This window comes from Hemiscyllium ocellatum, chromosome 30, assembly GCF_020745735.1.
Source record: "Hemiscyllium ocellatum isolate sHemOce1 chromosome 30, sHemOce1.pat.X.cur, whole genome shotgun sequence".
Classification (NCBI taxonomy): domain Eukaryota; kingdom Metazoa; phylum Chordata; class Chondrichthyes; order Orectolobiformes; family Hemiscylliidae; genus Hemiscyllium; species Hemiscyllium ocellatum.
The window spans coordinates 3,910,956-3,983,044 of record NC_083430.1 but is presented as its reverse complement, the minus strand read 5'-3'; the positions used below and the strand labels follow the sequence as shown (position 1 = coordinate 3,983,044).

The window sequence follows — 72,089 nt, the reverse complement described above, 5'->3', positions numbered from 1 at the left end:
TGTGGCCATTCCAGAGACATGGATAGAGCAAGGACAGGATTAGCTGTTGCAGGTTTTGGGATTCAGATGTTTCAGTAAGAATAGAGAAGATGGTAAAAGAGGGGGAGGTGTGGCACTGTTGATCAGGGACAATATTACAGTTGTAGAAAGGATGTTTGGGGACTCCTTAACTGAGGTGGTATGGGCTGAGGTTAAAAACAGGAAAGGAGAAGTCACCATGCTGGGAGTTTTCTATAGGCCTCCGAATAGTCCCAGAGATGTAGAGGAAAAGGTAGCAAAGATGATAATGTGGATTCCAGAACTGCGCACAATACTCCAGCTGTAGCCTAACCAACATTTTATATAATTTCACCTCCCTGCTCTTAAACTCCATGCCTCAACTAATAAAGACAAATATCCCAATGCATTCTTAACCACTTCAGCCACCTGTCCTGATATCTTAAGATACCATGAGACATGCACACCAAGGTCCCTCTGATCCTCAGTGCTTTCCAGGGTCCTACCATTCTTTATGAATTCCTTTGCCTTTTCTGTCCTACCCTGATAAATCACCACACACTTATCCGAATTGAACTGTATTTGCTATTGATCTGCCCACATCTATGTCCTCCCGTAATCGAAGACTCTTCCTGACTATTTACTGCCCACAAATCTTTGTATTATCCATGAACTTACTGATCTTACAAAAAAAAATCCAAGCCCAAGGCTTCTGTGAAATGAAATGTGAATTGAATAAAAATCTCAAACTAAAAACCTAACCTCATGGTAACTTAAAACTCAATGTTGTAAAAGACCACTTCCTTTTTATCCAAAGGGACAGTATATATAGGATAGGAGCAGTTCAGCATCACCACTAATGGTCTGAAGGACATAACTGTTGGCCTGCATCTACAGAAAAGGAGCCAGCAAGAGAGAGAAACTTACTTGACCTTGTCTTTATCAGTCTACCAGTAGCAAATGCACCTGTCAATGACAGTATTGAAAAGAGTGACTATTACACAATCCCTGGGAGACAAAGTCCTATCTTCACATTGAGGTTACTGTTTGTATGACATATTGCACTATCAACATGCTAAACAGGACAGGTTTCAAATTGATCGAGAAACTCAAAACTGGATATCAATGAAGTGGTGTAGGATTTCTGCAGTATTGTATTTACACATAATTTGTAACCTCAAAGATCTTCTACTCTACCATTATCATCCAGCTGGGAAATCATATCTAAAAACGAGGTGTCACCTGGTGAGACAGCATCAAAGGATTACTTGTATTACGAACAGTGGAGGCAGTATGTGATCCCACTAACAATGGATCAGATCTAAGTTCTGTAGTCCCGTCACATCTAATTGGGAATGGTGGCGGACAATTTAACAACTCCTGGGTGACAAAGATCCACAAATATCCTGGTCCTCGATCATAGAGGAGTCCACTACATAAATGTAAAAGTTAAGATGGAAGCATTCGCAACAGTCTTCAGCTAGAAGTGTCAAATGGATTATCCATTTTGCCTCTTCTTGAGGTCCTCAGCATCACAGATGCCAGTCTTTAACCAATTTGAGTAACTGTATCTCACAAGAAACGGCTGAAGATACTGGATACTGCAAAGCTGCAGAAGCTGACAACATTCTTATAATAGTGTCAAAGGCATGAGTTCCAGAATTAGCCATGTCCTGAGCCAAGATTTTCAATACAGTTACAACCTAGCATTTACCCCACAATGTGGAAAATTGTCCAGATATGTCCAATGCACAGAAAGCAAGATTAAGATAAATGTTTGACACAACATGGTAGGCCGAAGGTCCTGTACTGTGCTGTACTGTTCTATGTTCTAAAACCGATGCAGCCAACTACCACCTTATCAATCTAGTTTTGATGGAATCTACAATCTACAAAGTGATGGAAAAAGTCATTGATAGTGCTATTAAACAGCACTTGCAAATGATTAACTTGCTCAATTATTTTCAGTTTGTGTTCCTCCTGGACAATTTGGTTCCATTCCTCATTACTGCCTTGGTCCAAACAAGAGCTGAACTTCAGAGGTAAAGCGAGAATGACTGCCCATTTTTAAAAATTAATTATAGGAGGTGGGCCTCACTGGCTAGGTCAGCATGTATTGCCCATCCTTAGTTGCCCATGGTTGCCCTATAGAAGTGGTAGCATGCTGTCTTCTTGAACAGCTGCAGCTGGATATGGGAAAATGTAAAATTGTCCACTTTGGCTGTTACTTGCAAAGTGCAAGACTTGGAGAGGAATAAAAGGAACTCAAACAAGTATACCAGTAACTAAATATTGCACCATGGGTGATTTAGACCATAAAAAAAATCAAAACACCAGGGTCAAGGGAAATATCTTTGAAAAGTAGGGAATCATGAATCTGTATTTGGAACAGGGAACAGGAGTAGGTCATTCAGCTTATCAAGCCTGTTTCGCTGCCATTCAGTTTGATCACGGTTGATCTGTGGCCTAATGCCATATACCTGCCTTTGGCCCTCATCCTTTGCTGAACAAAATTTTATCTATTTCAGACTTAAAAGTAACAACCGATTTAGCATCAACTGCCATTTGTGGAAAAGTTCCAAACCTGTACCACCCTTTGTGAATAGAAGTGCTTCCAATATCTCTCCTAAATGGTCTGGCCCTAATTTTTAGAATACGCACCCGACCAATACAAATGGTGTATCTCCTCTGTCTTTGTCTTGTTAGTATCTTGAAGAAGCAAAAGCAGAAAATGCTAGAAAATCTCAGCAGATTTGACATCAACTGTGGAGAAAAATTGGAGTTAATGTTTCGGGTCCAGTGACCCCTCTTCCAAACCTCCACAATTTCTTGAAGACTTGGATCACATCACCCCTTAACTTTCTAAATTCCAGAGAAAACAGGCTTAGTTTGTATCATCTCTCTTCATAACTTGACCCTTTAATCCAGGCATCATTCTTGTAAATCTACGTTGCACTCCCTCCAAGGCCAATATATTCTTTCTAAGATGTGATGCCCATATCTGCTCACAGTACTCCAAGTGAACTCTAGCTGCACCATAATGTCTGAGTCCTTATACTCTAGTCCCCTAGAAATAAACACAAACATTCCATTAGCCTTCTGGTTAAATTCCTTGCAATTGTCGAGAGGTGGAATTCGGTCTTTTTATTCACATTTTTCCTATTAGCACTGCAACCAAAGTTTGCTGATTCGAAGGAAATCTCAGAAACGGCTCATAATTTTATCATGGTGAAAATAGAGGTCGGAGTATCTGTTGCTTAGCCAGATAAAAAGGATGGACTGTAAAGTATGATCCAATTCTACAGGGCTACCTGATTAATGCTATGATACCTGAAGCATACAAATTAGATAACCACTGTCATGCAGCTGCTATTTAAGTTCTGAGGAGGGATGTTAAAAATAGACCTGAAAGATAATACAAAGAAAAGGTTAAAAGTGAAAAAAGATAATGAAAGTACTTCTTGGGGTGACATGATGGCTCAGTGGTTAGCATTTCTGCCTCACATTGCCAGTTACCCAAGTTTGATTCCAGCCTTGGGTGACTGAGTGGAGTTTGCACATTCTCCCATGTTTGCATTGGTTTCCTCCAGTTTCCTCTCACAGTCCAAAGGTGTGCAGATTAGGTGGATTGACCGTAGTAAATTGCCCATAGTGTCCAGGGATCTGTAGGCTAGAAGAATTAGCCCATGGGAAATACAGGGTTACAGGAATGGGTGGCAATGAGTGGGATCAATGTGGAATCAATAGCCAAATGGTCTGCTTTCACACTGTAGGAATTCAGTGATGATTTTCTGCACCTGTTTGTGACATTTTAAAGATCTAAGTACCTGAACCTCCAAGTCTCTTTAGAGGAAAGGCTGATGCACTTGGGGCTGTTTTCATTGGAGAAAAGAAGGTTTGGGGTGACTTGATAGAGGTGTACAAGATGATTAGGGGTTTAGATAGGGTTGAAAATGAGAACCTTTTTCCACGTATGGAGTCAGCTATTACGAGGGGGCATAGCTTTAAATTAAGGGGAGTTAGGTATAGGACAGATGTTAGGAGTAGATTCTTTACTCAGCGAGTTGTGAGTTCATGGAATGCCCTGTCAGTAACAGTGGTGGACTCTCCCTCTTTATGGGCATAGGCATTGGATAGGCATATGGAGGATAGTGGGCTAGTGTAGGTTAGGTGGGCTTGGGTCGGCGCAACATCGAGGGCCAAAGGACCTGTACTGCGCTGTATTTTTCTATGTTCTATGTTTAATCCATTGTATTTAACTTCCTATCATCTACAATGTACCATGATCTATCGGTTTTTTGGTCCAAAATGGATATCCTCACATTTGCCTACATTGAAATTCTTCTGCCAAAATTTTATCCATTCACCCAGTCTATCAATATCCTTTATAATTTTGTGTTATCATCTCCATGGCTCGGTTGGCTGGATGGCTGGTTTGTGCTGCAGAGTGATGCCAGCAATGTGGGTCCAATTCCTATACTGGTCAAGGTTGCCATGAAGGATTCTCCATCTCAACCCGTCCCCTCACTTGAGGCATGGTAACCCTCAACCACCAGTTTTCTCTCTCTAATGAGAGGGCAGCCTATGATCTAGTAAGATTGTGACAACTTTATTTTTACATCTACAGTACTGCCTAATGTTATGTTATCAGAAAATCTGGATATATGACTATTACACCATTATCCAAGTCATTAATAAATCATATGAATAATTGAAGTATTAACATGGACACCGCTGGTCACATCTTCGCAATTTGAGTATCTAACCATTATTCCTACTTCCTGTCACCTCCCAACCATGTCTATAATGTGCCCTCCATTTCAGAGGCTTCTACATTAGTTTGCAGTCTCTTATTGACTCTTGGTTAGAACCCATTTATGGTCTAATCATGGTCACTACATTATTAAACAGCACTATAGTGGCACTGCAGAATGGCAGAGAAGATCACAAAAATGTATGGGACAATATTTCAGGAAAAAATTGACAGGCTAAATCTCTTTCCTCTTGGAAAGAATGGCAGCGGGGTGACCAAAAATGATAAAGGTATTTAGACAGTTCAAAAACAAGGGAAGTGATTGTCTCTTCTTCCTCAGGCAGCTGAGGAAATTTGGTGAATACTCTTGCCAACTTTTATAGGTGTGCCATCGAGAGCATTCTGTCTGCTTGAATCCCTACCTGGTATGGCAACTGTACCATTCAAGGTCACAGACAGTTACAGAGAGTGGTGATCTCGACCCGGATAATCACAAAGGCTAACCTCCATCTATAGACTCTGTCTATCAGGCCCGCTGTCAAAGGCCGCCAGCATTCTCAAAGATCCATCCCATCCTGGCAAAGTTTTTCTACAATCATTATCATTGGGGAGAAGGTACAGAATCCTGAACACATGCACCAGCTGATTTCGTAACAGTTTCTACCCTACTGTTGTTGGAATACTGAATGGACTCACAAACTCCTAACATTCATCTGTACCTGCATTTTTGTTTTTGCCACTGTTTACCTATTATTTACTGTCTATGCTAGTTAACTCTGTGATCTGCCTGTATTGCTCGAAACACAAAGATTTTCACTGTGCCTCGGTACACATGACAATAAATTTGATTCAATTCAATTCAATTCAAATATAGTAACTAAGAAATCCCATAGAGAATTCTGAAGAAGCTTCTAGATCTATTGAAGGGAAAACGAGATAAACTTATGAGGAAGAAGGATATAAAGAGATTCACTGATAGATACAGATGAGAAAGATGGCGTAACGTTCAACTGAAGTAGAAACATTGAAGTAGACAGGTTGGGCTGAATAGCCTGTTTCTGTGCTGTATCCTATTTAATCCCATGTAACCCCATGTAAGAATTTTTTACAAAACATTGGAATAACCATAGGTGTTGATTGGAATAAAAGAATCTGAAAAAAATATCACTCAGGTAATTATTCCTGGTGGAGAGAACAAAAGAAAAAAAATGGGTGGAATGTAACTTGAATTACCAAATCTGTCATTGATAATGGAATCAGTATACAATTAATTAAAATACATTTCAATTCTGCTGATCAGAAATGTTTTGTGAATCAGGCATATTAAATAAATTGTCATCTATCCAAAAGTTTAAAGTCTGGGAGATGTTGGTTTGGTCACATTTTGAAATAATAGAACATAGAACATAGAAAAATACAGCTCAGTACAGGCCCTCGAAGTTGCGCCGATCCAAGCCCACCTAAACTACACTAGCCCACTATCCTCCATATGCCTATCCAATGCCCGTTTAAATGCCCATAAAGAGGGAGAGTCCACCACTGTTACTGACAGGGCATTCCATGAACTCACAACTCGCTGAATAAAGTGACTGAAGTGCTTAGATGGACCATATAACTATGATAACAAGATCCTGGAGTGAGATTAAGAACATAAGAATAATCTTCGTGGCTTGATGTTATTAATTTCGATATCACTGTGGACCTGATTTAACACTCTCCTGGAAGTGGTTTTAAAGGGGGTGGAGCCATGTAAAGTCCAGTGAGTGAACTGCCCAGTGTCTACACAATTTCAGGCCCTCTGCAATGAATTGCTACTTACAGACCCAATTGCACACTATGTGCGATGTCTGGAGCTTTAATTGTGTTGGCTGGTGCAGGCTTAGTCATAGTTTCTCTAAGAGGCAAGCAAAGGTGGAGAGGTATCTTTTATGGGCTCCCTTAGCCTACCACAGAGGTGTCTTAACAAGGTGATGCCCCTTTCACCTTTCTCTATCCTGGTTTGTTAATGCTGCACTCTCCTCCCCCCATACTTTATTCAAGCTGCCAGTCTGGCTCTAACAGTAACCCCCCAACAATCTAATATGAGTCACATCTAGGTCCGGGATGTCTAAGGCAGGATGCAGTACCAGCAGTGACCACTTCTCTTGGTGAAGTTGCAGAGAGCAGTCAGCCATCCCACTGTATCCTGGGAGGGTCTAGCTGAAAGCTCTAGTCCTGGACCCTCAGCACTGGAACATAATAGGTTAGCATTCAACCATAGTTCCCTACCCCTAGATGGCAACACACTCTCCTTGGGTGCCATTACATGAATCAATGTTAACATAGAGATAGAGGTGATATCTAAGCAGCAATGATCTTTTTTGGTTCCAGAAACTTCCAATATCCTCAATCTCATCCCAAACCACAGCTCCCAGTCATGACGTACAAATATCTTTGACAGCTTTAGCACTGAGCTCCTGGGGAAATCCAGCATGGATGCTTTTGCATCATCAGTTTCCGTGTTCCCAGCCAGCAGGAATTGTTGTGTTCTTGTTTATATCTGTGGTATTCAGAACGGAGCACACCCTCATTGTATAAACTCTGGCCTTCCTCAGTTCCTTATGTATTGAGGTGAGACAGTGATGAAATCATTCACTTCAACTGGCACCAGCCTGTGTTGCTTCCTAATAAACATATCTCCTTTTGGAATTTCATCCCATAGTATCTCAGGAAACAGACTGGAGCTAAGATTGGAGCTGCTCCATTCTGTTCGCTATGATAAAACTGTGATGAATAAAATGTCTGATCCTCTTTCTGTTTGTCTACTTGTAGTGGAGCAGCAGTAGCTAGGTGAGACTCTTGGCTCAGATAGTTATGTGTTTCCATGCTTCTCAGCTGCCAGGACTTGTTTATACAAATAGCTGTTGTTAACATTTTGAAGAACACTTACTTAATGACATATTGTTCACATAAACAGGCAAGCTCCAATGGTTTGCCTTCTTCCTGACCCTCACTGCCTCCTCTCAGGGACTGACTGCCTTCTCCCTGACCCTCACTGCCTCCTCTCAGGGACTGTCTGCCTTCTCCCTGACCCTCACTGCCTCCTCTCAGAGATTGACTGCCTTCTCCCTGACCCTCACTGCCTCCTCTCAGGACTGTCTGCCTTCTCCCTGACCCTCACTGCCTCCTCTCAGAGATTGACTGTCTTCTCCCTGACCCTCACTGCCTCCTCTCAGGACTGTCTGCCTTCTCCCTGACCCTCACTGCCTCCTCTCAGGGACTGTCTGCCTTCTCCCTGACCCTCACTGCCTCATCTCAGGGACTGACTGCCTTCTCCCTGACCCTCACTGCCTCCTCTCAGGGACTGTCTGCCTTCTCCCTGACCCTCACTGCCTCCTCTCAGGGACTGACTGCCTTCTCCCTGACCCTCACTGCCTCCTCTCAGGGACTGACTGCCTTCTCTCTGATCAGGATGGACAAGTTGAACCAAAGCGTCTGTTTCCACACAGTACAACGCTAAACTCTGACACTTTGAGCCTCACTGACCACCTCAGGGACTGACTGCCTTCTGTCTGATCTTGACTCTGGTCTCCAGCATCTACAGTCCTCACTTTCTCCTTCTGTCTGACCAATACTATCTACATACTACCAGCACACATATGGGAACACCACCCACCATATACACAGTAGGTACTCATGTCGGCCAATGTTGTCTACTCATATGCTGAAGGAAAGGATACCCTGAGGCATGGCTTATCAGCGATTCCATGCAGACATTGTGACAACAGATGAATGGACACTGCACGACCATCACCAGGCAGGTGTAAGTAGCCATGGTCTTTTTTTCTCAGAGTAGGAAAGGTCAAAATTAGAAGGCATAGCTTTATGGTGGGAGCAGAAAGATTTAAAGTGATCCGAGGGACAATGTTTTCATGCACTCATCTACATATCTGGCCATTTCCTCAAAAAATTTGAGCATGACCTCCCTCTGGCACAGTGGGTGGGATAGCATGGTGGCTCAGTGGTTATCACTGTTGCCTCACAGCGCCAGGGACCAGGGTTCAATTTCAACCTTGTGTGACTGTCTGTGTGGAATTGCACATTCTCCCCATGTCTGCACAGGTTTCCTCCAGGTGTTCCGGTTTCCTCCCACAATCCAAACTGTTTAGATAAATTGGCCATGCTAAATTGACCATAGTGTTCAGGAATGTGTAGGTTAGGTGCATTAGTCAAAGGTAAATATAGGGGAGGGGAGGGGAATGGGTCTGGATGGTTTTCTCTTTGGAGGATTGGTGTGGATTTGTTGGGCTGAAGGGCCTGTTTCCACACTGTAAGGGTTATATGATTCTATTATCCCTGATCAAAGTTAGCCTCTCCAAGTGGAGATTAATTATCTCTTTCAGAATTTTCTCCAATAATTTCCCTGTCATTGATGTACGTAAGTAATCCCTCGTTTACCTCTACCACCCTTCTTAAAAGTGGAACTTCCTGCAGTCCTTTGGCACCTTCTGTGTGGCTAGCCAGAAAGTAAACATTTGAGTCAGAGCCCTCGTTATTTCCTCCCCTACCACCTACAACAGTCTGAGATACAACTCATTCAGATCGGGGATTTGACCACATTGAAGCCCACCGAAACCTTCAATCCTTCCTCCTCTTCTCGGGTTCTGTACCAACATGCTCCTTTCCCAGAGTGAGCACAGATGTGAAGTACTTGTGTAACATGATACAATGTCATCCGGTTTGATGTACATTGATCCCTAATGGGCCCTACTCCTTCCCTAGTTATTCTCTTCCCATTGATACACTTATAAAATATCTTGGGTTTCTCTCTAACCTTACCTACCAGTGTGTTTATGCTCGGCGAAAGTGAGGGCTGTAGATACTGGAGACCATAAATGCATGTTATGGAGCTGTATTTGTGGTTTTAATGTATAGAATTCAGCTGCCATTTTTCACACAAGATCCCACAAAGAGCAAAGGGATAATTGATCAGATAATTTCACCTTAGTGATGATACTTGTAAGATAACTATTGCACAGGACAGAGAACTCCTGTCTTCGTGTAATAATGCCATGAGACTTTTTAGATCATCTAAACTTTTCATGTCAACATGTAGAAGATCCAACAAGTGACGGTGCAGTACTGGACCTACTACTGGGTAACAAATCCAAATAGGTGACTGAGGTGTCAGTGGAGGACCATCTCAATGATAGGGACCACAGCAGTATACTTTTTAACAGAAACTGAAATTGCTGGAAAATCTCAGCAGGTCTGGCAGCATCTGTGAAGAGAAAGTAGAGTTAATATTTCGGGTGCAGTGACCCTTCCTCAGATATTCCTATACTTGAACTTTTTAAGTTTGTTATTGGAAAGGAAAAAGATAGTTTGTAAAAAAGAGTTTTGGATTGGGGTAATGCAGATACCATTGAAATAAGGTTGCAACTGGCCAAAGTAGACCAGGAACAGCTACTTGTGAATAAGTTTATAGGTAAATAGTGCGCAATGTTCAAAAAAGGATTGAACATGGACAGGCCCAACATATTCTGTTTAGGAGCAACAAGACCTGGATGTAGGAATAATGTAAGAAAAAGAAAGGCCTTTAATAAAGGGAACAAATCAACAGAGATCTGAGTGGAGGAGAGGAAGTGCAAAGGGGATCTTCAGAGAACAATTAGAACAGCAAAAAAAAAGCATAAATACACTCAAAAAGTATGGTGCTGGAAAAGCACAGCTGGTCGGGCAGCATTCTGACCAGGAGAACAGGAGAATCGATGTTTCATGACTTTAGTCTTCAACTCTCGCTGGGTATCCACAGGGCAATGAAGCTGTTCACTCATAGTGGGCAATTTGGTTCATGAATGGTATTGAGATCACCCGTTTGTGGGTCTGCACACTGCATGTATGGGACCTAGCTTCCCCCAAGTTCCTCTAAGCCAGGGTGGGCAATTAATTCTTCCAAGGGGCCACATGAGAAAACTGAGTTGTGTTGGAGGGCTGAACCAACAATAAGTTAAACATAATTCTGCTCAGTATTAATTTTCTCCTGCTCAGTATTAATTTTCTCCCACCGTAAAAAGTACTAAATTATATAGTTTTGCACTGAAACTTATAATCAAAAGAATAAGGATATTCTATTACAATAAAGACATGAAATTGTGGAGCAGGTCAAATATAGAAGAAATAAACAGTAAAAACAATTATTTCAGTATTTCATTTTATTTTTAACATGTTAATCTCACAAACCAATAATGGAAAGTTGTTTCATTATTGTTCAGTATTACAAACAACAAACAACTCTATACAAAAAGCAATACGTGCTTTTGATGTTTTTCAGTTCATTTTACTTGTTTAGTGAGAAACGTCCAGTCTGTTTTGGGCTTGAACAAGTGCACTGAAATCTGGTTGAATGTCTGAGGTGGATATGTGAAGGACAGCTGAGAGGTGATCATCAGTGACAGAGGATTGGGATTTGGATTTGTGGAACTTCATCACTGAGAATGTCTGTTCGCATATATAGATAGATCCAAAAGAGGACTAGAATCTTCTGAGCATGCCTCCTCATGTGTGGAAAGTTCTCCTCTTTGAGGGAAGAGTAAAAATCAAGCAGTCAGACTGACCTAAAGTACTCTGCCAGAAGTGTGTCAGACTGCAGGTCAGTGAGTTCAAGCTGAACATCATTAGGTGCATTCTCCATATTGCATGTAAATGGGGGGGAAAAAATCATGTGCATTTCATTCTCAACCATTTTAAAGTCTTGAAATCGCCTTGAAAATTCGCCATGCAGTGCTTCTAACAAAGATGAGTACCTGTGGAGGTGATCAGCTGAAGGTGCGGCTTTCTTCAGTGTTGGCAAGTGGGTGAGAATGTTGTCCTTCATTTGGCTTGAGAGAAGCTGCAACTTTCTCATAAAAGCCTTCACCAAATTGTACATTTCATGCACAAAAAGGCCCTTGCACTGCAGTTTCACACTTAGTTCATTCATAAGTGCAGTTACATCAACAGCAAAACCAAGGTCTGCAATCCAGTCTGTATCTGAATGTTGTGGAATGCCATTCCCTTTCTTCACACGGAAATCTTGAATCTCTTCCCTCAGGTCCCAAACACTTTTCAGTATTTTGTCCAGGCTGAGCCACCTGATCGCTGTGTGTCACGATGTTCAGTCTCATTTTCCTCCAAAAGTGCAACAAACTGCCTGTGATTCAAAGCTCTTGCCCTGATGCAGTTAACTATTTTAGTTACAACATCAACCACATGGTTAATTTTTAACACTGACTTACACAGCACTTCCTGATGTATAATACAATGCAAAAATACCAATTTCTGTTCAGGGTCAATTTCTGTCACTTTATCCTGCATTCTCTTTAACAGTCCAACATTTTTTCCCATTAGATTTGGACAACCATCCATTGTCACACCCGCCAGCTTGTCCCATTTTTGTCCCAACGTGTCTAAACATGCATTTACCTCCGTGAACAAATCATTACCAGTTGTTGTTCCTTTCATTGACTGCATGGCTGCCAGCTCCTCTGTGATTTTAAAGTCCGTAGTTATCCCATGTACGAAGGTGAGTAGCTGGGCTGTGTCACGTACGTTACAGCTCTCATCCAAAGCCAAGGAAAAAAATGTCAAAGTTGACCGCTCTGTGCTGCAGCTGAGGCTCCAGATTTCTCACGATGTCCCCAAGGAAAAAATCCTTTTCGTTACAGTGGGGCACATTTTCAAATGCCGCCTTTGTCTCTGGGCATATTAGTTCTGCAGAGTCCAACAAGCACTCCTTAATAATGTCCACGCCCCCCTACAACCCACCCTCCCATCCTGGCACCTTCCCCTGCCACCACGGGAATTGCAAAACCTGCGCCCACATTTCCTCCCTCACCTCCATCCAAGGCCCTAAAGGAACCTTCCACATCCATCAAAGTTTTACCTGTACATGCACCATTACCATTTATTGTATCCGTTGCTCCCGATGCGGTCTCCTCTACATTGGGGAGACTGGACGCTCCCTGGCAGAGCGCTTTAGGGAACATCTCTGGGACACTCGCACCAATCAACCACACTGCCCTGTGGCCCAACATTTCAACTCCTCCTCCCACACTGCCGAGGACTTGGAGGTCCTAGGCCTCCTTCACCAACGCTCCCTCACCACCACACGCCTGGAAGAAGAATGCCTCATCTTCCGCCTCAGAACACTTCAACCCCAGGGCATCAATGTGGACTTCAACAGTTTCCTCATTTCCCCTTCCCCCACCTCACCCCAGTTCCAAACTTCCAGCTCAGCATGCTCCCCATGCCTTGCCCTACCTGCCTAACTTCTTTTCCACCTATCCACTCCACCCCACCTCCCCCCTGACCTATCACCTTCATCCTCTCCCCCACTCACCTATTGTACTCTATGCTACTTTCTCCCCATCCCCACCCTCCTCTCACTTATCTCTCCACCCTTCAGGCTCTCTGCCTGTATTCCTGATGAAGGGCTTTTGCCCAAAACGTCGATTTTACTGCTCCTTGGATGCTGCCTGAACTGCTGTGCTTTTCTAGCACCACTTTAATCTACACTCTGGTTTCCAGCATCTGCAGTCATTGTTTTTACCTCCTTAATAAACTTTCCATCCCAAAACGGTTTACTGTTTCTGGCGATTTTGTGGGATACGACATAACTTGTCTTGGCGCGAGCTGACATTTTGAGGGCTAGCCAGCAAGCATCACTTTTAGCTGTTCACACACGCACATACACGCGCATGTGCATCCATACATAAATAAAAAAAGCATCCTTTTCAAACCAAAAGCAACACAGTTGTATTGCGTGCATGGCATAAATACTTTTTCATTTATGTTCTAATTTAAGATTGACCTCATGCGGGCCAGGCAGGAACGACCAAAGGGTCAGATATAGCCCGTGGGCCGTAAAATGCCCAGGTCTGCTCTAAGCTTTACCTTAGCATTGTGAGTGACCTAGTTTCTCTGTACCAACACCAGGAAGCACATCTGAGAACTTGTCCATGGACAGGCTGTATACTGACAAGAACAGACTTACGCATTGGCTTTCTTTATTGTTTTGCTGCTAGCTAGTAGTGTGAGCTGAAAATGAAAAACAACCCAATGTTAAATAATTCTCTTCATTCACTTGTCACATTGACCCATTTACCAAAGCAAATAAAAGGAATTAAAATACAACTAATCCATATTATGATAGAACGGTGAAAAATGGCTGATTGGCCTCCTGTTCCCTCTGGGTTATAAGAGAAGATACAGCCATTTTCATGTCCTTGCATTTAGTAGAGCTAACCTCGATAAGATCTTTGCAATTCTCAAGCAACAATTGCACTGCAAATACAGTTCTTTTGATTTCGTCCAGCATAGAGCATAGAGAAATAGGGTTATGGATTAACATTTGGGTTCTTATAGAGTGGGTGACAACAGAGCCAGAGACAGATATCACGTACCCCAATGCTGCTTCTATCCCAGGCCCCTCAACACCTAGCCCCCAAGTACAGTCGGCCTCCTAATTGAGCTCTGATGTACCCATCCTAGGCCATGATAGGAAGTGGGATTATTTTAGGATATGTGCAGTGCGATCAGGGTTTTTAAGATTTTGTCAGGTGCTAGAATTTGTTGTAACGCGTATGTGCGGTACAGGTTTTGGATGTAGGCTTGCTCGCTGAGCTGGAAGGTTAATTTCCAGACGTTTTGTCATCCTACTAGGTAACATCTTCAGTGGGCCTCAGGCAAAGCACTGCTGAAAATTCCTGTTTTCTATTTATATGTTTGGGTTTCTTTGGGTTGGTGATGTCATTTGCTGTGGTGATGTCACTTCCTGTTCCTTTTCTCAGGGGATGGTATACGGGTTCTAACTCGATATGTTTGTTGGTAGAGTTCCACCTGGAATGCCATGCTTCTAGGAATTCTCATGTTTTTGTCTGGCTTGTCCTAGGATGGATGTGTTGTCCCAGTCGAAGTGGTGTCCTTCCTCATCCATATGTGAGGATACTAGTGACAGAGGGTCATGTTGTTTTGTGGCTAGTTGTTGTTCATGTATTCTGGTGGCTAATTTTCTGCCTGTTTATCCAATGCAGTGTTTGTACAGTCCTTGCACAGTATTTTGTAAATGACATTAGTTTTCCTTGTTGTCTGTATAGGGTCTTTCCAGTTCATTAGCTGCTGTCTTAGTGTTAGGTGGGTTTGTGGGCTACCATGATGCTAAGGGATCTGAGGAGCTAGTAGTTTGTTGCTGAGAAACAAACCCAAACAAGCAGACAAAACACATCCAGAAACCCTAGCCACACTCCCCGACATCAAAGACATCTCGGAAATGACTGCCAGACTACTCAGACACGTTGACATCATGGTAGCCCATAAACCCACCGACATTTTTAGATTAGATTACTTACTGTGTGGAAACAGGCCCTTCGGCCCAACAAGTCCACACCGACCCGCCGAAGCGAACCCCACCCATACCTCTACATATACTCCTTACCTAACACTATGGGCAATTTAGCATGGCCAATTCACCTGAATCGCACATCTTTGGACTGTGGGAGGAAACCGGAGCACCCGGAGGAAACCCACGCAGACACGGGGAGAACGTGCAAACTCCACACAGTCAGTCGCCTGAGGCGGGAATTGAACCCAGGTCCCTGGCGCTGTGAGGCAGCAGTGCTAACCACTGTGCCACCGTGCCGCCCTATAACCACTGTGCCACCGTGCCGCCCTATTGCCACTGTGCCACCGTGCCGCCCTATTAGACAGCATTAGACATATTAGACAGCAGCTTGAAAGGCCCTATACAGACAACAAGCAAAACTAATGTCATTTACAAAATACCGTGCAAGGACTGTAACAAACACTACATTGGACAAACATGCAGAAAACTAGCAACCAAGATACATGTACACCAACTAGCCACAAAACAACATGACCCTCTGTCACTAATATCCTCACATACAGATGAGGGAGCACACCACTTCGACTGGGACAACACATTCATCCTAGGACAAGCCAAACAAAGACACCGCATGAGAATTCCTAGAAGCATGCCATTCCAACTGGAACTCTATCAACAAACATATCGAGTTAGACCCCATTTACAACCCCCTGAGAAAAGGAACAGGAAGTGACTTCACCACAGGAAATAACATCATCACAGCAAATGACATCACCAACCCAAAGAAACCTACACACATAAATAGAAAGCAGGAATTTTCAGCAGTGCTTTGTCTGAGGTCCACTGAAGATGTTACCTAGTAGAGTGACAAAACGTCTGGAAAATAACCTTCCAGCTCAGCGAGCAAACCTACATCCAAAACCTCAACCTGAGCTACAAATCTTCTCAAAACTCGCTATGTGGTATAGATGCTAACATTGGTTAGAAACATTCCTGAACATTTGATAATGTGACATTCTAATATGACATCTAATCATGGGATAATTACATGAGATTTATTTATATGGCTTCTACAGTGGTTGTTGTGTCCCATTGGGTCCCATTCGATGATTTTGCTTGTAACGGGTGCTGTGCCAAGAACTAAGGTCCAGGAACCAAAGGGCCACTTGTGATAAGCAAAACGTAGGTGTATGCAAGAAAAGATTCAACTAGTCGTAGAGCTTTACAGCACAGGAAAAAGGCCCTTTGCATTTGTGCCAGTCAAAAACAACCACCCTTATAACATTCCTATATCTCACAAATGCCAGTAACTTTCACGTTTCTTTATTTCAAAGACTGAGGATAAATATCTCATCCTTTGATTGGGCACTTGACATTTTCTGGATACAACATTAAGATCCACAGTTTCAGATCAAACATCCTCTCCTTTATTATAGGCTGCATTTCTGGCCATCACCACCAGATGGAGCACTGTGTGAATACACAAAGTGATAAATCCACAGGGTTCACATACCTGTCAATCATTGACCATTACTTTGGCAACCACTGATGCAGTTTTTAATTGAGGACTTACGTGAGTTCATGTTCTTTCACGTTCTCTGCCAGATTACACTATTAAAGTCCATGAAAGATATACACATTTTATGTATACATCCATCTCAATAGAGAATCATAGAGTCCCTACTGTGTGAAAACAGGCCATTCGGCTCATTGAGTGGACAGCAAATCCTCCAAAGAGCATCCCTACACTTTCCCCATCACGCCACATTTACTATGACAATCCATCTAATCTGCACACCTTTGGACTGTAGGAAGAAACTGGAGCACCCGGTGGGAACCCATGCAGACACATGAAGAATGTGCAAACTCAAAGCCAGAACTGAACCTGGCTCTCTGGCACTGTGAGGCAGTGGTGCTACCCACTATGCCACCATGCCAATGCTAAATTTGAGAAGCTAAATTTGCAATAAATTTGGAATAAAAGCAAGTCTTGTAACCACTGCTAGTTCGCTTTCACTTGTTCACTAATGTTATAGAGTCATAGAGATGTACAGACCCTTTGGTCCAACTGGCCCATGCTGACCAGATATCCCAACCCATGAATGACACAGCTATAAATTTAAGTTTGTGTTTAGATTTCCCACCAGACTGAATACTTCGTGTTGAATTCCGTTCATCATTCTGAACACCAGTCAGATTAGAGTCATAGAGATGTACAGCAAGGAAACAGACCCTTTGGTCCAACCTGTCCATGCCGACCAGATATCCCAAACTAATATATTCCCATTTGCCAGCACTTGGCCCTTATCCCTCTAAACCCTTCCTATTCATATTCACATCCAGATGCATTTTAAATAAAGCAATTCTACCAGCTTCCACCACTTCTTCTGGCAACTCATTCCATACACACACCACCCTCTGGGTGAAAAAGTTGCCCCTTAGGTCTCCTTCATATCTTTCCCCTCTCACCCTTAACCTGTGCCCTCTAGTTCTGGACTCCCCCACCCCATGGAAAAGACTTTGTCTATTATCCTATCCATGCCCCTCATGACTTTATAAGTTTGAGGTCACCCCTCAACCTCGGATCCTCCAGGGAAGACAGCCCTCGCCCTAGCCTATTCAGCCTCTCCCTATAGTTCAAACCTGCCAAAATTGGCAACATCCTTAGAAATGTTTTCTGAACCCTTTCAAGTTTCACAACATTGTTCCGATAGGAAGGAGACCAGAATTGTGCGTAATATTCCAAAAGTGGCCTAACCAACGAGCCTCAACATGACTTTCCAACTCTTATTCTCTGACCAATTCACGAATGTGTTTTAGGGAAGAAAGCTTAGTATTCTTAGCCAGTCTGACTTACATGTGACTCCAGGCCCACAGCAATGAGGTTGGCTCTTAAGTTCCCTCTGAGCAATTAGAGATGAACAATGAGTACTTGCCTAGCCAGCTCTGCCGCATCCAACGAATATCATAAAAAAGTTTGCACTTTTCTCAAAATTCAAATTTACCATTACCAAATTTATTTAAATTGACAGATGTCCGCCCATACAAACATTCTTTTATTTATATATTATAACAGCTTGCAAAACTAGATAATAGCTTGTTAATAATTTATGCCATGCATTTTTGCATTTAACTTCAGTAAAACACAGACGTGGTTTAAAAAAGCGATGTAAGAGGATCATAACTACAAAATCCTTTTCCTGTTCCTTGCTATTGCACTGGGTTTGCACAGGTTGATCATAGCTGTCATTTTTAATGGCAGTGCCCTATCTCTGTATTGGGAATACATATTCATCTTCTGGCTGGTAGTTGTTGGTGATGATTGTGTTATTTCTATCCACACTTCTTCCAATCCCAGCTTTCACTCCTTCTCTTGTGCTATTACCATCCCTGCTGGCTTTGCTCAATCACCTCATTTGTCATCTAATTTCTCCTACCTTCCACTCTATCAGAGACCCTCTCTTTTGCTACAAAATGAATACTGCAGTTGCTGGAGTTCTAAAATAGAAATCAAAAATGCAGCAAACTCTCAGCAAGTAAGGTAGCTTCTGCGGACCAAGAAACAGAGTTAACATTTCAGAGAATTGGCTTTACATCAGAACTGGGAAATGTTTGAAAAAGGTGACAGAGGAAAGTGGAATAAACAAGAATAGGTGATAAGGTGGATTTCTGAGTGGACAAAATCAGATAGAAAACTAAGATATCTGGCACAGCAACAAGCCATTCAGCCCAACAGTCCCATGTCAATGAGTTGATGCTTCCTTTGAGCTTCCTCCAAACTTTCTTCAGCTAAATCGAGATTGCAACCCTGTATTCCCTTGTCCCACATATATAAGTCCAGCTTCTCCTGAAATTCATCAAATATTCACTTCAACTACTTCTAGTGGTAATGATATTCGCATTCTCTCTGCTATTTGGATAAGAATGCTACCATCTCTAAATCTAATCATAGTAGGTAGTCAGTAATCAGTAACATCAAGGCTGCGTTGCTCAATTACATTGGTTCCCATTCAAGCAAGTTTTATTTGTTCCCTTGTTCTCAAATCTGACAACCCTCCCTGACATATGGGTTCACCTAATTTTGGCTTCTCCAGCAATCTTTGTCCTAATTGCTGCAGCATTGATGGCCATGCCTTCAGCTGTTTGAAATACTACCTACACATCCCCACTGTTTCTTCTTACCGTGCTTTCATTCTCCAGAACCATTTATTATGTTAAAGATGCTTCATCAACAAGTTGTTGTTATTGGAAAGATGTTTCCACATATTGAATGTATTGGTGACTGATAATGATGGTCAGTACAAAGGGAAGCATTGCGTTTGTATCCATTCCATCAAAACCCATTTATCATTTTATTCAGTCACATCCAGTCTTTTATCAAGAGAAATGATAAATAGCATGTTTCCCTACACGTCCTAGTATTATCCTTGTAGATCACCTCTGCACCCTCTCCAGTGCCTCTGTATTCTGTTTATGATGCAGTAATCAGATCTGCACAGAGGATGTAAAATGTGCTCTAATCAAGGTCCAATTTATATGGGGTAGAAATCCCTTACTTTTCATTTCTATCCCTTAGAAGTGAAGCTTGTTTTGCTTTTCGATGGTCTCACTAACTGGTGGCACAAATTTCATAATTGTAGTATTTGCCTGTTCCCCCTGTTCTTTTATTGTATGGTGCCTCGAAGCTTCCAAATAATAAGTGACCTATTTTTCCTATTAAAATGTACTATCTCATTTTTTTGTCTTGAACTTCATTCACCAATTATTGGCCCATTCTGCAATACTATATTCTTCATTCACAGACTGAGGATGTCCCTGTCTAGGCCAACATTTATTGCCCAAACTTAATTATCCAGAAGGCAATTCAAAGTTGACCACATTGCTCTGAGTCTGGAGTCACATGTAGGCTAAATGAGATTAGGAAGGCAGTTACCTTCCGCAAAGGACATTAGTGAACCAGATTTTTTTTTCTGACCATCGATAATGGATTAATGGTCATCATTAGACTCTTAATTTCAGATTTTTATTGAATTCAAATTCTGCCATCTGCCTTGGCAGGAATCTATTAATTCCCCAGAACGTTACCTTGATCTTTCAAGAACTAGGCTGTCACCCCCCTTTGGTATGCCTCCATGTAATGTGTTACACTTATCTTCAGGACTAACTGACAATTATTCTCCACAATCCCCCAAACCACTGTCAACAAACCTTTACACCCACTGTCTTGCTTTCACTCTTGAAGACAGCTCACAATCCATCCTACTATATATAGCCTCTAGCTGTACATTCTCAATCCTTATTCATTAGTCTGTTATGGGACACTATTATGGTATCAAAGGCTTCTTGTAAAATCCAAATAAATTACATCTGCTAATTACCATTGTTTACTCTCTACACTATATCTTTAAAAAAATAATTTGAGTTTGTCAAGCAAGGTTTTCTGTTTTAAAATCTATGATAGCCATTCAAGATTTGAATTTTTCTTTCCCTTACATTCTCTCCTTCAGCAAATATTGTTGTCCATTAATTTTTCCCTCAAAATTAGCTCTTCCTCATTCTATGAACTGGATTTTGTCATAATTACAGCACTGTCTATCATCATCTCAAAGCATATAATGTTATGGTCACTACTGTCCAGATGTTCAATTGCTTCTACGTCTCCATCTGCTCTGGCCCTTCCCATTTTAGATCCAATCGAAACAGTTTTTGAACAGCTGTCAGATTGTGTTTCATCAACTCCCTATAAAAATAGATAAGTTTTGCTATCACACATAGATTTAAAAAGCACAAAGTGATCTAAGGAAAGGGCTTTTTTTTCATAAACTAAGTGCTAAGTCAGGACATTGATGCCAGTTTAGAATTTGGTGCAGAAGGGGAAAGAGATGCTGCTTTTAATATCTTTTCCTAAACCTCTGGGAGCCAGTGAGTGTCATTTTGTCTGCCAGCTAAGGCACTGTAACCTTCTACCAGGTTAGCTAACAGAATTAATAGCTAATTTAATGAACTAAATAAATAGGGTTAAACAGTGAGGCAAGATTTAGAATCTGTGTGCATGGCTACATAATTACCTTTTGTTTGGCAGATATGAGTGAAGTAAAGGAGAAGCTGTTCCACGTGAGAACAAATTCAGTCAGGCAGAAGGGGTTGATGGTGGATGGGGATTGTTTAGGCCTTTGTTCATAAGAAGAAGTCAAGGCATCGAACAGAAAAACAAAGAACTGAGGCCACTGACAAACTAAAATGAAAACAGAAATTGCTAGAGAGACTCAGCAACTCTGGCAGCATCTGCGGAAAATAGAGTTAATATTTCAAATCCTGTGACCATTCATCAAAACAGATCCAGACGTTTCATCCGATGTTCTGGTGAAAAGTCATTGTTATGAATCTTCGCGACCTCGGGTCAGGGTGCTTCCTGGCTTGTCAAATGCCTCAAATGGCACAGTATTCATTTTTGAGGGGTCGAGGTGCAGGAAGTTCAAAATGTTTTGGGGAGCTGATGAGCCATCCAAATGTTCTCACTGACCTGAATCTATTCGGATGCTCTTACTGCAGCACTGAGTTCAGGTGAACAACTCCCCTTACTCTACAGCAGTGAGTTCACACTGGGCAGAGGATATTCACCTTCTCTGTGTAGGGGAAGGGATTCACTGAGTCATGCAAACTGCTGAAATGCCAGTGAGTTCCTGAGTAATTACACTGACGAAAGATGTATAACTTATATAACACCATATTTGTAAGTTAACTTTTGTAATAGAGGCAATGAATGTGGGTCAGGATGGAGTTGGGCCCATTGCTCCAGGATGCAGATTGGTGCAGCCAACCTGTGGTGAGAAAAACAGAGGTGACATTTTGAGTCTCAAAAGCTAGTACGTCCAAAAACATTTCAGAACGATTAACTCTGTTTCTTTCTCTGCAAATGCTACCAGGCTTGATGAGTTTTTTCACCATTCTCTGTGTTCCTTTTACTCATGAAGAGGAAATAAGTGAAAATTCTTCTTTTCTGCATAGAACCTCCAACCAACACTATATACCAGACATACTGACAACATTTTCTTCCTCTGGACCCATGGTGAGGAGTCACTGAAACAAGTACACAGTACACAGTACACAACGAATTTCATCCCACCATCAGACTTACCATGGACTACTCTTTCGTATCCATCTCATTCATGGACACATGCATCTCCATCAGAAATGCAGCAACTCACTCTACCGCAAACCCTCGGATAACCTCACAACGCTACACTTCTCTAGCTTCTACCCGAAACATATTAAAACAGCCATCCCCTACGGACAAGCCCTCTGCATACAAATGATCTGTTCAGATGAGAAGGAACATGATGGACACTTCAAAGTGCTCAAGGATGCCCTCATAGGAACAGGGCATGATGCTCAACTCGTCAGTTCTGACGTACCACAGTGAGAAACTGTAATGACCTCCACAGGAGACAGACACAAGCGGCAACAGACAGGGTATCCTTCATTGTCCAGTACTTCCCCGGAGCCGAACGACTATGCCATGTTCTTCGTAGCCTGCAACACATTAAAGATGAGGATGAGTATCTCGCCAAGACCTTCCCCACACCACCATTTCTCGTCTTTAAACAACCACCAAACCTTAAAAAGATCATAATTCGTAGCAAACTGTCCAGCCTTCAGGACAAAAACATCGTACAACCCTGCAATAGCTGCTACTGTAAAACATGACAGAGTATTGACATGAGGAATACCATTACACATGGAGACACCCCCAGCATGTACACAGCAGGTACTCATGTGACTTGGTCAAAGTGGTCTAACTCATACGCTGCAGGCAAGGATGCCTCGAGGCATGGTACATTGGCCAGACCGAGCAGTCACTACAACAGCGGATGAAAGGACACTACACAACAATCACCAGGCAGGAGTGTTCCCTCCCAGTCAGGGAACTTCAGCGGTCCAGGACATTTGGCCTGACTATTTTGGGTGACCATCTCCAAGGCTGACTTCTGGACAAGCAACAACACAGAGTGACTGAGCAGAGGCTGTTAAGAAAGTTCGGTATCCACAGAAATGGCCTTAACCGGGACCTTGAGTTCATTTCACACAATAGGTGACCCCACTGCACCATACATTCTCTCACACACACACACACTCCTACATACACATACACCCACGCAGACCCTCCCACAAACACAAGCTCTCTCTCATACGCACACACATACACCCGCCCACACTCACACCCTCTCACACATACCCCACCACACTCACACACACACTTAACCAAGCTTACACACACTCTGTCACGCATATACACACCCACATGCATACACTCACAGGCACACTCAATTTGTCGCTCCTATGTGCGCACACATAGAAGCTTATGGGATGAATTAGTTTTTGCGAATTACATTTTATTTTGCTCAAAAACTGCATGAATTTATGCAAAACCCTGTAAAACTATGCAGAGGATTTGTCAGTCTGACATAGCATTGGACACAGACAAACTTCACACCCAGTGTTTAAAAAGCTGAGCTACCTTGAGAATATAATTTGAAAGAAGTTCTGGGATTTACATATCAAAGAGAAATCAGCATATCCCATTATGAAAGATGAAAGTCTTAATCTAAGATTGTTTACTGTATCACATCTCCATGACATTGGACTCCTTTGGCTTTAAATTCTGTGAGCATGATCTTAATCTCCACAATCCCTGAGGAAGGAGCGGCCCTCCGAAAGCCAGTGCTTCCAAATAAACCTGTTGGACTATAACCTGGTGTTGTGTGATTTTTAAATAAGTGAAAATTGAACTCAATTCAGCTGCCGAAAATATTAGGGATTTGTTGAAAAATGAGGCTCTAACACCATCATCCCCTCACAGCCAACGGGGCACATCCCAGTCAAAAGGACTCGTGAAATGCTCCAAGAAAGAAGACTTGCCTTAACGAGCTAAACTTAACACTGTTATGAATTCAGCTGTTGAATAAAACAAAAGTACAAAACAGCTCTGCCCAGTAAAAGTTATTGGTAAAGTTGAAGGTCCATTGAACATGAAACGAGAGTGGGAAAAAGAAAAATGAGTGTCTGACCTATTTCCCCGCGACAGGGTGAAGGTGTGATATAGATGTGAGGGGTTTGAAGAGATTGCTGTTACTGTGGGATGGAGGAGAGTGAGGATTGCAGATGCTGGGACCACAGTCTAGGTCAGAGTGTTGCTGGAAGAGCACAGCACGTCAGGCAGCATCTGAGCAGCAGACATTTCGGGCAAAAACCCTCCTTCAGGAATCCCACTCTGGGATTCTTGTTACTATGGGATGTCCTTGTTGCTACGTATTCTTGTTGCTGTTACTATGGGATGTCCTTGTTGCTATGGCCCTAATCGGCCCTGGTCGCTCTGTCATGACGTGGCGGTCGCGTTGTTGATGACGACGGTGATGCTGCGGCGGGTGGTTTGCCGGTTCCTGAGACCCGGAGGATGGGCCCCGTTCACCCGGGAGGAGCCGGGGGGAGGTGAGTGCACGGAGCCCCGGGTATCTTCACTCCGGGCAGCCTGAGCGGACGGTCAGGTTCTGGGACGGGACGGGACGGGACGGAACGAAACGAAACGAAATGGGGTCGAGGGATGAGCAAGGGGCAATGGCGGGGACGAGGAAGAGGAAGAGGGTGAGGGGCGGATAGAGCCGGGAGAGGGGGAAGAGAAAGAGGGGTAACGGGCCTGGGAATAAGATGATGAGCAGGAGTTACCGGGGAGAAGGGAGGGAAGGGGCACTGTGCCCTGTAATGGGGAGCAGGGAGCATGGCGAGGTTTGGGGGGTGCTGCTGGTACAGGGGGACGGTGAGGAGCAGGGGAGTGTTCACCTTTCTGAAGAGGGTGACAGTTCATTCACCAGGGTGGGGGGGGGGGGAGCAGGAGGGCAGTGGGGGGTAAGGAGGGCTAAACGACCTCTTTTTGAGAGGTGGGGGGAGGGTGGGCAGTGTTGAGAACGCCCGGGGAACAGGCAAAGACAGCATGAGAATGGGGAGGAATGTCAGGAGATGGGTCAGAGGTATGAGGATCCCAGGAGATGGAGTATGTAGCTGGTGGAGGGGGAGGGAGTTGGAGGAAATGCATTATGAAAAGCTAATCTTCCTGAACTGTCTAACATTGCACTAACTATAGTGTTGTGGGATCACACAGCTGCCCTGTCTTTAGATAGAGGTGACTGCTGGTGTTTTAAGTTGAGGTCACCACACCTCAAGTGAGGGGAGAGGTTGTGAAGGAGACTCCTTTGTGATAATTGTGGGAATTGAACCTGTGTTTTGGCATCCGTCTGCATTGCAAACCAGCCAACTGCTAATTTGAGATACGAAAGGTGTCTGAGTGCACTTCAATGAGAATATTTTTGCAGTGCTCATAGCCCAACTCTCCAGATCCAGTTTAGAAAATATTACAGTACAAGTTTACTACAAGATAGTGTCTAACCCATTTTGTGGCCATTGTTGAGTGTTGGCTGTCTTCCTACAGGTGCCAGCTCGGTAGCCGTGAAAAATTATGCCAGTCTTTCAAAGAAAACCCGAGGTATGTAACAAACATCAGTGGATAGTACAGATACTGAGAGGGAATCTGCACTTGCTGTATAATTTTTGCAGCAACACATTGACACCCTGTTTCTGTTAGTTCAATTATCAGAGAGATCAATGGTTGCAGGATGTTGTAAACTAATGGATATCTTAAAGATTTAGTTGTGTGAGAGATTTCTGAATGGGCTGTACTCAAAGGAGAAAATGAACCCCCAGTGCTAACACGTTACCATTACACTGTAGATACCATTTTACCCTTTCCAAACACACAGGCACCTATGCATGTAGTAAAGATTGGCTTTGGCAGCATGAATGGGTCAGGCATGCAAGAAACATCTCGCAGTCTTGAAAGCCACATCCAAACCAGAGATGATGAAAAAGCAAAGGAAGAAACTAATCTTTGAGTTTGCTCAGTAGTTTAGAGGATGTCATGCAATTCAATTAAAAAAAGCCAATGTCTTGGAAATGAAGTAGCTAAGCAAGCCACAGACAAGTGCAGATGTCTACAGAACACCCAGTTGAAGGCCCAAGCAATAGCACTGCACAATCTTGTTCATGATTTCCTAGAAGCTGAACTACTGAGGGATGTCTGATCCACTGACATGGGCTCCAAATGTCCAAAAAGGGTAACTGAACGACTCGCTAAAATATAGGGATATTAATGACCAACACTCAGTCCAAATAATTTATGGATGTTTGGGGTGTCCCTGAGCACTTGGCATTTGACTAGTGAAAAGTGAGAAGGATTTGGAAGTAAATGTAACTATCAAGAGCATTGATATGAAAATGCAGCCAGCAGGAGCTTGAAAGATGTTGAGAACATTCACGTTGGATCACACACCTAACCCAATTTTTCTCTCTGGCTGAAATCAAATCCAATGCCTGTCTCTACTAAAAGGAACCAAATCATCTGAAAGACATTGACAACTGATGTCCATCACATTGAGTCCAATACTGCTCCACTTGTTCACAAAGATTATGGCGAAGTGACTGAACGAGACAATCAAAATCAATTCTTGGCAAAAGGGTTTCCTTGCAGCTACTCCTGGGTGCATAAAAATTATTATTGTCCTCAAAAATATCACTATGAAACAAACTGAAAGAACCTAGCAGCTACTTTTGTCGATCTTGTGAAGGCCTTTGACTCCATTGGTTGCAAACTATGTATTAAAACTCAACATAGTGTGTGTCCCCAGAGACTTCATAACTCTGGTCTCAGATTTAAACGTTACCAGATGGTGGAAGAAACAAAACTAAGATCATTCCAATCAACAAGGAGAGGGGAGTTAAACCATTCTCACTGATAGTATTCAGTATTGCCTGGGATCTATTGGTGTGCTCTCTGGAAAGGGTCAACTCATCCATCGTCCTGGGAGAGAGAAGAATCAAGTATTCATCTTTGACCTTTGTGGATGATAGCACTGTTTAATGACTTGGACACCAAGATGGAGAGAAACAGGGTCCATTCATTCTGGTAAGCAATCACACTGTGTGGCGAGAGTGGGAATTTACAAAATGTTTAAAGCTCAAAAGCCAGGGAACAGGCATATTGTACTTTAAAGGTGTCAAATACCTGAATAAAATCTGCATACAACATAAAATCATCGCACCTAGTTAACAGTTTCCTGCTGATGCAGCCTGTATGAAAAGGTGAGCTGTGAAGACGATGCAGGGATGTTGCAGTGTGGTTTGGTCAGACTGAGTGGGTAAATATATGACTGAAGCAGTACAATGTGGATAAATGTGAGGGTATCTACATTGATAGCAGAAGTAGGAAGGCAGATTATTCTTTAAACTGAGAGCGCGGAATGCTCAACGAGACCTAGGTGTCCCTCATGCATCAATCACTGAAATTTGAGGCCCAGGTGTAGCAGGCAGTAAAGAAGGCCAACTGTTATGTATTTGAGAATTCATATGGGAAAAGGATGTCTTGCTGCATTTATTTAAGGCATTAGTGAGGCTACCCCTGGAATGTGTAGTTTTTGCCTACTTTTCTGAGGAAGGATGTTCTTGTCATAGAGGGAGTGCAGCGAAGAAGTACCAAATTGATTCCTGGATTGATGTATGAGGAGTGATTGAGTCGATTAGGACTGTGTTCACTGAAGTTTAGAAGAATGAGGGGGAGATATCATAGAAACCCATAAAATTCTAACAAGACAGACAGGTTCTATTCAAGAAAAATGTTTCTAATGGTGGGGCAGCCTAGAACCAGAGGTCACAGTTTAAGGATAAGGGGTAAACCTTTGAGAATTGAGCTGACAAGAAATTTCTTCATGCAAAGAATGGTGAGTCTGGAATTCAGTACCACAGAAAATGGTTGAGGCCAAAGCTTACGTTTTCAAGCAGACAATCAAGAGGTATGAGGAAGAGTGGTATTATGATATTGAGCTCAATGATCAGCTATGAACAAATTTAATATTGGAGCAGGCTTGAGAGGCCAAATAGCCGCCTTCTGCTCCTATCTTCCTTTCTATAAACCCCACAAGGTTGACCCTTACACAAGGCTGACCTTGTATGATAAAATTCTGTCAGAATTGTGAGGGTCCCAATGAATGCCTTGCCCATATTTGAGTGTCAACCATTCATAAAGTATGAGAAAGTAAAGTGCCACAGCAAGAACTTGGAGATAAGTTGTTATAACCTGTCTTAAGTCTGCACAGCCTACCTTGAACCAAGTGATGGCACTCCCTGGAAATGGGCCATCATGTTCAGAAAGGGCCAAGGTGGCTGCTGCTCCTGCCGTTGCAGGCTTAGTTAAAGATTTATTATAGGTTTTTTTGCGGTTATTATGGTAAATATGGTTTACTAATATAAGACTTTTTTCCTTATTGTTTTATGAATATTCAAAAAAATCCAAAAGAACCAAACAAAAGTAACTGGGATTTCTTTCAAGTGGACTTCTTTAAAAATAAGCTTTTTGAGAATCGACAGTGAATGGCTGAGGTTTCTTTTATTCTTAATTCAGAGATTTAGAAAGTCTATGTTTTAGGAAGTTTTTTTTAATACTATGCTTTTCTTTTAAAATAAAGAGTTGTTTTTCTTCCAGAGTGTCCTACATATGGTCAGCTCTGGAGAAGTTTTTTTTCCTTTGAGGAATTTATTGAAGTGGAATCATTTTTATTCAGTTACTCAGCTAAGCGGCTGATTTTAACTGTTTTACGTGTTTGAAATGTATATTTTAATTTTTTTTCCATTTGAATAGTATTTCCTGTAAGTAATGAAAGATGGTTTATTTTATATATAAGATTATTGAAATTTCTTTTTAGGCTTAATGTTATTAAGGCCATATGTAAGGTACAGAGATGGCTAGTAGATTTAGAAAACTTATTACCCAGTAGGATCAGTCAGACAAATGGATGACTGTCAGGAAAAGTAAGAAGGTAGTTCAAAAGTCTCTGGCTATTACTCTATCAAATAGATATTCAGTTTTTGGAACTGTCAAAGGGGATAGTCTCTCAGGAAAATGGAAGGACCAGTTAGTTGTTGGACACTTGGAACAATTCTTATGTTAGACAGCATTTGACAAGATTTAATAGAATTATTGTTATAAGTGACTGTCCTGTCAGGGCCTAGACAGGAGATTCTTGGCGGTGAGCATGTGTTTAGGGTGGTTTGTTGCTTTCCTGATGCTAGGATTAAGGACAATTCTAAATATGTAAAGCATGTTGTTAAAGGTGAAATTGAGAAGCATGAAATTATTGTTCACATTGGTAGGAATGGCATTTTTAGGGAATAAATTAAGGCAGAACAGAGAGAATTTAAGATATTAAGTAGAAAGTTAAAAAATAAAATCTTAAAAGTAGTAATTTCTGGTTTCCTCCAATGCCAGACTCAAACGAGCGAAGCTACGAAAAGTAAAGGAGCTAAACCAATGGCTGGAGAGCTGGTGTATTGAGATTAGGTTCCCTACAGTGTGGAACCAGGCCCTTTGGCCCAACAAGTCCACACCGACTCTCCGAAGAGTAACCCACCCATACCATTTCCCTCTGATTAACACTATGGGCAATTTAGTATGGCATGTTCACTTGACCTGCACATCTTTGGACTGTGGGAGAAACCAGAGCACCCAGAGGAAACCTTCGCAGACAGATGGAGAATGTGCAACCTCCACATAGACAGTCAACCAAGGCTGGAATTGAACCTGGGTCCCTGGTGCTGTGAGGCAGCAGTGCTAACCACTGAGCCTTTGTTCAGGGATTCAGGTTTTTGGACAACTGGAATGTCTCTTCTATTCCAAATGACCTGTTCAAAAAGGATGGGTCTAACCTAGACTGGAAAGAGACCAATATCTTAGCAAGGAGATTTATCATTCTACTAAGGGAGTGTTTATACTGATAGAGAAGGTAAGTGGAGGAATTCTAAGTAGCAGTAAAATTGGAAGGATTGATGGGTAAGGTTCTTAATGTGAAAGCATGTCAATAAGAAAAAAAGACAAAAGTGTCAGAGTTGTAGTGACTCTGAAGAACTAAACTGCATTTATTTTGATGCAAGGGGTCTAAACAGATAAGGTTGATGAACTTGGGGCATGTTTAAGAACATGGGATTTGGCCATTACAGCTATTACAGAAACTTGGCTGAGAGACGGACAAGATTGGCAGCTCAATGTTCTGGGTTTCAAGTGCTCTAGGAAGGATATAAAAGGAGGGAAGAAAAGAGGGGGTGATATTTTCATTAAGGAATTGGATTCCTTACAGTTTGGAAACAGGCCCTTCGGCCCAACAAATCCACATTGACCCACCGAAGAGCAACTCACCCAGACCCATTCCCCTACATTTACCCCTTCACCTAACACGACTAGCAATTTAGCATGGCCAATTCACCTAACCTGTACATTTATTTGGACTGTGGGAGGAAACCGGAGCACCCGGAGGAAACCCATGCAGACATGGGGAGAATGTGCAAACTCCACACAGACAGTTGCCTGAGGCAGGAATTGAACCTAGGTCTCTGGCGCTGTGAGACAGCAGTGCTAACCACTGTGTCACCGTGCCGCACATAATTATATTACTGGCGTAATTAGGGAAGATAGTGCTGAAAAATCATCCAGTGAAAATTGTATGGGTAGAAATTACAAACCAGGAAAGATCACTTTGATAGGATTGTACTAAAGGCCCCCAATTGCAAGAAAGAAATTGAGAAACAAATATGTAGGGAGATCTCAGATATATGTAAGCATTATAAGGTTGTAATAATGGGGGATTTCAATTTTCCAAACATTGACTGTTAAAGGTTTGGATGGTGAAGAGTTTGTCAAATGTGTTCAAGAAAACTTTCTTTATCAACATGTAGATGCTCTTTCTATGGAAGGAGCAAAACTAGACCTTCGTTTGGGCTTAAGGCAGGGCAGGTGACTGAAGTAAAAGTGGGGGAACACTTTGGGTCATAATTCATAATTTCAAAATAGTTATAGAAAAGGATAAGCCTTCCATAAATATTGAAGTCTTTAATTGGAGTAAGGCAGTTTTTAATGGTATGAGATAAGAACTTTCAAAAGTTCATTAGAGTAGGCTGTTCACAGGTCTAAGGAAGCATTCAAGAGTGTGATAACAAGAATTCAGAGGTATTTTGTTCCTGTTAGAGTGAAAGGTAAGGAGAAAGTGAGGACTGCAGATGCTAGAGATCAGAGTCAGAGTGTGGTGCTGGAAAAGCCCAGCCAATCAGGCAGCATCCGAGGAGAGGAGAGTCAACGTTTCGAGCATAAGCCCTTCATCAGGAATTAGATGAAGGGCTTGTGCTCGAAACGTCGACTCTCCTCTCCTCGGATGCTGCCTGATTGGCTGGGCTTTTCCAACACTACACTCTTCGGCTTGAAAGTGAAGGGTAAGACGAGTATGATTAAGGAATAATGGGTGAATAAAGATAGAGGTTCTAATTAATAAAGTTAGGTCACGTGGTATTCAGGGTGAGCTTGCCAACTAGATATATAATTGGCTTAGTGGCAGGAGACCGAGTAATGGTGGACTGGAGATCTGTGATCAGCAGCGTTCCACGAGGCTGGACTGCTTCCGGGTCCTTTCTTGTTTGACATCGATATAAATTATTTGGATGAGAATATGGAAGGCAAGGTTAGTACATTTGTGGGTGACACTAAAATTGGTGGAATAGTAGACCGTGAAGAAGATTTTCTAAGATTAAAAAAGGATCTTGATCAAATAGGTCAATGGGCTGAAAAATGGCAGATGGCATTCAATCTGGATAAGTGCAAGCTATTGCATTTTAGTACAACAAACAACAATAGGGTTTATACAATTAACGTTAGGGCCTTGCATTGTGTTGTAGAATAAAGGGACCGAAGGGTGCAGGTACATGATTCTTTAAAGTTTGCATCACAGATAGATAGGATGGATAAAAAGGCATTTGGCATGCTTGTCTTCATTGCTCAGTCCTTTGAGTATAGGAATTGGGGTGTTATGTTGAGGTTGTACAGAACATTGGTGAGGCCTCTTCTGTGCTGAAAATGTGTTGCTGGAAAAGCACAGCAGGTCAGACAGCATCCAATAAGCAGGGGAATCGACATTTCGGGCATGAGCCCTTCTTCAGGAATGTAGCCCTCCTGAAGAAGGGCTCATGCCCGAAACATCGTTTCTCCTGCTCTTTGGATGCTGCCTGACCTGCTGTGCTTTTCCAGCAACACATTTTCAGCTCTGATCTCCAGCATCTGCAGTCCTCATTTTCTCCTTGAGGCCTCTTCTGTGTCCAGTTCTGGTTGCCCAGTTATAGGAAGGATATTATCAAGCTGGAGAGGGTTTAAGAGATTTACCAGGATGTTCCTGGGTATGGAAGGTTTGCTTTATAAGGAAAGGCTGGATAGTCATGGAGATGTACAGCACAGAAACAGGTGGGACTTTTTTTTTCAACACTGGAGTGTAGGAGGTTGAGAGGTGACCTGATAGAAATTGTAAAACAATGAGAGGTGTAGATAGAGTTGATGGTAGTGGGCTTTTCCTCAAGACAAGGAATTTCGAGACTAGGGCACACATTTTTAAGGTACGAGGATAGAGATTTTAAAAAGTCATGAGGCAAATGTTTTGCACAGAAGATGGTTCACATGTGGAATGAATCCCCTGAGGAAGTAGTGGTTGCAGGTACAATTACAATGTTTAGAAAACATTTGGATGGATACATGAATAGGAAAGGTTTAGAGAGATGAGAGCCAGGAGAAGATAGGTGAAACTAGTTTAGTTTGGGATTATGTTTGGCATGGACTGGCTGAAGCGAAGGGTCTGTTTCTGTGCTGTGTGACTCTATCACTGTATTGACTATGTCACAATCTGACACAAGGATGACAGCTGGGTGCTACAATGGGACATTGGAAGAAAAATACTGAAATGTTAACAGCTTGACCCAATGATCATAAAATTAATGGGGGAAATGTGGGCCCAAGTAGTTTGGCCTTGTGCTGGGCGCAAGAGGCAAATGATAACTGTAACAACAGCCTCATGAGTTTCCTCAAAAATTCAAGGTTCCAAGTCATTTGCACAGTAGATCTCTCAATTAACCATATCCCTCGAACTACAGATTTTCCCCAACAGTTGGAATGACGCAAGGCTCATTGCTGGAGATGACTAACACTGGTCCTGGGTACAGGGGAATGTTGTTCAATCTGGTCTAGTAGTGAATGCAGCAACATGGATAAAAGATAAAAATGATTTCGGGTTGACATAAATGGTGGTCAACTTACAAAATGCATTACTTGATTATTCGGGGTGTATGGTGACTGGTTACTTTCAGAACAGTCAAATCACTCTAAATGTTGTCAGATTCCTTGGGCAGCTAATCAAGAACAGCAGTCTGCTCCATTACTCCCTTAGCAAAGAACATCGCAGTTTGGCAATTTGATGTGGTACCTATGTCTCTTCCATGTCAGTATGGTTTTGCTAATAGAGCTATGTTTTAACGTCAGCAAATGATGTGCAAATTTGAGTTAGACACTCGTTCGAGTGTTTCAAAATATTGATGGACATGTGGGTGCACTATCGGAGCACAGCCAGTGAGTGGAGCTCTAACAAGGGTCAAAGATTTAGATTGGGAAAAACCTGGATGTACTGTCCAAAAGGATAATGGAAGTCAATTCAATAGTAACTATCAAAAGCCAGAAGAGAGAAATGTTTGCAGGCCTCTGGTTGAAATGCAGACAAGTGGGTGGCTCTTAATGATGTGGGTAGAGTTGGGCTGGGCAGGATGTCCTATGTTTTATAAAGTTCATTGGTATCATATTTTAATATGTTTTCCCCTCCTTGCAGAATTTCCTAGCCAGCTGGATGACCTGTCATCAACCATGCTGAAGAAGGATTACAAAGACCTGGAGATAATGAATACGTATGTACACTGAGTTTCCTGATGACAGGTGCTGCATTCAAATGCTGGAGCACCATACTTTTCTGCTGAACTCATACTCTGGAAGTCGAGGTGGGGGACCATTTTGGTGCAGTGTTGGTATGTGGAGTCAGGATACTAGGACTCTGTGGCCTAATGGAAAAGGCATAAGACTTTTAAGCCATGGGTTATGGGTTCAAGACCCATCTGGGGTTAGCATATTACCAGTGTCTAGAAGTGCTGCCTCAAAATACCTGGGACTCTCTATGACTGTGCGGCGTTTGCATGTCCTCCCTGTATCTGCATGGGTTTCCTCCCACAGTCCAAAGATGTGCGAGTTAGGTGGATTGGCCAGGGAAAAAGAAAATTGCCTCGTAGTCTCCCTGGATGTGCAGGTTAGGTGGCTTAGCCATGCTACAGATTCCATGTGGGTTATAGGGATGGGGTGAGTGGAATGGTCTTCGAAGGGTTGATGCAGACACGATGGGCCGAATAATCTCTTTCTGCACTGTGGAGGTTCTATGATTATATGATACTAAGCTCCTAGGTTCAATAACTAATGGGAAGTCAGTTTCCCATCCAATGATATGAAGACTTTGATTGAGCAATTGGCCTTGAATGTATCTAATTGTGGGATTGAATGCCTTGAATATGCAATTGGTCCTACCCCTGTACTGAAAACACTGTCGGGGTTGGGGCGGATTTCTTCAACCAATTGTGGGTGGCACAGTGGTTAGCACTGCTGTCTCACAGCGCCAGAGACCCAGGTTCAATTCCCGCCTCAGGCGACTGACTCTGTGGAGTTTGCACATTCTTCTCGTGTCTGTGTGGGTTTCCTCCGGGTGCTCCGGTTTTCTCCCACAGTCCAAAAGATGTGCAGATTAGGTGAATTGGCCATGCTAAATTGCCTATAGTGTTAGATGAAGGGGTAAATATAGGGGAGTGGGTATGGGTGGGTTGCACTTCGTTGGGTCGGTGAAGACTTGTTGGGCTGAAGGGCCTGTTTCCACACTGTAAGTAATCTATCTATAATCTGTCTAATCTAATCTATTAAACCAGTGGTGGTAGTTGCTGGGTTTCAGTATTTGTACTTCTATCTCCCATTGCTGCCTATTGAGATTGGGTGGCCAGAACCAATCAACTTCTGCCAAACCTCTGCACTTTCAACTAGTGACTTTGTACAGAAGGTGAAAGGATAATCAGGGAGTGGCTGAACAAGCTAGGGCTGTTTTCCCTGGAGCGTCGGAGGCTGAGTGATGACGTTATAGAGGTGTACAAAATCATGAGGGAAATGGATAGGATAAATTGACAAAGTCTTTTCCCTGGGGTTGGGGAGTCCAGAACTAGAGGGTATAGGTTTAGGGTGAAAGAGACCTAAGAGATAAAAAAGAGACCTAAGGGGCAACGTTTTCACACAGCGGGTGGTATGGAATGAGCTGCCAGAGGAAGTGGTGGATGCTGGTATAATTGCAACATTTAAGAGGCATCTGGATAGGTATATGAATAGGAAAGGTTTGGTTGGATATGGGCCAGGTGCTGGCAGATGGTACTAGATTGGGTTGGGATATCTGGTCGGCATGGATATCTAGTTGGACTGAAGGGTCTGTTTCCGTGCTGTACATCGCATGACTCTAATCTGACTGGTGTTCAGAATGATGAATTCAACACAAAGTATTCTGTCTGGTGGGAAATCTAAACACAAGCTTAAATTTAGAGCTGGCTCATTCATGGGTAAAGTCAGTAAACAATTTATCCTCTCGCAGTGGTTGAGATCTGAAACTTTCTACCTCAAGAGATTATAGATGGTGAGGTGCACTGGAAGTTTTCATGACATATATTGGTAGGTTTCTATTCTGAAGGATATCAAGAATTACACATTATATGATGTAGGTTTGCTCGCTGACCTGGAAGGTTCAATTCCAGATGTTTCGTCACCTACCAGGTAACATCTTCAGTAAGCTTCTGGGCGAAGCACTGTTGATAATTCCTGCTTTCTATTTGTATGTTTGGATTTCTTTGGGTTGGTGATGTCATTTCCTGTGGTGATAACATTGCCTGTTCTTTTTCTCAGGGGTCTAGATGGGGTCTAACTCGATGTGTTTGTTGAGAGAGTTCCAGTTGGAATGCTGTGCTTCTAGGAATTCTTGTGCATGTCTCTGTTTGGCTTGACCTAGGATGGATGTGTTGTCCCAGTCGAACTACTTCAGTCCATCAGTAAAGTTCATGTCAAAAATTAATATTTTGTCAGAAAAACTCAATGACTCATTATTACCCTACAATACTGTATGTTTGGCCCTTCATGACTCAGGTAATAGGGATGAATAGTAATGTTGCCATCCTGGTGCTGCTGGTGTCAACACTGCTGACGTTCTCATATCTACGGCTTTTAAAAGAATTGATTCACTGTGATCAGCAAGATTATGAAGGGAAAATGCCAGCTGCCCAATGTTCGTGATAGCTCAGTGCCATCTAAGTTGACAGTGATGAGTTCAAAGGATGATGATTAGGTTCTCCTTCCCATTGGAGAAGGTCTTTGCCTGCCATTTATCATGCACCAAACCAAAATGTCCATTTCAGCAAATGAGTTGCAAATGCCATTGAATGCTTCCCCATTTCTGCAAGTCCTACGTGAGACTGTTCTCCTGTATATTTGAATTGTGAATCTAATTTTTCTGCAGGACCAATGATGTGGTTCGAAAGCTGCTCTCACTGGAAATGGCACCCCATGTAAGTCATTCCCTTTTCAGATTAGATTTTATTGAAGTAGTGTGGAGCCCATGCTTTCCCGTTTGTCTTTTTCTCATATTGTAATTACCTTATTTTATTGCTGCATTGATTATCTCCCTTTTCAATCCACCGCTCGCGCCTTAACCAAAGGCAGATCTTCTGATGAGGCTGAAATGACTTATTTCTATAGTGCTTTTAATATAATAAAATATCCCATGGTGTTTTACAGTTGTTACAAACTTTGATAACTGTGCCACATATCATGGTACTGAGGGCAGATGGCTGAAGGCTTGGTCAGTGAAGTTTATTTTGAAGAGCCCCACAAGAGAAGACAGAGAGAGAGAAAGTTGGAGGGGTTTAGACAATGAATTGAAGACCTTAGAACCTCGGCAGCTGAAGCCACAGCCGTCAGTGGTGAAGGATAAAATTTCAAAAAGACGGAGTTAGAGTATCCTAGATATTGTGGACGGTTGTGGGACTGGAAAGTATTGCAGATATATTGTGAGACCATGGAGAGATCTGATGAGAATTTTAAAGTTTAGACGCTGTTTCACAGGGCTGCACTGTGGTTCAACTGAATGTTTTTTGCAAATTAGGGCATGGTTTCTGATGGCCTCAAGCTTACCGAAGGCAGAGTTTGGAGGTCAGTTAGGGAAGCACTGGGATAATCCAATCCTGAGGTAACAAAGGCACATGTGAGAGTTTCCGAAGCAAAGAGCAAGGTAAGGGCAAAATTGGGGATTGTTACGGCAATGCAAATAGGGACTCTACATGATGAGGTGGGAAAGCGTCTTGTGGTCCAATGTGATACTTAGCTGTTGAATAGTCTGCTTTCCTCGCAGACTTTGCAGGGAGAAAATCGGAGTAATTTGCTACGGAACAGAGTTTGCAGTAGAGGCTGAACTCATCTCTATTTAAATAGAGAAAATTTCTGGTCATCTAGGTCCCCTACTTTGAATAAAAGTTGTATGATTTTACAACAATGAAAGAGTGAGGAGTGGTGAAGTACAACTGAGTTGAACAGTGCTATGCTTTGAGATGATGTCAAGGTCAGCATATGGAAGAGGGGACTAGATGGAGAGATTCCTGATGAATGTGTGCCACAGAAATAAATATATGTGAGTGGGTAAAGAAGCCTTTGGAAGTGTTACTCTGATTATAATTAGCTCAGTTAAGAATGGAACCAGATGAGATTAGTCTCACCCAGCTGGATGACTGTGGAGAAGCATGGCTCAGTGGATAGCACTGCTGCCTCAGAGCACCAGGGACCCGGGTTTGATTCCAGCCATGGGTGACTGTCTGTGTGGACTTTGCACATTCTCCCCGTGTCTTAGTGGGTTTCCTCCGGATGCTCCGTTTCTTCCACCAGTCTAACGATGTGCAGGTTAGGTGGATTGGCCATGGAAAATGTAGGTTTATCAGGATAGGATATTAGGGTGTATCTGGGTGTATCTTCGAAGAGTCAGTCTGGACTTGACTGGCTAAATATCATGCTTCCATACTATAGGGATTTTATGAATGCTATGAATAAATGTTGGGCGATGTAGTCAGGCTGCAGACTGAACATAAAGGATGAAGAGTGGAAGTCTTTTGTTTGACTCTGAAGAGCCATGTCTGTGCTGTTGCATGATTGGAATCCAACTTAGAGGGATTCAAGCATCTGTGAAATGAGAGATCAGGGTGTTTGAAGAGGAGAGGGAAGTTGGCGCTGAGATGGTTTACAGGATGATGGGCTATTGAATGGAGTTGTTTTTAAGAAGGTGAGTGATAAAGTCAGATTAAATATTAGGCCTGAAGCCATTGCTTTTGTCCCTGTTCCAAACATCCCTCCTCTAACTATTCTAGAATATAAATCCAGACTAGAAAGAGGAAATTCCTCAATTAACTTGTGATTGACCTTGCAATGTTGATATTGAACTGACACGCTGAATTACTCACTCCAGAAAGAGAAGCTGAAACTGAAAACAAGCCAGCTGGTGGAGAAGGTGCAGAGGAGTCCCAGTGACGTTGGCTCTACAGAAGTCCAAAGTGAGTATGCATTTCCATTATGCAATCCCCTACAGGTTGTGTTCAGTTAAAAGTACTCTTTTTATATACTGGTTTAAGCATCTGAGTTTATATTTTTATAACTTGATGTTTCGTAACTTAATTGGCAAGTGGCAAAAAACTTATCAAACCAAACTAGTCCCAAAGATCACATGGAGTAGTGTTCTCCATTACTACTCTAAACTTCAGATGATGTGATCTCTGCTGTAATCTAGACTCAATTCACCTCCGGCTCTCCTGAAGATGCATGCATTTCAAAGGCTCTCTTCTCTCTGAAGAGACAATGCCAAGTTAATTTTAACACAGCTTAAATGCATATTCCTGCAACTGAAATCTGTAAAACTGTAATCTATAGCAATATTACACAGCCATTTAGTTTTTAAACCTCTTCTGGGAAACCCATGAGTCTGTGTTGCACGGTCGCTCAGTGGTTAGCAGCACCAGGAACCCGGGTTCGATTCCAGCCTCGGGCGACTGTCTGTGTGGAGTTTGCACATTCTCCCCGTGTCTGCATGAGTTTCCTCCAGTGCTCCGGTTTCCTCCCACAGTCCAAAGATGTGCATGTTAGGATGAATTGGTCATGCTAAATTACCCATAGAGTTAGGTGCATTAGTTAGGGGGAATGGGTCTGGAAGGGTTACTCTTCAGAGGGTCGGTGTGGACTAGTTCGGCTGAAGGGCCTGTTTCCACACTGTAGGAAATTTTAAAAAAAAAAGCTGGAAATAGAGTCATAGAGATGTACAGCATGGAAACAGACCCTTTGGTCCAACTATGCCAACCAGATATCCCAAACCAATCTAGTCTCACCTGCCAGCACCCGGTCTATTCATCTACCCATCCAAATGCCTCTTAAATGTTGCAACTGTACCAGCCTCCACCACTACTTCTGGCAGCTCATTCCATACACCTACCACCCTTTGCATGAAAAGTTGCCCCTTAGGTCTCTTTTATATCTTCCCCCTCTCGCCCTAAACCTATGCTCTCTAGGTCTGGACTCCCCGACCCCAGGGAAAAGACTTTGTCTATTTATCCTATGCATGCTCCTCATAATTTTGTAAACCTCTATAAGGTCACCCCTCAGCCGCCGATACTCCAGGGAAAACAGCCCCAGCCTGTTCAGCCTCTCCCTATCGCTCAAATCCTCCAACCCTGGCAATATCCTTGTAAATCTTTCTGAACTCTTTCAAGTTTCGCAACATCTTTCCGATAGGAAGGAGACAGAATTGCACGCAATACTCCAACAGTGGCCAAACCAATGTCCTGTACAGCCGCAAAGTGACCTCCCAGTGTTTGAGCCATTCAAATTATCTGCTTTAAACTTTGAATCATTCTTGCTGCTCACCCCTGGACCTTTTTCTTGGGCACAGTTCATGAGATGTGGTTTGACCATAGGCCATGCTGTCTTTAAAGTATCTATGAATTAACATTCTGGTGCAGTTCCAGGTAAGTAGGCTGTACATCCTAACAAATCAACAGCATGTTCTTTTGATTGTTGATAATAGGCAGAGTACAGATGTGCTCCATTAGTCCACTGGAGCATCTATTATTAGAGGCAATTCTGTATTTGACAGCCCTTCCTCAACAACCTTGGATGAGCTAAAAGCTACATCGTCAATCAATGCAATAGCAGTTGAACTTGTCATTAAGCTGATTTACACTTGTGTTTCATAGACAAGGACCCATTCTCTGTAAACAAAACAAATATGATCAGTTTTGTCGTTTTTTTTTAAATAACCTGACATCTTTGGGGACCTGTTTTTCTTAGTCTCTATCTCCATGACATTTCTTGATCAACTGAGTCAACTTAATAACCAATCAACACCTTTTTGTAAAATTATTTGAAATTTGGTATTCTTTTGTTTTTGAGTCTGAGATGAAAAGCTTCAGCAGCACGTCTCTCTCTTCAACATCTGATAACTCACCTCTATGCACAATCAAAGGTTGTGTAATAATAGTCGTTTCCTGATTTCTTGCTATTGGACCACAAAGGATGAACTCAGATTTCTCCAGTTTCCTCATTTCCCCTCCCCCCACCTTGTCTCAGTCAAATCCCTCGAACTCAGCACCGCCTTCCTAACCTGCAATCTTCTTCCTGACCTCTCCGCCCCCATCCCACTCCGGCCTATCACCCTCACCTTGACCTCCTTCCACCTATCGCATTTCCATCACCCCTCCCCCAAGTCCCTCCTCCCTACCTTTTATCTTAGCCTGCTGGACACACTTTCCTCATTCCTGAAGAAGGGCTTATGCCCAAAACGTCGAATCTCCTGTTCCTTGGATGCTGCCTGACCTGCGCTTTTCCAGCGATAATCCATTCACTACCTAACACCATTCGAATCTCTCAATACCTCCTCAATCTGTAGCATCCACTCTGTTTACAGGAACATGTTTTGAATTTAGGTACCTTCCCACCTTCATCAGTAAGTTTCATTGTTTTTGTCAACAAGCTTTGATCCTTCCATTGATGATTAATCCTGGATTCCTGAAAGACAGTTTAATTTCCTTGGTATTGCAAAAGTCCAAAACTCATCAAATCCTCAAGTTAATTAGAAAAGTTGAACAATTGCTTTAACTCATTCCTTGAACTAGAGTCATAGAGATATACAGTACAGAAACAGACCCTTTGGGTTGGGATAGCTGGTTGGCATGGACGGGTTGGACCAATCTAGTCCCACCCGCCAGCATCTGGCCCACATCCATCCAAACCCTTCCTATTCATGTACCCATCCAAATGCCTCTTAAATGTTGCAATTATACCAGCCTCCACTACTTCCTCTGGCAGCTCATTCCATAGGTGTACCATCCGCTGCGTGGAAATGTTGCCCCTTAGGTCTCTTTTATATCTTTCCCCTCTCACCCTAAACATATGCCCTCTAGTTCTGGACTCTCTGACCCCAGGGGAAAGACTTTGGTTATTTATCCTATCCATGCCTCTCATGATTTTATAAACCTCTCTGAGGGCACCCCTCAGCCTCCGACACTCCAGGGAAAACAGCCCCAGCCTATTCAACCTTTCCCTCCAGTTCAAACCCTCCAACCCTGGCAACAACCTTGTAAATCTTTTCTGAACCCTTTCAAGTTTCACAACATCTTTCCGATAGGAAGGAGACCAGAATTGCATGCAATATTCCAACAGTGGCCTAACCAATGTCCTGTACAGCCATAACATGACCTCCCACCTGTACTCAATACTCTGGCCAATAAAGGAAAGCATACCAAATACCTTCTTCACTATCCTATCTACCTGCAACTCCACTTTCAAGGAGCTCTGAACCCGCACTCCAAGGTGTCTCTATTTAGCAACGCTCCCTAAGACCTTACTGTTAAGTGTATAAGTCCTGCTAAGATTTGCTTTCCCAAGGTGCAGCACCTCGCATTTATCTAAATTAAACTCCATCTGCCACTTCTCAGCCCATTGGCCCATCTGATCAAGATCCCATTATAATCTGAGGTAACCTTCTTCGCTGTCCATTACACCTCCAATTTTGGTGTCATCTGCAAAATTGCTAACTGTAGCTCTTATGCTCACATCCAAATCATTCATATAAATGATGAAAAGTAGTGGACCCGGCACCGATCCTTGTGTAACTCCACTGGTCACAGGCCTCCAGTCTGAAAAACAATCCTCCACCAACACCCTCTGTCTTCTACCTTTGAGCCAATTCTGTATCCAAATGGCCAGTTCTCTCTGTATTCCATGAGATTTAACCTTGCTCACAAGTCTCCCATGGGGAACCTTGTCGAATGCTTTACTGAAGCCCATATAGATCTCATCTACTGCTCTGCCCTCTGCAATCCTCTTTGTTACTTCTTCAAAAAATTCAATCAAGTTTGTGAGGCATGATTTCCCACGCACAAAGCGATGTTGACTATCCCTAATCAGTCCTTGCCTTTCCAAATACATGTGTATCCTGTCTCTCAGGATTCCCACTTGCCCACCACCGCATCAGGCTCACTGGTCTGTAGTTCCCTGGCTTGTCCTTACCACCTTTCTTAAACAGTGGCACCACATTAGCCAACCTCCAGACTTCCGGCACCTCACCTGTGAATATCGATGATGCAAATATCTCAGTAAGAGACCCAGCAATCCCTTCCCTAGCTTCCCACAGTGTTCTAGGGTACACCTGATCAGGTCCTGGAGATTTATCCACTTGTATGCATTTCAAGACATCCAGCACTTCTTCCTCTGTAATATGGACATTTTTCAAGATGTCATCATCTATTTCCCTACTTTCTATATCTTCCATGTCCTTTTCCATGGCTAATACTGATGTAAAATACTTGTACATTATCACAGATAAGAGTGTCAATCTAAGAAATATATCATTTTGATATGTATATGAGTTAAAGAAAAATGCAAACTTCAAATTGATTTCAAGAAATGCATTTTAACATGACTACATTATTTCTACTTCGGCCTTTTCATTTGCTGTTTTGCAATAATCTTTCCCAATAGTCTGAACTCAGCCTACCTGAATGCCTACATGGTATCAGGTTTCAGCTTAACTCGCAAGTCATAATTAATAAGATTACAATGAGACTGAATTGAAGAGCAGCAAAGTTTAAATTTAACTTCTGACCCTGCTGTCTCCATTAAATTAGCTTAATCTCCCTCATCTAACATTGTACACATGGTATTGTTAATCAAAACTGGGCATCTTGATAATGCAGCTTCATTGAGAGCTGAATAGAAATGAAAGTTTATTCTAAGGCCTTGATAAGCTTCTCACTATTTAGAATGTTCTTTCTTACTTATCCGAAAATTACTACTTCAGTCAACAGCACTAAGCGCTTTGCGTGGTCAAGGTATTGCTCATTCATTGCTGTAGCTGACTGGGGTTGAAAATGTGTTGCTGGAAAAGCGCAGCAGGTCAGGCAGCATCCAAGGAACAGGAAATTCGATGTTTCGGGCATAAGCTCTTCATCAGGAATGAGGAAAGTGTGTTCAGCAGGCTAAGATAAAAGTTAGGGAGGAGGAACTTGGGGGAGGGGCATTGGAGATGTGATCGGTGGAAGGAGGTCAAGGTGAGGGTGATAGGCCGGAGTTGGGTGGGGGTGGAGAGTAGCTGACTGGAACTGTTTTATTTTGTCAATTTCTCTCCTACATTGTCTGTGGCAAAGTTGAATGTGACCAGGTTTCCAGAAGGTTTTCTCCAAATTGTCTATAAATAATTGAGTAGCCATTGGTATACCATTTCACCAACAGACATCCATGCAGAATTAAAGAGCAATAGTAGGATGCTGTCCTCGTCCACTCTAGGTCTTTGCCCCGATGATCATTATAACCAGTAATCAATTCCGTTTTGATCTCCACCCTTTTGCAATCAGACGAGAAAGTGTAATGGCTCCCTTCTTTTCTAACCCAAGAGTGAAATTTTAATCCTGCTGTTTAACCGTCTTATGTTTTCCATAATCACATAGCTGCAGATGTCCCAGGGTTCTCATTGCTAATTTTTCTGAGCTTCACACAGAGAGAGAGAGAGACAGAGAGAGAACGAACACTTGTGCAAGCAAGCACACACAAGCATGAGAGGGACTTGTCCAGTTCTTGTTCACAAATCCCTGCTGCTCAGAAGCAGCTACTGATAAAGGATGATTTGCATGTCGCTATATCTGTTCATTGTTTCTCAGACAACCTTTCAGCCAATTCACACCTTTGAGATGAAAGGTACAGTGTTTTAGTGCCCTTTGAAACAATGTTAATTTCAACTCAAAGTTGATCTTTGTTGATGGATTTGTGGGCATGGCTCAACGTGGTCAGGTGATCGGAGTAGTCATTTTAGGTTTGTATTTGTCCATTTTTTAAAAACTTCCTTTTTGTCCGAGTATGTCTTTCACAAGTAAAATAGTGAAAATTGATAGTATTTTTTACTATAATCTAATAATCCTTGTTAAGGACTTCTACTGAACAGCAATTGTTTTATAACATGAGATTATTTTTGATGGTGTCTAAATTGTGTTTGCGTCTGTTCTCTGAAGTGGAAAGTGCATACTCAAATGCACAACATAAAGTCAATTGCTTAGGAAGACAATTGAACAGTATTGCACAGGGGGAAAAAATCACTAAGCAGATAGTTGACGTTATTTTCAAATTCATCCATGCTTGCCTCAGCTGTCTCCTATATCTCTAATCTCCTCCAATGCACAATCCTTGGGTATTTGTTCTCCTGCAATTCTAACATCTGGTGCATCCCAGATTTTAATGTCTATACTGCTGATGAATGTGCCTTTGGTTGATGGACTCTTAAGCTCTGAAATTCCCTCCAGAGTCTTCCTGATTCAATATCAACTTGATCTTTAAAACCTACCACTTTGGTCTCCTGTTAAGCTCTGTCAAATTTAGTTTGAAATTGCTTGGTGAAAATTGTTTTATGTCTTAGCAACTATGACAAAAGCATGTGTGTTGCAATGGCAAGATGTACGCACACACCGTGGGATGACACAGTGGCTCACTGCTGTCTCACAGCACCAGGGTCTCGGGTTCAATTCAGGCTCGGGTGATTGTCTGTGTGGAGTTTGCACATTCTCCCTGTGTCTGCATGGGTTTCCTCCGGGTGCTCTGGTTTCCTCCCACAGTCCAAAGATGTGCAGGTCAGGTGAATTGGCCATGCTAAATTGCCCATAATGCTAGGTGCATTAGTCAGGGGAAGTGGGTCAGGGTGGGTTAGTCTTCGGCAGGTCGGTGTGGATTGATAAATTCTTGATGTCACAAGGAATTAAGGGCTACGGGGAGAATGCTGGTAAGTGGAGTTGAAATGCCCATCAGCCATGATTGAATGGCAGAGTGGACTGGATGGGCCAAATGGCCTTACTTCCACTCCTATGTCTTATGGTCTTATGATTGGGCTGACGGGCTTGTTTCCGCACTGTAGGGAATTTAATCTAATTTAATCTTAAACAAATGCAGTCATTTGTCCCGTTTCTAAGTTTAAGGGCACCAGTCATACAGAAACAAATGCACTGACATACATGCACACGTTCCTCCTGACACATTCAAGTTCTCATGTATGGCTAAATACCCTCTCAACACCTATGCACATTCAGACCCGTTCATGCGGCTATCCACTCATGCATGCTGCTGCTTATCATGCCTTTAACAGATATGAAGGGCCAAAAGAAACTCAAAACCTTCTCCTCAGGGGATATCACCAGCTGACAGTTAACAAAGCCAACATTCACCAAAGTCAAAGCCCGTGGATTGCCTGAAATTTTAGTTGACTGCAAACATCACCAACTGCAACCTGGTAACTGACTGGAATGAAGTACCCTTCTCAGAAATTCTGGACAACTCTGAGCCACTTGAGGATGGCTCCGGGAAGATGTAGTTGCCAGTGTGGTGTTGGAGAAGCACAGCAGGTCAGGCAGCAACCAAGGAGCAGGAGAACCAATGTTTCAGGCATTAATCCTTCATCAGGAAAAAAACTGAAACGCCGATTTTCCTGCTTCTCAAATGTTGCCTCACCTGCTGTGCTTTTCCAGCAACACACTGTGGACTCTGATCTCTAGCCTCTGCAGTTCTCACTTTCTCCTCAGAGAAGATGTAGTTAGCATCTGGTTGTGGATAAAGTGTTGGAAAAGGTTATAAGAGAGGATTTATAATTATCCAGAAAGGAATAAGTTGATTCGGGATAGTCAACATGGTTTTGTGAAGGGTAGGTAGTGTCTCGCAAACCTTATTGAGTTCTTTTGAGAGAGTGACCAAACGAGGTGGATGAGGCTAAAGCGGTTGATGTAGTGTATATGGATTTCAGTAAAGTGTTTGATAAGGTACTCCACCCACAGTAGGCAGTTGCTGAAAATACAGATAGAGTGAATTTTGAGAGAGAGTAGATTTTATTTGTCATTTCTACAAGATAGCATTCCTCCAGGACCAAGATACTACATGGACAGCACAAACTACATGATCATACAAAGGACAGTATAAAGTGCAAAACATGCAGATTAAGTGTAATAAAAGAATGATAATTAATAGAGGTGTCGGATTGAGGGTGATTTGGTGGTTTGGATCAGAAATTAGCTGAAAGAAGACATAAGGTGGTGGTTGATGTGAAATGTTCACTCTGAGATCATTTACTAGTGGTGTACCACGAGGATCTGTTTTGGGGCTGCTGCTATTTGTCATGTTTTATAAATAACCTGGATGAGAGCATAGAAAGATAGATTAGTAAATTTGCAGGTGACACTAAGGTCGGTGGAGTTGTGAGTGTGTTGAAGGATGTTGCAGATTACAGAGGGACATAGGTAAGCTCCAGAGCTGGGCTGAGAGGTGGCAAATGGAGTTTAATGTAGAAATGAGTCAGTTGATTCTCTTTGGAAGGAGCAACAGGAGTTGTTAAGAAGGCATCCGGTGTGTTAGCTTTTATTGGTAGAGGGATTGAGTTTTGGAGCCATGAGGTTGCATTGCGGCTATACCAAACTCTGGTGCAGCCATACTTGGAGTATTGTGTAAGTTCTGGACACCATTTTATACGAAGGATTTACTAGGATGTTGCCTGGTATGGGAGGGAAAGTCTTATGGGGAAAGGCTGAGGGACTTGAGGCTGTTTTCATTAGAGAGAAGGTGGTTGAGAGGTGGCTTAATTAAGTTATGTAATGATAATCAGAGGGTTAGATAGGTTGAACGGTGAGAGCCATTTTCCTTGGATAGTGATGACTAGCACGAGGGAGCAAAACTTTAAATTGAGGGGCGATAGATATAGGATTGATGTCCAGAGGTAGTCTCTTTACTCAGTAGTAGGGGTGTGGAACGCACTGCCTGCGACAGTAGTAGACTCGCCAACTTCAAGGGCATTTAAATGGTCCTTGGATAGTCATATGGATGAGAATGGAATAGTGTAGGTTAGATGGGCTTTGGATTGGTTTCCCAGGTCGGCGCACCATCGAAGGCTGAAGGGCCTCTACTGCACTGTTCTATGTTCTATGGTCCACAGTGGAACAGCTCAATATTTTGACTGTGACCATCCAAGTCACCTCACTGGCCACAGATTGAATTGCTGCCTTGAGAGATCCAAACCTGGTGCCATTACAATTCACACTACAGTAGCTATCAAATACACACAGACAAATCATGCATGGTGGCACTCACTGTCAGATACAGTCTCACACTCTCTCTCACTTTCATAACCAGGCACATGTTGACATGCTTGCTCATGTGCATACTGTTGAGACATAAATCAGTACAGCGCAGTAGATTTGATTAGATTCCCTACACAACCACACCAACCCTGCGAAGAGTAATCCACCCAGACCCATTCCCTATATTTATGTACCTAACTATGGGCAATTTAGCATGGCCAATTCACCTGACCTACACATCTTTGGATAGGCCCTTCGGCTCTCAATATTGTGCTGACACTCTCCAAAGCTTCTATATCCTTCCTATAATGAGGCAACCAGAACTAAACACAATATTCCAAGTGTGGTCTAACCAGGGCTGTCATCTGCATTCAAACTTGACCTTTCAAAATGAATCATGTCACACTTTTCCAGGTTGAACTCTATCTACCAGTTCTCTGCGTCCTGTCGATGTCCTGTTGCAACCGACAACAACCCTCCACACTATCCACAACTTCACCAACCTTCATGCCATCGGCAAACTTACTAACCCATCCTTCCACTTCTCCATCCAAATCATTTATAAAAATCTCAAAGAGCAGAGGTCCATGTGGAACATCACCAGTCACCGAACTCTAGGCTTATACTTTCCACCTACTACCACCCTCTGTCTTCTATGGGCCTGTCACCTCTGTATCCAGACAGCCAAATTTCCCTGTATCCCATGCCTCCTTATTTTCTGAATGAACCTACCGTGGGGAACCTCATCAAACGCCTTGCTAAAATCCAAATACACCACATCCACTGCTCTACCTTCTTCAATGTGTTCTGTCAATTCAATAAGGCTTATTAGGCATGACCTGCCCCCTCAAAGCCATGCTGACTGTCCCTAGTCAACCTATGTTTTCTAAATAATCATAAATCCTGTTCTCGGAATTTGCCCATCCCTGACGTAAGATTGACTGATCTGTCAGTCTATCACTGCTTTTCTTTTATTTTCATTTTTGGTTTGGAACTGAGAGTTACAATTGTGAATTGAACTTGGAACAGCAGCTTGTTTCTGCAAAGAAAAGATAACAAAAGACTGATGTTTGCTGTTGGGGACTGGCCTAAAAATATAAAGCAGATCAATGACTGCTATAAGAATTCCATTTTAGAATTTGGCACTGAGATGTTGATATACTCCTGAGGAGTGGCAGCTAGTTGGATGTTGACTTAGTCAATCAAGCAAGGGCAGATGCAGGCCAGCCAATCTCTCACAGTACTTTTTAAAAGAAGAAATTAATGGGTGATCTGGTTTTGTCTGGGGAGAAAGCAGTGTTGCTTAGAAAGGTGCAGGACTGAGGTTTTTCTTTTGGTTTTCCACTCTCTAGTTAATATCGTTATCGACTTGTTGATAGCCCTGAGAAAAGAACCCGAGTCCATAGGGAATAAGGAAAAGTCTCCAAAGATCTGCAGAAATGATTTGCATTGACTGGTGACTTTTGAATTCAAGTAAGATACAATCATATGTGCCTTAATACAACCCATTGGATTTCATGAATGCATGATTGAAATATAGTTGAAATAGTTATTGAACTGACAACCTAAATTCATTTTTTTAAATGTTTATCCCTTAACTATGCCTGTCTGTCAGTGGAGAGGGGGAATAATCAGGTTTACATTGTAGATGTTAATTAGATTGCCTTGTGTTCTGCTAAAGTTACATTATGTTTAAGTTATAAACTCGATGTCCAAGACTGGTTATTTGTAAAGTCCAGTTAGGAACAATTGAGCAATTTGAAGGTTGTCAAGTATTTAACTTTACTGTATTGTGAATCCACAGTCAGCAAGTCTGATTTAGTCTGGCTTACATCCCTGTGTTGTAACAATAACCACAGATACAGAAGTATGCAATCAGATATGTGTGCACTCGCACATATTCAGGTTCTCTTGCAAGTGTCAACATATCTGTATTCAAACATTGTTCATGTGCTTACAACCCTCTAAGATCTCTGCATTGGTAACACAGATTGCTGGGTGCTCCTGAATTCCATTGCTCCATTGTTGATGTCTTTATGTCCAACTCCCTGAATTCTGAATTGCACTTTAAAACTCTCACATGCTCTGTATTCCAAAATTAGGGTTTCTTGATTTGTCCCAGTCTCACTATCCTCCTTTAAACTGCTTTTCAAAATTTGATTCTTCAATCAAGGTTTTGGCTACTGACCCGTAATACCTTCTTTTATGGTTCAGTTCCAAATGTTATATGATAATTGCTCTTGTGAAGATCCTTGGAACATTTTGCTATTCTTCTATTAAGTAAGTGTTTACCCCAATGTGCTAACAGAAACTGAGCTCCAGATGAAAGGCATGATCCATTTCCAACTCCTTCACTCTGAAGGCATTTTGTGTAGATCTTTCTCAAAGAATTGCTTATTTTTAACCAAAACAGAATTTTTTCGAGAAACTCAGATCACCTGGCAGCATCAATGGAGAAAAAGCAAAGTTAATGTTTTGTGTTTCCCAACGATCACTTCACTGCTTCACTTACAGAAGCAGCCTAGTGGTATTATTGCTGGACTGTTGATCCAGAGGCCCAGATAATGTTCTGGGGACCTGGTTTGAATCTTGCAATGGCAAATAGTGGAACTTGAATTCAATAAAAATCTAGAATGGAGAGTCAAATAATGACCATGAATCCATTGTCAATTATCAGGAAAACCATCTGGTTCTTTATTGCCCTTTTGGGATGGAAACTGCCATCCTTACCTAGTGTGGCCTGGATGTGACTCCAGACACACAGCAATATGGTTGACCTTTAACTCTGCTAAGGGCAATTAAGGATGGGCAGTAAAAGCTGGTCTAGCCAGCGACTTTCTTGAATGAAGATTTTTTAAAAAGTCTGCGTGCAGTCCTCGACACTGTCCAACCATCCCCTCATTTCTGTACTACCAGGCAACTGGCTGGTGTTGCTGTCACCTAACTTTAACCAGAGAATGACATGCAATTGCTTCTTTTTCTGTTTCCTCACTTTCATCTCTGATGTCCTTCAAGAATAGATTGTTGACACTCTCCTATTTCTCATCTTCAGATTGCCAAAGGCAATAGGATCTGGAAGTAAAGTGTTAGTTTTCACCTGTACGCTGATGATACACAGCTTTAACTGTTGACCACCCCCTTTAAAACCTCCACTGTTGGTAAATCATTGGACCAAATTCTGGACAAGTTGGTGTAAAAAGATGATGGATATGTCTGATATCTAATTCTGCACAGAACTACTGACTGCTATGTGTTAAATTAATGAATTCTCACACTCTCTTTTTCTCTCTCTCTCCCATTAGTTGCCATCTTAACAGCAAAAATTCGGAATTACCAAGAGCACCTGCAGGTACACAGGAAGGTGAGTGGTAGAAAATTTGATAGGGGCCCACACAATGAATCTGACTTTTAACACTGTACAAGGACAAGTACTGCTAAGACACATTGCTGTTTGTCACAATCCTGGACCTAGCCATTCACTGTGCCACTGTCGGGCAATTAACCACCCCGTCAATATTCTCCCAACATCCAATTGATGACAGTGAGAAGTGCTGACGGGAGAGAAATTCATTTGGGTTGTATTGCTGAATGGTAGTTTGTTCGTGCTTTCAGTTCACAGAGCTGTTGGATCTGTGTCCGGTAAAGTGAAAATAATGGGCCTGGGCCTCTGGACCACCCCACATTGTATTTCTACCCCAGGTGGGCACACCCTACACGAGTTTGGGAAACATTAACCTTCACATACACTTGGTGCACAGATCCAATGCCCCTTTGAATAGCACTGAAACAAACCTAGGTTATGTTAGAATCTGGGAGTACAGTTCAAACTCATGACACTGACTCCATGGAGAGATCTTTCATTGGCACCAGTCATCTGTCAAACTGTGATTCATTCATTTTCAGTTCCACTTTATTATTCCATATCGTTGTGCAATTTTGTCACTTTTATCAAGCAATGCAAATTTCAGTTAATGGATGAACGATTTCTTTTGGCTTAATTCATTGTCGTGGCTTGTGACAATACATTGGGAAAGTCAATGATACAATGATTCTGATGTCCCAATTTACACCACATTTTGAAGGAAACTCTCCTCTCTGCAAATTAACTAACCTTCTAAAGTTCATTGATTCCTTTAGGCAGAATGATTGTGTAAGTGGCAGATGTGATGCAGGACCAGGCATCTGTACTTCATGGTTAATTGACTCTGGCAGATATCATAATTAAACCTGATTGCATGTCATCTCTGACCAGATCATACTGGTATTACATGGAATTTTACAGGTGGCCATGAGCCCAATTTCCCTGCTGGTGTTTATGTTCCATGTAAGGGGTCTCCTGCTGTACTTCAGCTAATTCAGCATAGTCTCTTCCTGAACTATAGTCTTTGCATGATTTGAGGAGTTTGAGCCTTATCTTGCTTTTGCCTGTTTGTGCTTATCTAACGTTCCCCTACATTCACAAGTTATACAGCATGGAAACAGACCCTTCAGCCCAACTATGCCTATGCCGACCAAATGTCCCAAACTAATCTAATCTTATTTGCCAACACCTGGCCCAGATGCCTCTAAATCCTTCATATACCCATCCAGCTGCCTTTTTAATGTTGTAATTGTACTGGCCTCCACTTCCACTGGCAGCTCATTCCATACACTTACCACCCTCTGCATGAAAAAGTTGCTGCTTAGGTGTCTTCAAAATATTTCCCCCTCACCCTAAACCTTTGCCCTCTAGTTCTGGACTCCTCCCACCCCAGGGAAAATACCTTGTCTGTTCTCCCTATCCATGCCGATCGTGATTTTATATAAAAGTCACCACTCAGCCTCCAGCCTATTCAGCCTCGCCCTATAGCTGTAACCCTCAGACCCTGGCAACATCCTTTTAAATGTTTTCTGGCGACACAGTGGCTCAGTGGTTAGTACTGTTGCCTCACAGCACCAGCGACCCAGCCTCAGCCGACTGTCTGTGTGGAGTTTGCACGTTCTTCTTGAAGTCAAGCAAGAAATGCATTAGCTGTGCAGATTCAGTTCTGTGTCTGACAGGAATGTGGGTTTCTTTTTCTGACCATGTGGTCTCTGCCTTTCTCTCTCTCTCCCTCACTTTTAAGATGCCGTTCTTTTGATGTTATTTCCCCTGATGTTCCAAAACAATGCAACAGCTTATAAGACAATAATTACTGTTCCTGGCATTCAAGGAAATCGCCTAGATACAGGACCTTTAGTTTTATCCTTTTACCATTTTGTAAATTTTAATTTCATCTGTTGATTGCCTCTTACATTCATGCTCTCTAGTCCTTCAAACAAGGTCTGTTTACGATATCTTATAAAATTATCCTCACTCTTTGGCCTTGACTCTCTGATTTATCATATAATCTCAAATTTGATCTCATGCCCCCTCTATTCAGTTTAAAATCCTTTCTATTTCTCAACTTATAAAGTTGGCAAGAACACTAACCTTAATTGGTACAAATTCCACTTTCCCCACTACTACTACCAGTCTCATGAACCTTCCCCCACACCACTCTTTGAACCATGCATTCATGTTTCTAATCTGATTTGCCTTGTACCACTTTGCACACTGCTCAGGTAATATTGCAGGGATTATGACATTTGATGTTGTTCATTTCGGATCTAGCTCCTCATACTAACTATGCAGAGCCTACTATTTTGTTCCTGAATCACTTAACTCTAGTGCTCTATTATAAGTTGCACTCAAGTTAGGTCAACTCAAGTTGGCTTTTTTTATATGCTCTGAAATAATTGCACGGAGGCCATTATCCCATCACCAAGTCACCATTATTTACATAAGCACAACACATGGGCTGTGACCAGCTCGCTCAAAGCCAGTCCCTTGACTGAGGGGTCCATTGCAATCTCCTGTTTATATCTGTGCCATCTGATGAGCCCAGGTTATTAACGCCAATTAAGAGCTCATAGTCTATGAGATCCACCTGTTGTTAAACACTACATGCTGTTAACACGCATCAGCCTTCCTGATTTACTTAATGATCCAGTTTCAGCTGTTTCTTAGTTAAAGTTGTTCTTTTACTGGACTTTCAGAAACATCTTACTTCAGACTGGAAACAGCAGAGTTGACACCGTAGACATAAGTTTGCCATCTCCAAATAAAAAGTTAGACTTTCTTACCCAACAGTTGCGCGCACACAGTCCCATCTAGAGAGGCACATTGCTCCATTGTCAAGATCCATTGTCAATTTCATGTAATTGAATCAATCTCTCATACTCGAGTCCCATTCTCCTCACTTCTCATGGTCTTTGATATCCCACCGATCTAATGCTGCTCATTTTCACTCTACGATATTTCCCTGTCCAAATGCACTACAAAAAAGTACATAGTGTTTCAGTGACAACAAACATTGAACAGCACAGTACAGGCCCTTCGGCACTCAATGTTGTGCCAGCCTTTTATCCTACTTTAAGACCACACTACCCTACATACCCTTCATTGTACTAACTTCATGTGCCTATCCAAACTCGCTTAAGTGTCCCTAATATATCTGACTCTCCTACCACTGCTGGCAGTGCATTCCACGCACCAATCACTGTGTAAAGAACCTGCCTCTGACATCTCCTCAAACCTTCCTTCAATTACCTTAAAATTACGCCCCCTCATGATAGTCCTGGGAAAAGGTTTCTGTTTATCCACTCTATCTATGCCTCTCATCATCTTGTACACCTCTGTCAAGTCATTGCTCACCCTTCTTCATTCCAATGAGAAAAGCTCTCACCCCCTCAACCTTTCTTCATAAGGCATGCCCTCCAGTCCAGGCAGCATCCTAGTAAATCTCCTCTGCACCATCTCTATAACTTCTACCATCTTCCTATAATGAGGTAATAAGAATTGAATGCAATATTACAAATGTGGTCTAACCAGGCAAGACCATATTTGAAACCTTTCACTTGGGTAACCTTTTCTAAAATTTTCTAAACTTTTCTTATTGATTCTTCTTGTGGTTGACTTACTGTGTTAATAAAGAGTAGAGATAAACTTTGAGGCAGAATAAAAATTTCACTCTGTATCTACCCCAGTTGGGAAAGATGCTGGAGTCTATTATAAAGGATGAAATTACAACATATCTGGATAGTAGTAACAGGATAGGTCAGAGTCAGCATGGATTTATGAAGGGGTACTCATGCTTGACTAATCTTCTGGAGTTTTTTGAGGATGTAACTCTGAAGATGGACCAGGGTGATCCAGTAGATGTAGTGTACCTGGACTTTCAGAAAGCTTTTGATAAAGTCCCACATAGGAGGTTAGTGAGCAAAATTAGGGTGCATGGTATTGAGTGCAAAGTACTAACTTGGATTGAAAGTTGGTTGGCTGATAGAAAACAAAGAGTTTTAAATGGCTCCATTTCGGAATGGCAGGCAGTGACCAGTAGGGTACCACAGGGATCAGTACTGGGACCGCAGCTTTTTACAATATATGTTAATGATATAGAAGATGGTATCGGCAATAACATTAGCAAATTTGCTGATGATACTAAGCTGGGTGGCAGGGTGAAATATGATGAGGATGTTAGGAGATTACAGGGTGACCTGGACAAGTTAGGTGAGTGGTCAGATGCATGGCAGATGCAGTTTAATGTGGATAAATGTATAGTTATCCATTTTGGTGGCAAGAACAGGAAGGCAGATTACTACCTTAAAAGGAATCAATTTAGGTAAAGGGGCAGTACAAAGAGATCTGGGTGTTGTTGTACACCAGTCAATGAAGGCAAGCATGCAGGTACAGCAGGTAGTGAAGAAGGCTAAATGCATGCTGGCCTTCATAATAAGAGGGATTGAGTATAGAAGCAAAGAGGTTCTTCTGCAGCTGTACAGGGCCCTGGTGAGACCACACCTGGAGTACTGTGTGCAGTTCTTGTCTCCAAATTTGAGGAAAGACATTCTGGACATTGAGGGAGTGCAGCGTAGGTTGACGAGGTCAATTCCTGGAATGGCGGGATTACCTTACACTGAAAGACTGGAGCGACTGGGCTTGTGTACCCTTGAGTTTAAAAGACTGAGAGGGGATCTGCTAGAGACATATAAGATTATTAAAGGGTTGGACACTCTGGAGGCAGGAAACATGTTTCCGTTGACAGGTGAGTACCGAACCAGAGGACACAGCTTAAAAATACGGGGTAGATCGTTTAGGACAGAGATGAAGAGAAACTTCTTCACCTAGAGAGTGGTGGCTATGTGGAATGCTCTGCCCCAGAGGGCAGTGGAGGCCCTGTCTCTGGATTCATTTAAGAAAGAGTTGGATAGAGCTCTCAAGGATTGTGGAAGCAAGGGTTATGGAGATAAGGCAGGAACAGGATACTGATTAAGGATGATCAGCCATGATCATAATGAATGGTGGTGCAGGCTCGAAGGGCAGAATGGCCTACTCTTGCACCTATTGTCTATTGTGTATCTGTTTTGGGAGCATTTGCTGGGTGCAGTGTAGAGGGAGTTTTACTCTGTATCTAACCCAGAGCTGATTATCTGCCTTTAGAAATGTTTGGTGAGGACAGTATCAAGGGAGCTTTATTTTTGCAGAAAAGTAGAAGAAAAGTATTCCTTGGGACCGAGGGACTGGAGCTGTTTGACCTATGCTCATCTCAATGCAATTTTCTCATTCCACTTTCCTGTTCTTTCCACATGTCCTTTTTAATATTTTTCATTATCTAAGTCTTGTGAAAAGGTTTTTAATGGCACTTGTAATGGTTCTGTACTCCTGTAATGGTAATGTTGCATGTTCACATGCCATCACAATCGCAGTTTTAGTGATTAGTTCATATCTTCACCTTCAGCAATTACATGACCGATGATTTCATCTATCACAAATGCAAACTTGGTACCCAGATGCAATTTCGGCAGAGTCCTGGGTCATCATTGCGCAATTGCTTGGTCAAGTGTATCTTTCTAAAGTACTCAGACATGTTTGTTTTTAAATAGGATAAGACCAACAAACGCTACATGTTAATGGCAATCGACAGACGGAAGAAGCTGTTGAAGTATCTCCGGCGAACACGCTATGAGGTGTTTGAGAATGTGTGTACCCAGCTAGGCATTCAGTACACCTTCCCCCCAGAATATTACAGGAAGGTGACACAGCGATGGGCTGCCAAAAAAGCTTTGTGCATAAGGGTAAGGAGATTAGCCAACTGGGTTCAATATGATTGCTAACATGGCAGAATTTGTTGAATACACTTGAAATTATGCTCTGCAACCTGGACAAGACAAAGTAGGGAAAGATTTTCAGAGAGATTGTCTTCTGATCCTACCTCACAAGAATGCTGGATGTGGGCAGGATCAGGGCTGTGAAAGATGGCTGCCGTGGTAGGCTAGCTTATCACCAAATACTGGGTGAACTAAAATTCTGGCTGTGGGGATGGACGTAAGTGTCACTTGATGCTGTTTTGAGAAACCTGAACAGATATCAATAGCCATGCAGTGTTGATGCGTTGTGGAGCTTTCAGATTGAGGCCTAGAGATCTACAGCACAGAAGAAGGTCACTGATCTCTCCATCAAGGAAAAACATTGTCAACCCACCTATGCCCATATAACTTTATATTTTTCAGTCATGTCCCCTCTCAATCTCCTCTATTCTACAGAAAACAACCCCAGGCTGTCCAATCTCTCTCTATAACTGAAACTCTCCAGGTCAGGCAATTCCCTCCTGTAATGTGGATCACATGCACTAATCTAGCTCTAGTCTAACCATATTTTATAAAACATTAAACGTATGAAAGGTTCTGCATAACTCTGTGCTCTTAAGCGCTACGCATCGACTAATAAAGACAAATATACCCTACACCTTCTTAACCACTTTATCCACCTACCTCAATACCTTAACGGGCCAGTGTATTTACACACTAAGGTCCCTTTGATCCTCTGTGCTTTCCAGGGTTCTACCATTCATTGTGTATTCCCTTGCTTTGTTTGTCTTGCCTGCATGCATCACTTCTCATTTACATAGAACATAGAAAAATACAGTGCAGTACAGGCCCTTCGGCCCTCGATGTTGCGCCGACCGAAGCCTACCTAACCTACACTAGCCCAATAACCTCCATATGCTTATCCAATGCCTGCTTAAATGACCATAAAGAGGGAGAGTCCACCACTGCTACTGGCAGGGCATTCCATGAACTCTCAACCCGCTGAGTAAAGAATCTACCCCTAACATCTGTCCTATACCTACCACCCCTTAATTTAAAGCTGTGTCCCCTAGTAACAGCTGACTCCATTAGCGGAAAAAGGTTCTCGCTGTCAACCCTATCTAAACCCCTAATCATCTTGTACACCTCTATCAAATCTCCCCTAAATCATCTTTTCTCCAATGAGAACAGCCCCAAGTGCCTCAGCCTTTCCTCATACGATCTTCCTACCATGCCAGGCAACATCCTAGTAAACCTCCTCTGCACTCGTTCCAATGCCTCCACATCCTTCGTATCGTTTGGCAACCAAAACTGCACACAATACTCCAGATGAGGCCGCACCAGAGTCTTATACAACTGCAACATGACCTCAGGGACTCTGAAACTCAATTCCTCTACCAATAAAGCCCAGTACACCATATGCCTTCTTCACAGCACTATTTACCTGGGTGGCAACTTTCAGAGATCTGTGTACATGGACACCAAGATCCCTCTGCTCATCCACACTACCAAGTAGCCTACCATTAGCCCAGTAATCCATCTTCGTTATTCCTACCAAAGTGAATGACTTCACACTTAGCTACATTTAACTCCATTTGCCACCTTTCTGCCCAGCCCTGCAACTTATCTATATCCCGCTGTAACCTGCCACATCCTTCTTCGCTGTCCACAACTCCACCGACTTTCGTGTCATCCGCAAACTTGCTCACTCAGCCTTCAAGCCCCTCCTCTAGGTCATTTATAAAAATGACAAACAGCAATGGTCCCAACACAGATCCTTGCGGAACACGGCTAGTAACTGCACTCCAAGACGAACCTATACCATCAACTACTACCCTCTGTCTCCTTCCAGCCAGCCAATTCCTAATCCAAACCTCTAATGCACCCTCAATGCCATACCTCCGTAGTTTTTGCATTAGCCTACCATGGGGTACCTTATCGAACGCCTTGCTAAAATCCATATTGACCACATCTACTGCTTTACCCTCATCCACTTCCTTGGTCACCTTCTCAAAGAACTCAATAAGGTTTGTGAGGCACGACCTGCCCTTCACAAAACCATGCTGACTATCCTTGATCACATTATTCCTATCCACATGTTCATAAATCCTATCCCTCACAATTTTCTCTTAAGACTTTGCTCACAACAGAAGTGAGACTCACTGGCCTGTAGTTACTAGGGCTATCCCTACTCCCCTTTTTGAACAAGAGGACCACATTCGCTATCCTCCAGTCTTCTGGCACTATTCCCGTAGACAATGACAACATAAAAATCAAGGCCAATGGCTCCGCTATCTCCTCCCTAGCTTCCCAGAGGATCCTAGGATAAATGTCATCAGGCCCACGGGACTTATCTATTTTCATCCTTTCCAATATTCCCCAGACCTCTTCCCTACATACCTCAAGGCCATCCATTCTAATCACTTGTGACTCAATATTCACATCAGCAACAGTGTCCTGTTCCTGAGTGAATACTGACAAAAAGTATTGATTTAGTGTCTCTCCAATCTCCTCCGCCTCCACGCACAACTTCCCACTACTATCCTTGACTGGACCGATACCTACCCTAGTCATCCTTTTATTCCTGACATACCTATAGAAAGCCTTTGGGTTTTCCCTAATCCTACCAACTAAGGACTTTTCATGTCCCCTTCTCGCTGCTCTTAGCTCTCTCTTTAGATCCTTCCTGGCTACCTTATAACTCTCAATCGCCCCAACTGAACCTTCACGCCTCATCTTTACATATGCCGCCCTCTTCCCTTTCACAAGGGATTCCAATTCCTTATTAAACCATGGCTCCCTCACAAGACCCTTTACTCCCTGCCTGACTGGTACATACTTATTAAGGACACCCATTAGCTGTTCCTTGAACAATCTCCACATATCATTTGTGTTCTTCCCTTGAAGCCTATTTTTCCAATCCACGCACCCTAAGTCATGCCTCACCGCATCATAATTTCCCTGCCCCCAGCTATAACTCTTGCCCTGCAGTGCACACTTATCCCTCTCCATCACTAAAGTAAAAGTCACCGAGTTGTGGTCACTGTCCCCGAAGTGCTCACCTACCTCCAAGTCTAACACCTGGCCTGGTTCATTACCTAGAACCAAATCCAGTATAGCCTCACCTCTTGCTGGCCTGTCTACATATTGTGTCAGGAAACCCTCCTGCACACATTGGACAAACACTGTCCCAACTAACGAACTCGAGCTATAGCTTTCCCAGTCAATATCTGGGAAGTTAAAGTCCCCCATAACAACCACCCTGCTACTTTCGCTCTTCTCCTGAATCATCCTCGCAATACTTTCCTCTACTTCTCTCGGACTATTAGGAGGCCTGTAGAAAACTCCTAACAGGGTGACCTCACCTTTCCTATTTCTAACCTCAGCCCAAACTACCTCAGATGGCAAGTCTTCCTCCATCGTCCTTTCCACCGCTGTAATACTATCCTTGACAAGCAATGCCACACCTCCCCCTCTTTTACCCCCATCTCTGACCCTACTAAAACATTTAAACCCTGGAACCTGCAACAGCCAATCCTGTCCCTGTTCTACCCACGTTTCTGTAATGGCCACAACATCGAAGTCCCAGGTACCAACCCACGCTGCAAGCTCACCTACCTTATTTCTTATACTTCTGGCATTGAAGTATACACACTTCAAGCCACCTTCCTGTTTACAGGCACCCTCCTTCGAGATCGATGCCATGTTCCTAATTTCCCTACACTCAAGATCCTGTACCCTAAAGCTGCAGTCCAGGTTCCCATGCCCCTGCAGAGTTAGTTTAAACCCTCCCAAAGAGCACTAGCAAACCTCCCCCCAAGGATACTGGTGCCCCTCAGGTTCAGGTGTAGACCATCCTGTTTATAGAGGTCCCACCTTCCCCAGAAAGAACCCCAGTTGTCCAGAAACTGGAATCCCTCCCTCCTGCACCATCCCTGTAGCCACGCATTTAACTGTTCTCTCTCTCCCTATTCCTCAACTCTCTATCACGTGGCACGGGTAACAAACCAGAGACAACAACTCTGTTCGTTCTAGCTCTGAGCTTCCAACCTAGCTCCCTGAAAGCCTGCCTAACATCCTCACCCCTCTTCCTACCTATGTCGTTGGTGCCAACGCGGACCACAATCTGGGGCTGCTCCCCCTCCCCCTTAAGGACCCGGAAAACATGATCAGAGACATCACGTACCCTTGCACCTGGGAGGCAACATACCAATGGTGAGTCTCTGTCGCCCCCGCAAAACCGCCTATCTGTGCCCCTCACTATTGAGTCCCCAATAACAATCGCTCTACCTTTCTCCACCCTTCCCTTCTGAGCAACGGGGACAGGCTCCGTGCCAGAGGCCTGAACCTCGTTGCTTACCCCTGGTAAGTCATCCCCCCCCACAAATATCCAAAACGGTATACTTGTTCTTGAGGGGAATAACTGCAGGGGGTCCCTGCACTGGCTGCTTCCTCCCACTGCCCCTCACTGTCACCCATCTCTCTATAACTTTCAGAGTAACTACTTCCCTAAAGCTCTGATCTATGACCACCTCTGCCTCCCGAATGATCCGCAGTTCATCCAACTGCAGCTCCAGTTCCCTAACACGGTCTTGGAGGAGCTGGAGATGGGTGCACTTCTTGCAAGTGTAATCAGCAGGGACGCTAATGGCTTCCCTCACCTCATACATGTTGCAAGAGGATTGGATTTATCTGGATTGAATTCCATTTGCCACTGATCTACTCATCCCACCAGCTCATCAATTTCCTCTTGTAGTCTCAGGCTATCCTCCTCACTATTCACCACGATACCAATCTACATATCAACAAACAGCAAGGGCCCCGACACAGACTTCCGTAGAACCCTATTGGACAAAGCCCTCCACCATCACACTCTGCCACCTGCCACTCAGCTGCTTGTGTATCCAATTTCCCAAATTTCTTGAATCTCATGGACTTTTACTTGTACTATAAGGCTCCCATGGGAGCCTTATACAAGGCATTGCCGAAGTCCAAGTAGACTACCACAGAAGTATTGTTGTCCTATTCAAACCTGATAATTTCTTCAAAAATCCCAGTCAAGTTGGTCAGGCATGATCTCTCATTAACAAAACCATGCTGACCGTTTTTGATTAATCCCTGCTTCTCAAAATGTAGATTAATTCTGCTTCCAACAGTTTCCCCACCACTGAGGTTAGGTTGACTGGTCTGTAGCTTCCTCCTTGGACCATGAGATCATAGGTTTTCTGGTCAAACCAATCCATGTTTCCAATCTAAACCAGTCCCACCTGCCTGCTTTTGCCCCAGACCCCTCCAGACCATTTCCTATTCATGAAATTATCCAAATGTCTTTCCAATATTATAACTACCCATATCCACCACTTCCACATATGATCCACTCTGTATAAAAAAAACCTTACATCTTGAAATCCCCAACCCTAGGAAAAGACACCTGCCATTCACCTTATGTGTAACCTTCATGATTTTCTCAACCTCAATAAGGTCACCACCCAATCTCCTACAATCCAGCGAAAAAGCCACATCCTGTCCCGTCACATGTCGACGGGCTATTAAGCTGTAAACGTCATTCAGTCATATCTTTAATGAACACAAATAGGAAATACCAGCTGGAATCTGGAGGAATCCAGTGATCCACAGATCAGTTGCAACATTCCTAAATGGTTGAGATCAGCAGGTTCTTACACTTTGAGTGAGGACTTACAACATGACTTGTTATTGATCTGATAGAATCATACAATAAAGAGAGGCCTTTGGGCCATCAACAAAAACTACTCTATATCAGCATTAAATGCAGTTTCCAACACTTGGCCTTGAATGTTATGACATTTCAGATCTTCCTCACAAGCACTTTTTAAAGCTCTTTTGATTTACCTGGATTGATGAAATAATTTGCCTCCGTGCATCCCACATATTTTAAGACCAATCAAACTACTTTCTAGACTACAGCACTGACAATGCTTCAACACTACTGCACTGGTTATAAATTACTCTGGGATACTATAGTATATACTGAAAATGCAAATTCTGCCTTTCCTTTGGTGTTGCTCATTTGGATTATCAGGTAAATCCTGAAATTATGTTCTGTTTATCTTGCCATAATAACAAAAACTTTAAATCCTCCTCATTATTATAACCTAAAAATTACTGATTAAAGACAGTTAATTATAGGGTTATGTAGCTTAAATATAACGAACTTGCTGACTCGCTCCCTTCATTAGCTGTGAGCCCCACTCTCCAGCCAAAGTGTTGCACATTGCTGTTTTTTCCTGTAGGCTAAACTTAGCCAATGAATTATTTCCTTGCTCCCTTCTTGAAGTCAATTTTGCAATTCAATTTTATAATGATTACCAAAGCTATACCACAGTACTTTCAGTTCTGTCTCATGCTATGGAATTAGGCCCCAAAATCTGGAATTGCGTTTTGAAACCTCAACCCCGCTTTGCTCTTTCAAGAGCCCCTCCCACTCTGAAATCTTCCTCACTCTATATCCTTCTGGTCAGCTTTATGGCTCAGTGTCAAGTTTTGCTTGCTTGTTGTTCCACCTTGGAAAATATTACTACATTGGAATTTGCTATGTAAATAGAAGCTGTTGTCAATGCTGTCAGGAAGTTGGTTTGGGGAAAGGCTTTGCAGGAACTAGTATATCTTTGATCTTCTTAAAACCAGTTACATCTGAACAGAAGCCAGTTGACCAGTATTGGGAGTTCCATCCAGAAAGAAACTGCAGTTACTCTGTAGTCCTCCCATTTCCTCTCTGATGTTAGAAAGTATATCAAGTATAAAACGAATCAGGCTTGGCCATTGTGCCTCACAAAGCCTACCTAGAGACCCTGTTTAGACCTGTGAGTAATTATGGATGAATGGAACTACAGCTCAAGAAATTGTGCATGTAGAGGCAGGGGCAAACCTTCTGCTTTCTGTTCACCCCATAAATGATAATGTTAAACTCATTCTGAGTAATTTGTGAACTCACCACACAACAAAATTTTTAAATGGACGAATCAGAAATGTGCAGATCGGAATTGAAAGTGGGAAGGGAAAAATCCCATTGTCCTTGTCTTTATGGATTCTGTCAGTTTAAGTAAGATTTTGAATGAGGTATTGGTTGAGATGGTCTGAACAATTGGGATGTAAATTCAAAAGGAGAAACTCGAAAATAATAATTTCTAAATTACTGCCTGAGCAACAAGCAAATTGGTGTGGCTCAATAAAGTCAGCGGGTTGAGTGTGGCTCAAGGATTTGATGTGGGGACATGGGTTTCAAATCCCAGAACAGTGACACCAATACTGGAAAAGGGAGATGTTCAATTGGAATGGGTTTCAATTGAATGCTGCAGGGATTAATGAGCTGGTAAACAGGTAGGGCTGTAGATAAGTCTTTAAAATAAGTAGTTGCTCAAAGTTAAGAGAAGATTTGAATTTCAGAAGGATAGTCAAAAAAGAGAGAGTAGCTCTATCAATAAAGGATAAGATCAGTACAGGATTATGAAATGATTTTGGCTCAGAAGATCAAGTTGTAGATCTTATTGTGTGGCTCAGTGGTTAGCACTGTTGCCTCACATCGCCAGCAGCCCAGGTTCGACTCCAGCCTTGGGCGACTGTCTGTGTAGAGCCTGCACATTCTGACTGCATGGGTTTCCTCTGGGTGCTCTAGTTTCCTCCCATAGTCCAAAGATGTGCAAGTTAAGTGAATTGGCTGTGCTAAATTGCCCATAGTGTTCAGGGATGTGTAGGTTAGGTACATTAGTCAGGAGCGTAAATATAGGGTTAGAGGAATGAATATGGGTGGATTACTCTTTGGAAGGTCGGTGTGGACTTGTTGGGCCAAAGATCTGTTTCCACACTGTAGGGATTCTATGAATCTGTGAATATCAAAGGAAAGAAATAACAAATACTTTGCATCAATATTCACAAAGGAGAAGGATATGGTAAGTCTCAGGAGGGATACATTAATATTCTGGGACATTGTCAATATAGAAAAATGGTGGTGTTGGGTGTTTAAAAAAGAATTGAGGTAGACAAGTTCCCAGGACCTGATGGGATCTATCCCAGAATGCTGAGGGAGGCAGCTGAGGAAATTGCTGGGACCTTGTATGAAATCTTTTGTATCATCTTTAGTCAGAGGAAATATCCCAGACGACTGGAAAATAGCCAACCTTATTCCTTCATTTAAGAAGGGCAACAGGATTAATCTGGGAAATTGCAGGCTGGCAGCCTTGCATCAATGGTAGGTAAATTATTGGAGAAAATTCTTAGGGATAGAGTTTACCCTCATTTTAAAGAAATGACTGATTGGGAGATATTAGCATGGCTTTGTATGAGGAAGGTTGTGTGTCTCAAACTTGATTGTCTTTGCCACTTCTTCAAAAGACTCAGTGTATAATGGTGGAGCAGTAGATGTCTATCTGGACTTTAGCAAGGCCTTTGACAAGGTTCCACGTGGCAGACTGATACAAAAGGTAAAGTCAAATGGGATCTGCAGTGAGCTGGTAAGATGAATACAGAACTGGCATAGTTATAGAAGACAGAGCAGCGATGGAAATGTTTTTTTGATAGCTTTGTGATAACTACGGTAAAAGGGACATGAGATACCTTTGATAGGGTAAAGGAGAATCCAAAGAGATTCTACAAGTATATTAAGCGCAAAAGAGTAATGAGAGAGAGAATAAGGTCAGGATCAACATGGCCATCTATGTGTGGGACCAAAGGAGATGGGAGATATCCTAAACAAACGTTTTGAGTCAGTATTTACAGTAGATACAGACATGAAAGCAAGGGAGCTCCAGAATATAAATAGTGATCTTTTGAAAAGAGTCCAAAATGCAGAAGAGGAAGTGCTGAAGGTCTTAAAACACATGAAGGTAGATACATTCCAGGATCTGATCAATTGTATTCCAGGACATTGTGGGAAGCTAGGAAAGAAATTATAGGGCTCCGAGCAGAGATTTTTGAAACATCGACAGTCACAGGTGAGGTGTAAGAAGACAGGAGGGTGGCTAATGTGCCATTATTTAAGAAAGGCTGCAAGGAAACATCAAGAACTACAGATCAGTGATCCTAATGTCAGTGGTGGGTAAGTTGTTGGAGGGCTTACTGAGAGACAGAATCTACATGCAAAGAAAGATTATGGATAATCAGCATGGCTTTGTGTGTGGGAATTCAGATCTTTCAAATTTGATTTGTTTTTTTAAAGAGGTGACCAAGAAGATAGATGAATGCAGAGCAGTAGACAATGTATGCTTGAACTTCAGCAAGACTTTTGATAAGGTCCCAGTGGGAGACTGATAGTACATGGGATTCAAGGAAATTTGGTAGATTGGATCCACTAGTGGCTGTGTAGCAGGAAGCAGAGGGTGATGGTTGAGGAGTATGCCCAGTGGGGTTCCACCAGGGTCAGTGTTGCAGACATTGCTGTTTGTTGATGCGAAAATTGGTGAGGTGGTAAATAGGACAATAGCATAGATTACAAGAGGACATAGATGGGCTGGACAGATGAGCTAAATTCAATCCAGGTAAGTATGAAATGATGCATTTAGGCAGTGCAGACAAGGAGATACACAGTGAATGATAGGACCTGGAAAAAGCAAAGGGTCACAGTCCCTTAAACTATCAGGACAGGAGGATAACATGTTTAAGAAGGCATATTGCATACTTAATTAGTTGAGGCATAACATCTAAGAGCAGGGAGATTATGTAGGAACTTTTATATGTTTAAATTTTTATAAAACATTGATTAGGCCAGAACTAGATTAGTGTGTGTAGTTTTGGAATCCACGGTATAGGAAGGATGTGGCTGCACTGGAGCAGCTGAAGAGCAGATTTACCAGGGTGTTGTCTGCACTGGAGAGTTTCAGTTAGAGGAGAGATTGGACAAACTTGGTTTGTTTTCCCTTGAATACCAAAGAATGAGAAGTGGCATGATAGCAATTTACAGAATTGAGAGGTATGGGTAGTCAGTGTTTTTCCCAGAATAAAATGTGAATTACTCGTGGTCATCGGTTTAAGGTAAAAGGAGGTAAGTTTAAAGGAGCTGCAAGAGGCAAGTTTTTTTTTCGCAGAGGGTGGTAAATGTCTAGTTTGCAGAAGAGCTGGTGGAGGCAGATACAATAGTAACATTTAAGAAGCATTTTGACAGATAAATGAATCGGCAGGGAATGGAGGGTTATGGACCATGTAGGGGCAAAAGGTTTTTAGTTTAGAAAGGCACCGTGTGTCAGCACAATCTTGGTGGGCTGAAGGGCTGTTCCTATGCTGTACTATTCTTTGTTAACTGGTGGAAATAATCTAGAGCTCCCTATTAGCAGCTATCCTGTAGAAATAAGTATAAATTAACAAGTAAAAGGACTGTGTTAGGTAACAATTGTGTGTGACTTCAAATCTTTGGATGAATGGAATAGGTAAAGTTAGCCTTGAAGATGAGTTCAAAATGTACATTCAGGATAGTTTCTTAGAACAAAGTATGAAGAAAAAAACCATGAAGCAAACTGATTGGATCTTTTAAGATGAAATGTTAATGCTGTAATGGTAAAGATTCAGTAGGAAAGATGATCATGACAAATTGAATGCAGTATTCTATTGTGAGGCTGATGTTTTAAAGACATCCACAAAGTATGAAGACATGTCTGGCTGAAGTCAACTCTGAAAATAGGTTAGAAGGTGAGTAGACATGTAGTGCTGGATATTTATGGAGATTACGGCATGTCTTTGAAAATTAAGAAAGGATGAACTATTTGTAGATGGCAAAAGAAATTAATCATATCAAGTTTTAAGAAAGGTGGATAACATGGCAAAAATTATGAATAGGCCACAAGATTGGGAGATTTTAGAAATAGTAAAAGGAGCACTCAGGAAAAATAAAGTATCTGTAATAGCCAGAAATGGGAAATTAGGCTAAAAAGAAGTAACCAGTGTTAATGGTGGTTCCTCAGAGGATAAGATTGGGGTAGTAGTGATAGAAAAGCAGGAAATAGCAGAAAGTTGGAATAAAATTTTATCTCTGTCTTCATGGTCGAGGACGGTAAAAGCATCCAATTAATAGTGTAGAAGTGGGTAGGGTGGTGCATGACGAATCAATCGTGATCATTAGAGAAAAAACACCTGGCAGAATTCACTGTTATGGATTGTCCCAAAGGGTTAAAAAGCCACAAATGTAATGCTCCAATTGAAGAAAGCATTTGGAGACACGAAGCAGGAAACTATAGACTTGTTAGCCTGACAACTCTTATGAAGGAAATGCTAGAGTTCATTATTTTAAAAACTGCAGCTAAGCATTTAGAAAATGCTTTTGCAAAACAAATTTATTAGAGTTCTTTCAGGATGTAACAAGCAGAAGGGATAAAGGTGCCAGTAAATGTAGTGTATTACAGCTTCCAAAAGACATTTGAAAAGATGCCACATTTAAACAAAAAATTATTACACAAGATGGTGTTGGAGGTGATGTCTTAGCATAGGAAGATGTTTGGCTAACTAACTGGAAAAACACTGGTTAAAAGAGACACCGCAGGACATGGTAGGGCATCAGCTATCAGAAACAAAGGACTTGGAGAAGGAGGCGGTCATTTAACCCTTCAAGATTGCTCCCCATTTATGACTGTGCTGGTTGCAGCCTCAGCTCTATTTTCCTATCTGCTGCCATAACCTTTGTCAATCCAGAATCTATCCAATCTGGCCACGAGTAATTTGAATGCATCAGCTACAACTGTTTTCTGGGAAGAGAATTCCATAGACTAACGATAATTAGGAAATGTTCTTCTCATTTTAAAATGGAGAGCTCTTATTCTTTACCAACTTGCTCCGGTTCTGGTCTCTTCCAGAAGCAAAGCATCCTCCCAGAACTACCCTGTGAGCTTTAGATTATAGTAAAATCAACCCATATTTTCTAAACTCTAAATGGTATAGGGCCAGACTATATCAACTTTCTTCACAAGATAAGCCATTCATCCTAGAAACTAGCCTAAGTCATTGAATTTATTAAAGACTGCGATAGATTCTTTAACGTACAGGAGTTGAGTCTAACAGGGCAGGAAAGTGGAGTTAAGGCCACAGTCTGATCGCCATGATATTATTGAATGACAATTGCTGTTTGTTTTTTTTTGCTCTTATTGAAGCAGGTTAGTGTTTTGGGTAGAAATTGTTTGTCACAAGGAGTCTGGTCAATGAGGAAATCCTGTCTAAACTGAAGTAACAAAGGAGAACAGCATGCAGCTGATACAGGTTGAGACTGCAAACAGTGGCACCCAATGAGGTTAAAAACTATGCACTTTAGGAGATGGGACATGCTGAATGTACGTGCTTACACACTGATCCATTCTCAGTCACAGCTTTGTGCTTTGTTTCAGGTGTTCCAGGAGGTACAGAAGCTGCGTGCTGCTGAACGGCAGAAGCAGAAAGTAGCAGTTGAAGAGAAAGCCCAGTCCATCAATAAGGAAATTAATGAAGGTACACCAGTGTGAACAAAGAGTGTGTAAAGCAAATACTACAGGACTGGTTATGTGTTGGACACAGTAACTGTATTTTAACAGAAGATGATGGATGTCCAGTGTCAGATTAATAAATATTTATATCTTTAAATCTCCTTTGCACTTGATGTAAAATTTCCTTAAAGAAAATCTTTAATGAAGAAAATCTTTGAAGAAGTAACAAGCAAACAGATGAAGGAGAAACTGTAGATGTGTGTTTGAATTTATATAAGGCATTTGATAAGGTTTCACACTAGTATTGTAAGAGTATACTTCGGTGGGAAATCAGATGGGCAAACAAGGGACATAAGCTTGCTTACCTAAATTATTGGCAAACAGAGTTAAGGAGAACCCAAAGAGATTCTAAAAGTATATTAAGAGCAAAAGAGTAACTTGGGAGAGAATAGGCCTTTTAAAGATGAATGTGGCTGTCTTTAAGTGAAACCATAGGAGATGGGTGCGATACTAAATGAATATTTCGTGTCAGTATTGTTTGGAGAAGAACATGAAAGCTCAGGAGCTTGGAAAAATAAATAGTAATGTTTTCAAAACGATTTCATATTACAGAAGAGGAGATGCTGGAGGTCTTAAAACGCATAAAGGTAGATAAATCCCCGGGACTTGATCAGGACATGGGTTAGGCCACGTTTGGAATGCTGTTTACAATTGTCGTCGCCTTTTTTATAGGAAGGATGGTGTTAAACTTGAGATGGTGCTGAAAAGATTCACAAGACTGTTGCTAGGACTTGAGGGTTTGAGTTACAGGGAGAGGCTGAATAGACTGCCATTGTTTTTCTTGGAGCATCAGAGACTGAGGGGTGACCTTACTGAAGTTTATAAAATCATGAGGGGCATGTATAGGGTCATTTTCCTATGGAGTCCAAAACTAACGGGCATAGGTTTAAGATGAGAAGGGAAAGATTTAAAATGGGCGTAGGGGTAACATTTTCACAAGGAGAGTGGTGTGTGTTGGAATGAACTGCCAGAGGGAAGGCTGGAGTCTGGTACAATTACAACATTTAAAAGCCATCTGGATGGGTACATGAATAGGAATATGGGCCTGGTGCTGGCAAATGGGACTAGATTAGTTTAGGATATCTGGTCGGCATGGATGAGTTGGGTCTGTTTCTGTGCTGTACATCTCTACAAGTATGACCTGAAGTGTAATCTTTTCTCACACAATGTGGTGCGTATATAGAATGAGCTACTAGAGGACATGTTGGAGGTTGGTACAATTTACAACATTTTAAAGGCATTGCATGGATATATGAATAGGAAGGATTTGGAGGGATGGGGCAAAATGCTAGCAAGTGGGTCTGGGTCAGATAGGGATGTCTGATCAGCATAGACGAGTTGAATTGAATGGTCTGTTTCCATGCTGTACGTCTGTAAAGGAACTTGTGACTTAAGAGGTAATATTTTAGTATGGATGAATGATTAGTTAGATAAAACAAAGCAGAGAGGAATTATAAGTGTGTCATTTTTGAGTTGACAAGCTGTAAACTAATGGAGTGATCAGAGCTAGGATTTCCAAGCTACTTACAACCAATATATATGAATTTGTCCATTTTAGCAGGAAGAACAGAAAAGCAGAATCACAGAAACATGAGGGGATAGAATGAGTTCTTTTGGCCAATGCGTTCTGCATCATCTCCTCAAATGAGCATTATAACCTACTCCCATTATCCTGCTTTTTCTTTTGATAACTCTTTCCCTTGCACAGAATATCTAGCCAAATAATCATCCCATACTTTCTTGAATAGGTCATTTTAAAACTGCCTTCCCCACATTTCCAAGTTATGCATTCCACACCAAGTTACCCTCTGTGAAAAAGTTTTTTCTGATCTCATGCTTTCCTCTTTTGTAAATTACATAAATCTGAGTCATCTCGTTCTTGTACCTTTTATGAGGCTATCAGTTTTTTGCCATCTATTCTGTACAGCTCTCTAAGGATTTTGAAAACTGCTCTCCGACCACCTGTTAGCCACCTCCTCTCCAAGGAAGACAGTCCCAGTTTCTTCAATCTATTCTCGTAATTGAAAATTCTTATCCCTGGAATTATTCTTGTAAATTGCTTACTATTTATTATAATTTATTTATAACTATTAGAAAAATTATGCTTTAGAAACAGCGCTTAAAGTGTTGGTGCTGTAACTGCATTACACCATTACGACCATTCGGGCCGTTGAGTCCAAACAGACCCTCAGAAGAGCATCCCACATAGTCTCAATCCCTACACATTTTAGAAATTTGTGCTTTAAAAACAGTGTCCTCAATTAATCAATCACATTACAGCGAATTTGTGTTGACAAATATGTGTTACATCAACTGATTAGGAACACAAATAGAATGTTGGTTATTGAAAGGGAAGTGGAATATAAAAGTAGGAATGTTTTGCTACGATTGGACAAAGCAATATTGAGACTGAACTGAAAAAGGATATAGTTGTAGTAGAAACATTGCAAAGATGGTTCACTTGACTGATTCCTGGCAGGAAGGGGTTATCTTGAGGAAAGTTTAGACCACAGACATAGGAGAAGCAGAAGAATGCAATGAAGGCAGTGTCATGGATATTTGTAAGGCTTAGATTGATTCTTGATTTTCAAGAGAGTCTATTGATGCACATGGTTCATTTGTTTGTATGTATGTTGTAAAAGTGAATCTCATTGGC

At 42.2% G+C, this 72,089-nt stretch overlaps 1 protein-coding gene and 1 long non-coding RNA gene across 2 annotated transcripts; one reads left to right on the top strand and one right to left on the bottom strand.

Annotated features, from left to right (window-relative positions):
- Nucleotides 1-21,778: 21,778 nt before the first annotated feature.
- On the bottom strand, nucleotides 21,779-24,404 carry LOC132830106 (uncharacterized). The gene is made up of 3 exons (XR_009646325.1): nucleotides 24,179-24,404; nucleotides 22,526-22,643; nucleotides 21,779-21,931 (listed from the first exon to the last, which is right to left on the bottom strand). It is a non-coding gene; the product is annotated as an uncharacterized LOC132830106 (long non-coding RNA).
- Nucleotides 24,405-24,515: 111 nt separating this feature from the next.
- LOC132830065 (small ribosomal subunit protein uS15m-like) lies at nucleotides 24,516-69,534 on the top strand. Its single transcript, XM_060847532.1, has 8 exons — nucleotides 24,516-24,599; nucleotides 25,594-25,647; nucleotides 33,893-33,968; nucleotides 36,644-36,692; nucleotides 38,636-38,720; nucleotides 51,116-51,174; nucleotides 56,757-56,948; nucleotides 69,299-69,534. Exons 1-8 carry the CDS (start codon nucleotides 24,524-24,526, stop codon nucleotides 69,410-69,412), a joined length of 705 nt encoding a protein of 234 aa, XP_060703515.1. The 5' UTR covers nucleotides 24,516-24,523; the 3' UTR covers nucleotides 69,413-69,534.
- The last annotated feature ends 2,555 nt before the right edge of the window (nucleotides 69,535-72,089 follow it).

Bases quoted from the DNA above. Each gene is read 5' to 3' on its own strand.
- LOC132830065 (XM_060847532.1), top strand. From the start codon at position 24,524: ATGCTGCGGCGGGTGGTTTGCCGGTTCCTGAGACCCGGAGGATGGGCC. The intron at 38,721-51,115 runs GTGAGTATGCAT...CTCTCCCATTAG, and splicing joins TGGCTCTACAGAAGTCCAAA to TTGCCATCTTAACAGCAAAA. The intron at 56,949-69,298 runs GTAAGGAGATTA...GCTTTGTTTCAG, and splicing joins AAAAAGCTTTGTGCATAAGG to GTGTTCCAGGAGGTACAGAA.